General features: G+C 45.4%; 1 protein-coding gene and 1 long non-coding RNA gene across 4 annotated transcripts; both read left to right on the top strand.

The window, feature by feature from the left end:
* Positions 1–24,518: 24,518 nt before the first annotated feature.
* LOC136561071 (uncharacterized) lies at positions 24,519–26,557 on the top strand. Its single transcript, XR_010784295.1, has 2 exons — positions 24,519–24,860; positions 26,405–26,557. It is a non-coding gene; the product is annotated as an uncharacterized lncRNA (long non-coding RNA).
* Positions 26,558–27,640: 1,083 nt separating this feature from the next.
* Positions 27,641–52,748, top strand: LOC136561240 (hepatocyte nuclear factor 4-beta-like). Of its 3 annotated transcripts, none has more exons than XM_066557456.1 (10): positions 27,641–27,760; positions 34,341–34,510; positions 36,393–36,487; positions 44,301–44,407; positions 45,401–45,556; positions 46,195–46,282; positions 47,184–47,336; positions 49,099–49,335; positions 51,425–51,538; positions 52,615–52,748. In XM_066557456.1, the coding sequence occupies exons 1-10, from the start codon at positions 27,641–27,643 to the stop codon at positions 52,746–52,748; spliced, it is 1,374 nt and encodes a 457-aa protein (XP_066413553.1). The 3 variants fall into 3 exon arrangements, with proteins under 3 accessions (XP_066413553.1, XP_066413552.1, XP_066413554.1); XM_066557455.1 differs by having other exon boundaries at positions 27,641–27,755; positions 34,306–34,510; XM_066557457.1 differs by having other exon boundaries at positions 27,641–27,755; positions 34,339–34,510.
* The last annotated feature ends 340 nt before the right edge of the window (positions 52,749–53,088 follow it).

Raw genomic sequence — 53,088 nt, forward strand, 5'->3', positions numbered from 1 at the left:
TCCGAAACTTCTCTGATTGGAAGTGAGTTTGGAGTTTGCCCTGCTGCTCTGTGGCTCCTGAAAGGATTCCATCCCCACAGCCCTAAGCCTGTGGCCCTGGGCAATGCTGCCCCAGGGAGTTTCAGCCAGAGGTGGAGGAATTACCTGGTGAAGGAATTGCACACGGGGATGAGGGCAGGGAGAAGATGCAGGGACCTCCCTCCCAGCCGTGGTGGCTGCTCAGTGTCCCTCAGCCCGGCCAGGGACAGGCAGAACCTTTTTTTTTTCCTCCCCATAGACATGCTGTGATTGCAAAGGTTTTATTGAGCAATTCCAGCCATAAAGAAAACAAAGGAACGAACAAAAACCCAACAAAGGAACAAAAACCCAACAAAGGAACAAAAACCAGATACAAAACAAAACAAAAAAAAACCAAAAAACCCCAAAACACAAAAAAACCCCAAAAACAAACTCAAAACAAGACAAAATTTAAAAAAAAAAAAAAAAGGGAATATTTAAATCTTCCTGATTGGACCAAGAGAAATTCCTGGTGGTTTAACTGGTTTACTGGTGGTTTAACTCCAGCTATGTGCTGGCAGAGCACTGGGGGATGCACCCATGGCACTGAGACCTTTTGGGGTGTCCTGGGTGTCCCTCCAAGTGCTCCAGGATCCTCCAGGGAACACCTCGTCGTTGTATCCCTCAGCTGCTGCCGTTGTCACCAGATTTGCCCCTCACCAGAGACGCTTTGGCACCCCCAGAGCTGTTATTTGATGGATGTTTACGCTGCAATTTACACCCTCCTATTTATTTCTTCCCTCAGCACCTCACCTCGGTTTGGAGGGAGCTTTATGTTTCTGGATTGCTTTGGCAAAAGTGGAGTTATTTCTGGTCTTGTTTTAAAAAGAAACACCCCTGAAAGGCAGATTATTTATTTATTTTATTTTATTTCTAGGAGAAGATGCTGAGGGACGTGTAAACCACTGTGCAAGATCATCCCAGGAAAGGAACTAAAGGAGCAAGAAATTAGGTGCAATTCTTCCCTTATTATTTTTTGGTAATAATTTTTTTTGTAGAAAATCAAGCTTCTAGATAAAATACTCTCGCTTTGGAGAAGATACAATATTTTAAAATTAAAGAAAAAAAAAAAAAGAAATTTCCTTAATTGGAAAGGTTCTAAGAATCAGGGAATCAAAAGAAGTTCCTGATCTATTTCTCATGGAATTTTTCCCCCTACTCCATCTCTGAGGGGATGTTTTAAATTACATGATGCTTTGGAAGTGCTTTAAATTACATTTAAGTGCTTTAAATTACATTTCTGCTGGGAGTTTGATAGTTCCTGGGTTTGCTGTCAAGAAGAGCTGTCTACTCTCCCTGCAGCTTCTCTAATTAGGCTGTAAGTTTGCAAGAAAGGACATCAGTCTCAGATTTTTGTGCTCCATTGGATGATTTCCCATTTTATCAGGGCACTGGTGAGCTCTTGGGAGGTTTTTTCCTATTTTTGCTGTCCCCACTGCAAGTTTGGCATCTTAATGAAATCATACTGCCAGATTTATCTTTTTTTTCCATTTGATCTTTTCTCACTCAGCAGCTCAGTGAGTTGTTTCAGCTTTAGGATATGTGAAATCTTTATGGCAATTGTTTTGTTAAACACAGCCTGAGTTAAAAAGAGTGACATGATTTGGGACAATTCTTTGTTTCCACAGCACCAAATTGGATTTGTAGGGGATTCACCAAGAGGAGTTGTGTGCTGGTCAGAGGTGAGGTGATATTTGGTTGGACAGATACTCTTTAATTGCTTTTTTGAAGGTACAAATGTGGATCATTCTCTAGGGAAATCATCTGTAAATAGGATATCTATTGTGCCTTGAAGGTTTTGTCATTTTAGAGATGTTTGTAATTGAAAGCAGATAAACTGAAATCTACCTTTTGTATCTGACACAAAAGAAGTAGAAATCATCTCCCTGAGTACAATTACTGATGTAATTATAATAAATATTAATGTCATTATAATGCCCCTTGCTCAAGCTCTTACACTGGCTCAGAGCCTTTGCCCTCCAGCTCTCCCTTCCACAGAATTTCTCAGATTTATTAAACTATTCCCATGTGTTCCAGGGCAATAACTGAGGCTTTGGAACTTATTTTGGGCAGCTGCTTTCTGCATGGATCTTCCTGGGTGACTCTGTGGCTGCTGGATGTCACTGCTGTCCTTGTGAAGAGCAGAGGGCCAGGGTAATCAGCCCTAACTCTAATGGAAACTAAAACCAGTTTGTTCCTTTTAAAAAGGGGTTTAAATCGCTGGTCTGGTCAGGGAGGAACTGGAAGAGAGTCGTTTGTGCCAATGCTGGCTCCTGGAAGATGCAGCAGACAGAAGGAGATTCATGTTTGTGCCAGGACAGAAACCCAAGACGTGTGTGCAGTGATAAAACCCCACGCAGGTCATAAATGTGCACCAACCCATTTTAACACAGCCTAAAGAGCTCTGAGGGGTTGTTTTTTTGGTTTTTTTTTTTTTTTTTCTGCTGCTCTGAGCAGTGTTAACAATCTGCTGTGGTGCCTCAGCCCCAGAGACAGAAGAAATCCTGGCAGTAAAAAACCTTCCTCCAGTAACACCTTCCCTGCTGGCGCTGCTCACGGGGCTGGGAGCTCACATGAAAGCAGCTGCTTCTCACCATTGCAGAGCACACATCTCCCAGGCACTTTTAGCACATGGAAACCGCAAAATAAGAAAAGAAAAAACAAAAAAAAAAAAAAGGCACAAATCAGGGCTGAAGCATGACATTTCCACCTCCACATACAGGAAGTCAGAATGGTTCAGTAGTGCTGGCACGAAAGGGGCTGAGCTCAGCTTTATCTTCTTGGGAAGGCAATAAACACCCATCTTTGAGCAGAGCTGGAGGTCACCCCCTCCTTCCTGCACACCCACTGGGCTTCTCTTGATCCTGCCATCCCACGGAGGAGCTGGGATAACAAGGATGTCCTGCAGAGGATGGGAGATTGCTGAGGCACTGGGCTGGTTTGGTCCACAGCCCAGCAAAAAGAGCCACTCTGTGCTCCAAAAAGCCCCTTGAACTTCCAAGGAAAATTCCAGAATAAAGGAATAGAGGTGGTCTGCTAGGTGGGCTCCAAGTACAGTTAGGGCAATGGAAGGGGAAGGTTTTCATGGAGAATTGTGTTTTCCTGCAGCTGGAAGGGGGCAGGCTGCCTGAAGAGCATGGGCAGAATTTTGCTTGCAACTTCGAATTTTCGTAATTCGTAAATCATAGAGTGATTTGGGTTGTAAGGGACCTTAAAGGTCATCTAGCTTCAACCTTCATATTGCCCAGATATTTCATGTTTCATATTTCATATATGAATATAAAAAAGAGCAGGTCTAGAGCTGAGTTTTTGTTGTGGCATTCAAGTTACCAGGATCCCAAGAGCTCAGATTTCAGCCTTAAATTTCATTGCTAAAAGGGAAATATTCAGTGCAAGCAGTGGTAATACTGGCATGGGTTATGTGGACCTTTCAGAAGGGACCTCACATACTAGAAATGCTCCTGCCTTTGCAACTCTCCTTCCTTTGCCACCTCTGGAAGAAACTTGTGAGTAAATCTGGTCTTATGTTTTCATTCCTGGAAGACAGAAATCTTGGAGAAATGTCTTCCCTTGCTCCTCAAAGGGCTGTGGTAGAGAGCATGAATTGTGGTGTGTCCTGTGGCTGGGAATGGCAGAAGGGGGCACCTCTCTGGAGACAGAAATCCCAGAATCCCACGTTTCCTTCTGCTGAATCCAGGGACACTGTGTGGGATGGGATCGTGGGTTTGCTGTTCAACAGGGCTGGTTAACAGCAGTTCAGATTTCAGGAAAGGCAAGGCAAGAAATTCCTTCTCCTTATTGTTTGTTCTCCAGGATGGAATTGAGAGGCTGAGTGTCCTGCCCAACTTCATGGGTAGCTTGTTTCCTGGATGTCTTGAAACAGTTGACCTGGAACAGACAGAACTTGGCTTTTTCCTCCTGCAGCTGTGAGGGACAGGAATACTGATATCCATTGTTATTTACTGGAATTCACACCCTGCCTGAATTAGCTCCTCTAGGCTGATTCCTAATTGTGAACAGGTTTAGCTTGATGCTGCCACTCCCAAGTGCTGCTCAAAACAATCTCTTCCAGGGGTGGAATAGCTTCAGGGGTGCCATTCCATGAGCTATCAAAACCTCTCCATGCACCAGAGACCTGATGGGATCTGTGGGAGTATCTTGCCTGATGCTCCTTCAAGAAGAAGAGCCATGGGACTGCCACTCTCTGGTGGTGTCATCTGAGTGTAGTTTAACTCCCTGAGCTTCTGAGCAACACAAATTCCTCATTCAGGTCTTACCCTCAGCATCTCCCTGCCCAGTCCTGTGATGGTGTTCACAGGGGTCTCAGATGAGGGAAGAGACGAGGATGACTCCATGTTTCAGAAGGTTTGATTTATTATTTTATTATATATATTATATTAAAACTATACTAAATGAATAGAAGAAAAGGTTTCATCAGAAGGCTGGCTAAAAATAGAATCAGAAAGAATGATAACAAAGGTTTGTGTCTTGGACTCTCTGTCCGAGCCAGCTGGGCTGTGATTGGCCATTAATTAGAAACAACCACATGAGCCCAATCCCAGGTGCCCCTGTTGCATTCCACAGCAGCAGATAACCATTGTTTGCATTTTGTTCCTGAGGCCTCTCAGCTTCTCAGGAGGAGAAATCCTAAGGAAAGGATTTTCCATAAAAGATGTCTGCGACACAGTCCAGCTCCTGATCTTGCTGGAGCACCAGTTTGTTCTGCAGGTGTGTGAGGACAGGTTTTACAGCAGCATGCTTCTGTCAGTAGTGACCTTTCAGGAATGCTGCTGGAGGAGAATCCTGACAAACGCCACTGAGTGGAGAGGTGTGGGTGTTAACAACCCTCAGCAGTCACTGGAATGGACTGGAGGAACTGGGAGTGGGTTTTGGCTACATGATTTATCCTCCCTTTCACCACTTCCTCCATATCTGCCTCTCTTGGACCATACCTGGTGGCAGGCATGTCAGACACAGTCAGTTTGATGTGGGATTATTTTTTGTCTGCCCATCTGAAAACAATTGTCATGAAACATCAAAACCTTAGGATTTCCTGGTGTTTATTTAATATTTTCCTCTTGGCTTCTTGTCCTTAATGCAGCAACTGAAAGCAAAAGAAATATCTTGCACTTAGCTTGCACTTTCTCCTCCTGCTGACTCTTCTGTTTTAATTCAAATTTGGAGGCTTTCTCTAGGAAAACAAGTATGAATAAAGTGCTTAATGAAAGCTCACATGGTAGTTTAACTTTTCAGGGTCCTGCACTGCTGTAGTTTATTTACTTGCCAAGTAATTACCAGTTTGAAATTGCAGTTCTACTCCCAAGTTTTAGGGCAGTCAAATTAAACAGGAAAGATCATCCTCAAGGTCAGACAGGTCTGAGAGACTTTAATGTCCTTGTTCCTGATGTGGAGAGGGCACAGACTCATCCAGGTCAGTGGGGAGTTTGTCTTTCCTTGCACCAAAGTCTCCAGCCAAGTGTGGGAGATGTGTGGAGCTCCCTGGTTTTCTGTTTGCTGCCCAGGTGATGTCAGCCAAGCTACTTTTAGCTGGGGCACAACAATTGGTCCTATTTTATCCCTCCTTTAGTGGTTCAATTAAATTTTACAGCTTCAAACCTCACACTCAGCTGACAGGGAAATTTAAATTCCCATCAGTAAATGTTCTTAAACAGCAAAAAAAAAAAAAAAAACCAAAAAACTGTGCCCTTAAATTTACTTAAAATGTGGCGGTGCTGAGGAGATGGAGGTTTTAAAGACAGTAATAGGATAATAAGAGAAGGCTGTATCACCTGTAGACCATCAGACACCTGAAGAGTGGCCTGGAGGAGGTGGGAATGCAGAGGTGAGGTAATCTGGGAGCAGACCCTACCTGAGTCTTTACTCATGTTTGAAGCCTTTGCTTTGTGTGAAGGATTTATTGAGACAGTCACCAATTCCACACCTCTGCCCTTCCCATGGTGGGTCCAGCATTCCATGATGCTGTGAAACCTGGCTGCTGGGAGACACAGGCTTGTGCAGGCTGCCTTAATTTCCTGAGGTTGTAGAGAAACACCCTTAGTGCTCAGATATGAGAATATCATGGAATCACAGAATGATTTGGGTTGGAAGGGACCTTAAACCTCATCTTGTTCTACCCCCTGCCATGGCCAGGGACCCCTTCCTTGTTGTTTTTTTAAATTTTTATAGATTTGGGGTAACTGAGAGGTGTTTTAAAAGATTTTATTCCATTATCAGTCTTGATGAATAGTGAGACACACTATTACTCCTAACACCAATCACCTCTATTTTTTCCCCAGGTTCTCCTACTGCAATGCATCTTTCCCACTTCTAATTCTTTAAAATACCTCATCTTTTTGAAAGACCATATTTTGAAACTTATTAAAACTTGTTTCTAGTTCAATCTCTCTCTCAACAATATCATCTCTATTCCATGGCCTGCCTAAATCAGCGCCCCTTATCTCAGTGTTTGCACTCAGATGTACAAAACTGTGTGAGCTTTCTGTCAGGTCTGGAGAATTCTTTACAAATCCATTTTTCTCACTTCTTCTATCCCAGGTAGCTCCAACCCCCATCCAGCCTGGCCTTGGACACTTCCAGGTCTGAGGAAATTTGCAGATAAAGTCATAAAAGGTGTCACGGATCAGGCACGTGAGAGTATCGCAGATTGTTTATGGCTACTGGTGTGACCAGATATGAAATATTGGTTTACAGCTCTTTTATGGCTGCCTGATATCTCTTAGTGGTGCAAATGCACACTCCTCAATCCGTAGATTTCCATTCACCTTTTCTGTGGTGATCTGCCCAAAAAGGCCCAGACTAGGAGGTACTTTTTGAACCAAAAATGTTAAGGAGGTACCAAACCTTCACAATAGCCTGGATGTGCTCCCTGTTTCAACCAATCCAGCAAAATCATAGCCTGTTACCTGGTAGACGTGGTGTTTTCTTTCCTCTGTTTTCTTCTCCCTTTTAGGGGCTCCATGCTGTGTTTCCACAGCCTTAGAGGCAGGGAATATTTATGGGGAGAGGATCCTACTTTCCAGGATAAATCCTCCCTGATATAAACCTGTTCCATTGGCATTGCATTTTGTCAGATCAGTGAGGCAGGCAAAGAACAAGAAGTGACAACAAAGCAGGTGAGAGATCCCCACTGGTTGTGTGCCCAAATATTAAAATCAAAATGTTTACGTCAGCCATGTGTTCTTTGTCAGGGAGGAAGAGGACATCAGGAAGCCTCCTAATCCTTGCTGTGTTGCCAAATGATGGAAATGTAAAAGCTGCCAGAAAGAAGAGGGATCAGAAGTGTAAGTATTCAATTTTTTTTGGGGGGGGGAATAATACTAACTATTCCATGGGGGAAAAAAGAAAAAAGCCCTGCAGTTCAGTGTTGTACTGTCTCTGAAAGTCATTTGAGTTGACTTGTTAAAATACTTCTTAAAATACTCTCTCAGTTTATGGTGGTGGTTTCTGAGTTCTTTCAAGTGTCTCCTTTGAAGTTGTTTTAGGATGTGTGACACAATTCACACCACAGGAGCCCAGGCTGAGAAGCCAGAGAACATGACTCAGGTGGGGCTTTCCTGACCACTCTGAAGATCTTATTTTTTTAAAATAGTTCCATTTCTAATCAATGTGGGAAATGATACAAAAAGTTCACAACAACACATGCTTACAGGTATGTACTTAAAAGAACACCTCGTGCTGAAGTGCTTTATTTTCACTGCAAGCTGCTTTGAAATAGAGCTCTCCTGCAGGGTTATTTGTGCCTGCTGTGAGCTTCAGGAGCTCTGCAGAGGGTCTCAGGTGTCCTTCCTGCCTCACAGGGGCTTGGGCTGACGAGCTGGGTGTCCCAAGCAGAGCTGGGTGAGCTGGGTGTCCCAAGCAGAGTTTGGTGAGCTGGGTGTCCCAAGCAGGGTTGGGTGGGCTGGGTGTCCCACGCAGGGTTGGGTGGGCTGGGTGTCCCACGCAGGGTTGGGTGGGCTGGGTGTCCCACGCAGGGTTGGGTGAGCTGGGTGTCCCAAGCAGGGTTGGGTGAGCTGGGTGTCCCAAGCAGAGTTGGGCGAGCTGGGTGTCCCACGCAGGGTTGGGTGAGCTGGGTGTCCCAAGCAGGGTTGGGTGAGCTGGGTGTCCCAAGCAGAGTTGGGCGAGCTGGGTGTCCCAAGCAGAGTTGGGTGAGCTGGGTGTCCCAAGCAGAGTTGGGTGAGCTGGGTGTCCCAAGCAGAGTTGGGTGAGCTGGGTGTCCCAAGCAGGGTTGGTTGGGCTGGGTGTCCCAAGCAGAGTTTGGTGAGCTGGGTGTCCCAAGCAGGGTTGGGTGAGCTGGGTGTCCCACGCAGAGTTTAAGCACTTAGGGCTGAAGTTACCAATGGAAAATGTTGCTTGATTGTGGTTTAGCTCAGAGTGTGTCAGTCCAAAATACAGATCCTTACTCTTCCCCTCTTTGGCTTGCTGCCCAGTTAGAAAGCCCCTCAAAATCCACCTTCATTTCCACCAGGAGGTTCCTGGGGCAGCATAATGTCCCTTCTGCTGATGGTTCTGGGCAAGCTGACCATCATTGCCCTCAGGAAGGCGGGGCAGGGACACAGGCGTCCATCTCTTCATTCCCATCCTGGGACCATCAGTGTTCCTCCATTTGTCTGTCTTCTCCAGAGGTCTCTGGCTTCAAGGAGAGTGTGTTCCCAAAGCATTTCTAGTCCTGTCTTCTCCAGAGGCCTCTGGGTACAAGGGGAGGGTGTTCCCAAAGCATTTTTAGTCACAGAGCTCAGTCTGGAGAGTTGGTTGAGAGCTGAGCCAGAGCATGGCCATCCACAGAGGCAAGGGCTGGCACCAGGGCATGGGATACAGGAGGAATTCCAGGCCCAGGGACAAGGGAGATGTCCCTCGCCTCAAAGGTGACTCCTCCAGCACTGAATGAGCAGGTGAGGGCTGTGCTTCTCCTCAGGACTCTGCCTCAGGGCATTTATCCAGCCGTGGATGGATAACACAGACTGGGAGCCAGCACCCAATTCCTGCATTGCTGTGGCTGCAGGCATGCCTTTTGCCTCAGCATTTTCTCTTGGCCAGCAGCTCCCTGGTTCCCATGTCAGCTATTCTGGAGCCTGGGCCAAGGTATTCTGCTGTCTCCATGGGCTGGAGCCTTGGCAGCACTGCCTGCTCTGCATTTAGGATGTCCCAGCTGCCTGGGCTCCTCAGGGATTTAACCCTGCCTGGTTTGCTTGAAGCAATGGGCAAGCTCCTGTTCTCAGCTGACCACAGTAGCTCAGATCACTATTAACTCATAAATTATCCTTGCCAGCCTTTTCATCATCACAGAAATCCATAAAGACAAGTCTTGCTATTTTTCTCCCCACTCCTTTACTCTACTAAAGTGTGGTAGAAAAGTTACCTTTCTCTCGCTGATGAGCTTCATAAAGCACAATAAACTTAATAAGAAGCAAGTCCACCCTGAGTCTGATGTGTTCACAGCATGTCAGAGGTCCACAGACCCAAGCAGCTGTATGGCTAATTTGCCTGGTGTCATTAATCACCTCTTATCTCAGTGGGGAGAATGGGGCTGGCATTCCTGCAGTGAGCTTTCCTAATTGCTCGTGTTAATTAGGGAGCGATTCTGGCATAAGGAAGTCAAGCAAAGAGCAAGGCCAGCAGCAGAGGAGGCAGAGGGTGTGCCTGGGATCACACTGAGTGGGGCAGTAAATCCCTGGGGTTGTGCAAGGGCCCTGGGGAGCACAGCAATGTTCACCCATCACGCCGTCGGAGCCTGGGGTGCTGCGTGTGTGATAAGGAGGGAAAGCAGGACTTCAGCCACTAGGCAGGTGGATGCATCTCTCCAGAGGCTTTGCCAGGCTGGATGCCCGTGATCTGGCTTCTCTTGAAGGTCTGCATTTGTCCCCAAACTCTTTCTTAACCCGCTTCTATTGGTTGTGTTGAGCAATGTGCCATCCTGGTGCCAAAGCAGGAGAGGAGGAAAGAAAGGGGATTTAAGCTTTCCCACCTTTCCCACTAGGGAGAGAAAAAGGTCTGGAGATGGTCAGTGCAGAGGGGCTGGATCCTGTCCTCTGAGCCATGGGAAGGCTGTTCTTGGGTTGGTTGGTACTGCTGAAAGCCCTAAAGTCTGTCTTGCAGGGTATGTGACCTAAGTGTTGCTGTGATTTATTGCGTTCACTCTTCATGGGAGAGCTGGGGGAAGTCCCTAAACCACTGACCAGTGGCCTCTGGGCTGGTGTGCTGGGGAAAGACCTTGCCCATCCCACCCTTCCCCACCAGGAGCAGGAGCCTGGGCAGGGAGCGGGGTGAACCCTCTGCTGTGGAGATGGAAGGCAGCTCCCACAAACCACCCAACATCTGTCAGGCGCTTCAGCTGCAGCTCATAATGCTTTTATTTCCCCCTTTGTTCTCTGCCTTTTATCCTTTGATGACTTACCAGGCCACCCAAACCAGACAAGATCCCTGGGTCAGCATCTCACACAGCAGAACAATATCAGGGCAAAGAAATGCTCCCCCAATTTCCAGGGAAAAGGGCAGTAGCACTTCTCAGAAGGTTTATTTAAACATGGCTGTTTATTTTTGCTGGAGATTGAGTTACCTTCCCTTATAGCAGTAATGTTTTTGGAATCCTCCTTGTTTCGCCTGTAATAAATCACAGTTGTCTGAAGGAAACGAGAGGGGCTCTTTGTCATTTTTCTTTGCTTTTCCTCCATTGGCAAGTGAAGGAAGTGCCCCAAAAAGAGTAATTTATTATGAACTTGCTTTTGACATTGCTGGCAAGCCCTTGGCATGCTGGCTTCATAAATTACTGCCCTATCTCTGGGCAGGCAGAGCACAAAGGCACAGCTCTTGTTTCTAATTGTAGGCTGGCAGGACCTCTGCTATGGGGCACCAGAGACAACAGAGAGGACGAGAAGAAAGGCTCCCAGCTGGCTCCCAGCGAGGGTGGCGGGGCTGCAGGGAGGGGAGCCCAGGTCCTGTTGTGACTCCAAGCCGTGTTTTGTCCCAGCAGCTGCCAGGAGAGGCTGGCTGGGCTTGTGGCTCCTCGCGGGTCGAGGGCTCCGCTCCCCAGCAATGCAGAGCTGCACCCAGGGCTCCTCACGCTCTGCCAGGGATGGCATTTGGGCTGAGTGACCTCAGGGAACAGCAGACTAAGACTTCAAAGAAGTTCTGAAGTGGCTCTGACTTTTCTCATCCCCTCTTTCTCTCTTTTTTTCTTCTTTTTTTTTTGTTTTTTTGGATCAGTTTTTCGTTGAGATTCGCTGCTCTGGGCTAAATGGTTTGGAAGTGTTTGGCTGATAGAACAGCTGGAACTGGTAATGTCCAGCATCTAACAGGCTCTGTTGTGATGTTGTTTTACTTGTTTTTCCCCCATGAAGTTCTGAGGAGCTTTTAGTTGGAAGAATAACTGGTTTTTGGTGTAACCATGAGCGTGTACCTCTAGAGAAACCGAGGCTGTGTAAGTAGGACAGGAACAGATCATACATCAGTGAGTGAGCACTGAGAAAAGGAAAATATAGGGTGAAAATCACAGAACTTCTCGAATTTTAAATGCCCTTTTCCTTGGGAATTGCAGTCCTTATCTCTCTGTCCCTGATCACTTCTTTATGGCTTGGGACAGAAACGTCCTGGGCAATGAGACACAAATATCTGTGAGGTGGCAGAAGTGGAGATGGTTTTTGAGGAAAAAAAGGTACCTTTCCAGTGCTGCCCACCACTAATGTGGTAGAAATGCCTTTATTTGGGATCCTGGTAGAGCACTCTTATCCATTTGAGCTAAAAAAATGGTGAGTGTTCAGCTCTTTCTGCTGGGTAGTTTGGTTTCAGTTGCCTCCTTTTGAGCCCTCAATATTATTGGGTTTTTCTGAATATCTTGGCGTAAAGGTGGTGTTCTTTGATTGACATTTATCCATCATTTATGAGATTAATATACATTCTGCTTTCTCTGTTGTAACCTTTGAATGCAGCTATACTGCACAGCTGATAATATATACTCAAGAAAATAAAAAAGGTGAAGTTATTTTAGGCTTTGCAAGGCTGGAAACAGGGAAAATTGTTTTGATTTCCAGTCTCCATCTCACTTTAGTGGCATTTGGGATTTACAAGGACTTGGAGGGTGTATGGTTCAACAAAAAACGTTCCCCCAGAGTAGGTGATGCTCATTCCTTGGTCTCCTTTAAAAATATTAAAAGAAATTTCATCAGATCATGGAGCTTGGAAAACCAAATCACAGTCTTACACAAATAATCCAGGTTTTGGGGAGCTTGTCATGCTAAGTGGGTTTTTTGGCACTGACTGGTTTTATTATGGATGGAGCCACAGCAGAACCACATTAGAAAAGGATATTGTTACAACACTTTCAGTATCAACAATGCTACTTGGAGAGGAATAATCTGTTCCAGATGACTGTTAAGAACGTCTGTCCTTTTTAGAGGAGATTTTTTTTTTGTTTAGTTGATTTATTCTGATAAAATTTGGGATCATTTAGTCTCCAAAGAGTCAGTAAACATGAAGATAATGTGATTCACAGAAAGGGCAGTCTGAGAGGCTACTTTCATTTAATTCAATTAGATGGGCTTTTATATTGGATTTATTTGTTTTATCTTGAGTATTGTAGCAAATTTTTCTCTTCGTGAAAGAGGAGGCAGGGTACAATTACTGCAGACATCAAAACTGCTGGGTTAATTCCAGGGCTTTTCCATGCCACTGGCAAGTAATGGGACTGCAGTTACCTGCATAAATAATTGGAGGTAACAGCAGCCACTGATAAAACAGATGGGATTTTGAGAGGCTTGAAGGAAAACCTCTGTTTGTGATGTATATCACACCAACATTTCCCACCACACCCATATGCAAGGCAGGCATCCAACTGAACAGCTGGAAATTAAAGCAAAAAGGTATTTTAAATTTGGCTTTGCTGGACATGACTGAGGGGAGTGTGGTAGATTAAAGTTACTGTAAACCTACAGGTTCCTCCAGTCTCTTTGTGCTCTTCCTTTGTCCTGCTCCTGGGATAACACCCATGGTGTTTATAGCACTGATGGGGGCACATTTGGGATCTCCTTTCCATCACTGATGTCCCTCTGTCCCAGTTCATCCTGCACAGAGAAACACCAGGCTGGGAGCACCCCTGGACAGAGCTCAGGAGCAACAGGGCAGGAAAATATTCCATGGCCAGTGTGGCAAGGGGCAATGCTTGAATCTCCCTCTGGATTTCTGGTTTGCCAGGGATGTCAGCTCATGGGTTTGTGCCTGTCCCCAGGCACAAGGGTGTGAGCAAAAGCTGTTGTGGTGTGCCTCAGCTTTTTATTGTCTGCTCTTCTCAAAACTTGCTCTATCTGAGCTCCCTCTCAGTTCCTCCCTAGGCCATTGCTCAGGTCCCCCTCATGCCTCAGGTTTTGGCTTTTCTATTTCTCACATTCTGTGCTGCTTCAGTGTGTGGGTCTGGGTTCACATCAGGGGATGCTGAGCTCTGTGCACAGAGCAGGGAGACAAAACAATTCCTGCTCCAGCTGGGCACCAAGGACAAATGATCCAAATCTCAGCCCAAGAGCACAAACACCGTGGGCTGGAGAGAGAAAAACAAGGATGGGACTGCATGGGCTAAAGCTGGAATGGGACAATGAACTGCAAGATGCAAATGGAACAGAACTGATCCCAGGGAGAGACCCCAGGAGTGCTGGTGCATTTTGGGACCATTTGGGTTCATCTTGGGTTCATTTTGGGACCATTTGGGTTCATCTTGGGTTCATTTTGGGACCAATTTGGTTCATCTTGGGTGCAGCCCTGGCTGGGCTCAAGGTGGATCCATTGAGGAGATCCTTTGAATAAATCCCTGCTTTGTTCTTTAGCTCTGCCCAGTCTCTGTCCTAGGTGAGCCTTCCCAAGCCAATACCCTGGCTCAGGTATTCCCAGGAGCCATGGGGAGAGCTCTGGGGGCTGTCTGGCTGCACCTGGATGCCTCTTCCACTGAGCAAAACCCTTGGTGACCCCTCTGACAAAGCTCAGCGCTCCCTCCTGCTCTCTGCACTCCCAGCACATCCACTCCCATCCACATCCATCTCTCCAGCCATTGGATTTTCCCTCTGAGGATTTCATTTTGCTTTGGAGTGTTACTCCAGCCGGCATTAGTTAAGCCTGAAAGGCTTTTGAAGATGTTCCCTAGAGCTGAGGGCTGCTGAGCATTCAGCAGGGGAAGATTTGGGGAGCTCTGTTAGTCCTGGATGAGCAGATTCCTGTTTTGTATTTGAAATAGATCTGCACCCTCTTGGTTAACAAAATATTATGCTCAGGATAACTACCTGAGCCACCTCGCCAAGCCAAAGAGCCCTAGGAGGCTTCCAGAAAAGCCAATATTAAATCCAGAGACATCAACATTAGTGAAGTAGGACTAAATTATCTCCAGCTGGTGCTGGCTCTTGCCCGAGGCTCTGAAATAAGTAGCTCCCTGGAAAAGAAGGAGAGATGAAGGCTGTGCTAACGAGGAGCAGAACCAGGCTTGGAGCTCAGGTCACGTTCTGTTTCCAGCCCTATCAAGTCCAGTTAGTGACAATTTTTCACCTCCCATCACTTGTGCACCATCCACTCCATCAAAGTCAAATTCCTCTGGCAGTGAGAAGGATCCAGTCCCACTCTTGGAGCACTGGGGATTGGGCTGTCCCTGCTTCCAGGGTCTAGGTGAGAAGCAGAGATCCCTTGAAACTTCTGTTTTTCTTCGTTCAATTAACTTTTTGTAACTGTTAATTGCATGTTAGCCATGATCAGAACTCGCTACCGAGGTCTTCTCCCCTCACTGAGCAGCACCTTTGAGTGCAAGCCTTGAAATGTTTGGGGAAAATGATGGGTGAACATCAACCATTGCTCTGTGCTGAGCTTGACTCAGAATAGAAATGTGTGAGCAAGTTAAAAATCAGCACAAACATCACCTGGAGATTCAGAAGCCTTCACTGTGTGTTCCTGATCACTTCCTATGACAAAAGGAGTCTTAGAAGAAACAGGGATTTCAGACGTGAATTATTTGCTGCTGTGATTGATTGGGAAGCTCTCCTCTCACACGTACCATACAATTATTTTTGATTAACATCTCCAGATTCTCTGGGAAACCCTGCTTGCCATGTCAACTTCCATATCTAAGCAACATTGAAAACACCTCTACTCACTGAAAATACTCTAGCTCTGTACCTAGAGCTGCAGAATCATAGAATGGTTTGGGCTGGAAGGGACCTTGAGAATCCTCTTGTGTCAATCCACCTTCCACTATCCCAGGTTGCTCCCAGCCCCAATGTCCAACCTGGCCTTGGACACTTCCAGGGATCCAGGGGCAGCCACAGCTGCTCTGGGCAAGCAGGAGATGGGTGTTTGTATCAGTGTGGCACTTGTGCAGCACTTTGGGCCATGTTGTTGGGCAGAGATGGATATAATGAGGCATGGAAAGCGTAAATTCAGCTGGCTGGGAGCACGGGGGTGAGTAATTATCCCCGTGGGAACACAGCAGGTGGATTAGTTACTGGGCTGCCTCTGCAATTAGCAATTAGGGGAAAACATCTGTTTCACATCACCCATTCCTCCTTTTCCAGGATACTCCTCCACTTTGTCTCTCTGATGCTGCAGCCTGGAGACAAGTGATTTCTGCAAGGAGGCTGTGCAAACACCATGTGTGGAAAGCAGGGCAGGAGGTGGCCAGGAGCAACAGGAACATCCAGAATCCATCCTGGCTCCCTGGTTGTGTTTTCTGTTGGGTTCTGCCCTGTTCCATCCCAGGGGGAAGCTGTTTCCAGGCTCTGGGAGCAGCCCCATTGCAGGTACGGAAAATAAACCCGGCAGCCGGCTCTGCTGGGTGAGTCAGCATCTCTGCTGCCATCTGGAGTAAGAGGAAAGCCCGAGCATCTGCTCTACTGCTTCATCAAGGTTTTCAAAGTGGGTTTTGTTCAATCAGCCAAGCCAAGCTGATGTCTGGTGCTCAGAGTTTTGGAAAAGCTCTGTTTGCACCAGGAAAGGTTTCCATGCTCACCAGGGTGTCTGTGGCTGATGCTTATTGCTTGTTGTGCTGCTGAAAACTGAGAACAAATGAAGCAAAAAGGTTTTTGTGTTACCAGCAGGATTTCTTGATGCTCTGGGTGGGTTTAATTGGGAAAGATTCTGTTCAGAATGATGGTAAATCCAGAAAAACCCTGTTTTAGGTGAGCTGGTTTCAGTGCTGCTGCTGTAGCATAGAAGAAAGAGAAGTAATTTCCCCCCTAAATTGTGGGTGTTTCTTACCAGGATAAGTTATCCAGTAGCTAAATCTGGTTGTCTACAGATTATCACAAAGTTAAGGATCTGCCTGCTACGAGAGCACAGAAAAATAATTTTTAAAGAATTTTTGTGGATTTTATTATTTATCCATAATAATTTCTCCATTTATTAATAAAAAAATTATCCATAATTTATCCATCTTGCCTAAGCACGCCCTGCTTTCTCTGAAAGCCCTTTATCCTTATTGCTCTTGTCCGGGATTTATTTTTCAGGTAAGGATTAGATTAAATTTCTGCAAAAAATATTTAATGCACTTGATCAGCAGTGTGGGGTTTAGCAGTGCACTGGTGTGACCCCTGCTGTGCACACAGCAAATGTTGGTTGTTTTCTTAATATCTGGATATAAACTCATGAATATGCAACTGGAACATACATTTGGGGAAGAAATATATCCACACCCCCTTTAGAATGACATGAAAATCACATGTTTAATTTAAAGTACAATGGAATTGTTTCTTGGCTTGAAGTGCTTAAGCAATATTAGGAACTTTTGCCTAATCTCTGTTTTACAGATTAGAATACAAATATTTCCAGTGCAACCAGAATTTATTAAAGCCGGCGATTGCTTAGGGGAAATATGCCTTTGGATGTGTTTCTATCAACTCTCCTGGAAAAAAAAAAAAAAGAATGTAATTAGCATTGCATAATATTCTAGAGAGAAAAATGGGCCAAAACCTAAGTGCATAAAGAGAATATTGCAACTGTGGAGTGTAAATTGCTTGTGGCTGCCAGGCTGATTGTTATTCCTGAGGGCCAATGCCAGTTAGAAAGTCTTGAGTGGAAGAAAGCAGCAAGGCTGGAGATGGCCAGGAGAAAGATGAGAGGAGCTGTTGTACAAAATTGGGAAAACAGAGTTCCAGAGTGACAGGCAATTTGTTTTATATATGCCTTGTATACCCATCAATGAAATTCAGGCCAAAAAGAAATTGTTCCAGTCCTTGGTGATGGTGTTTCTGAGTTCATGGAGGCTCCATTGGCTCATGAGATGTTGCTGAATAATTTTCAGTGGTTGTTCCATTCTTTCTCGTTTTCATGGTGAAATCGGTTCTGTGGATCAGCTGCTTGTTAATTAAAACAATGAGCTGGTTAAACTCCACGCAGTGAGGCCAGACTTGGGTGATTCTCACAATGCAGTGACTTTATTTGGTGGGGAAGATGAAATGTGCATGTGGGACTGAGTTGGTCTGGTTTCCCTTTTCCTTCTCCTCCTCACCTCCTGTCTGCTGCAGTTGTTATCAGCAGGGATGTTTCTTTATTCTGAGCAGCACCTGGGCTGGGAGCTCCCATCCCTTAAGTGCTGATGAAGCATAAATAAGAGCAATAAAAAAAAAAAAGGTTCCTGGTGAAATTGTTCCAGTCCTTGGTGAATTCATGGAGGCTCCATTGGCTCATGAGATTTACTGGAAATTATTCAGCAACTTGTTCCATTCTTTCTCATTTTCATGGTGAAATCGGTTCTGTGGAGCAGCTAATTTTTAATTAAAGCTGGTTAAACTCCACGCAGTGAGGCCAGATTTGGGTGATTCTCACAACCCCTCTTTATTTAGTGGGGAAGAGGTGCACATGGGACTGAGCTGCTCTGGTTTTCCTTTTCCTTCTCCTCCTCACCTCTTGTCTGCTGCAGTTGTTATCAGCAGGGATGTTTCTTTATTCTGAGCAGCACCTGGGCTGGGAGCTCCCATCCCCTAAGTGCTGATGAAGCATAAATAAGAGCAATAAAGAGCCTTTTCTCTTGGCTAGTAATTCACTGGTGTTTTTATGCAGAATTCTGGCCCGGAGCAAAATGTAATTGGCAGGCAGGGGAGGCCACAGTGACCTGTTTCAACAAGGGACCATGGAATAACAACCCCATGTAATGCTCTAAACATCACTGAAATCAGAAATGAAGCCTGGCTTGGAGAGCTCCTCCATGATTTAAGAGCCTTTTCCCTGAAATATCTGGGGCAGGAAACCCCAAACAAGCAGGAGGACAGAGACTGGGTTATTCCATGTGGAATAATAGCTGTTGTAAATAGGTTTATAGTGTAAAAATGCAGGTCTGATCTGTCCCCTCCTTGATCCTGTGACATTTACCATACATTTGGGCTCACCAGATTTGCTAAAAACTCTGCCCTGAGGGAATTTTGACACTGGCAATTCGTGAATGAAAAAAAAAAAAAACCAGAGTGTATAATTTGCTGGTTAACTCCAATTTCTAAATGATTCATTTGATGGCACATATTCCTGAAGATATGAAATGGTTCTAATTAAAGGCAGATGTGCAAAATATAGCCTATAGGATGGATATAGGGAAAGCATACTTTTCCATGTGAGTGGCAAAGCCCACAAAGCCACAAATACCTCTCCACTATGGCAGCCTCAAAAATGCATCCACAAATATTATTCATCTCAGTGGTCTGCAGAGATTTATCAGGGGTTACAGCTTCCTGAAAATATCTGTGAGGCTCAGGGGTTTGGAGATGTGTGTTTGTCACTTGGCAAACAGTCACTTGCTTTTGCTACACCCTCTAAGAGGGCAGCAATTATGAGTAAGACAGTCTGGAAGTGTTCAAAAATGGATATTATGGGGAAAATATAGCTGGATGTTTACAGTAATTTCTTCAATTTGAAGTCATGAAAAGCATCTTTCCACATGTCAGTATGTCTGTGCACTGCCTCTTTTTTGGCTGGGGGGAGAATCTTTTAGAAAGGAAAATCTGTCTGAATTTGCCCCAAATACTTTAAAAATAACTTGTCATTTTGGATTATGAAGGATGGTTTGGGTTGGAAGGGATTTTAAGGATGATCCCATTCCCTCCCCAGCCATGGGCAGGGACACCTTCCACTGTCCCAGGCTGCTCCAAGCCCTGTCCAGCCTGGCCTTGGGCACTGCCAGGGATCCAGGGGCAGCCACAGCTGCTCTGGGCACCCACTCTGGCCCTCCCCACCTTCACAGGGAAGAATTTTTTCTTAATATCCCATCTAAACCTAAATTTTTGCAGTTTAAAGCCATCACTCTTTGTTCTATCACCAAATTCCCTCTCCAACAGATGCATACATAATCCTGAAACTCCAGAGATAAAATGGGGATTGGTCCTGTCCTGTGCCTCAGTTCTTTAGAACAAGTTATTGGACTTGGAGTTGAACTCAATGATTCTTGTCCCTTCCAACTCTATAATTCTGTGATCTTTTCTGTCAGATTTTCTCATTTTTCTTCTTGACTTTTCCCCCTTTGATGCTATTATAACTCATAGATGTTTACTCCAAAGCCCCCTCAATTTCAACACAATAAACGTTTCAGATAATCCATCATTTTAAAAAATAAAATCAATATTTATTTAGGTTTGTGCCTGTTTCAGCTTTCCAGTTCCCTGCAGAAATGGAAAGTTTTTCTTCAGCACACTTGAAATGTTGGTTGAGGACTTTTCCCTTTTACCCTGATGTTGAGCTCCAACAAAATCTTTGTGTGTGTGAATGAGCTGCAAGGTCAGATGTGCAAATATATGATGGATTGTTGCAGATAAAAATGGACTTAACCTTTGGGTTTTGTCTTGGCTTTTCTTGAGTGGTCTATCTTCTCTCTGAAATTTTTATATTTGCACTTAGTTTACTTTAGCAGACAACACTGAAAGGAGTATTTTGGAGGAATTCCATCTTTGTCCTGAATTATTAACTTGTCTGAAGAACGGCAAAGATAGAAAATCTGGGGGACAGAAACAGAAATCAAAACTACACCCAGAAATCAAAACTACCCAAGAAATGCTGCCTCATTTCCCTGGAAGGAATGTTGTTCAGTTTACTGTAAATCTGCTGATGATTCTGTGATCACAGTCAAAGGTCAACCCACTCTTGAAGTACAATCAAGTTCTCTGAAATACAATCTGTTGGCTCATCTCATAAAACAAAAATACAGTGTGAAGACACTGAGGAGAATGGTTTACAAAAAATCTTACAACCGGAAAAGGTGAATTTTGGTGACATTTGAATCTTCACTGTGAGCAAACTGGATCCAGATTCCAGCCCAGAAATCTTAAAATGCAAAAGAAAAGCAAGGGACAAGGTAAATGCTTTTAAACCCTGAACTAGGAATTGGTAAGATACAAGTCAAAACTCAAGTCCTGGGTTAATTTTTGGGGATGTGGGATATTACAGATCAGAATAAATGAATATAGCTGTGGTAGAAGAACCCCTTAAAAATGGTGCTTGATGTGCTAGGAAAGGGCTTGTAACTTAACAAAGGCATTCCCTAAAATAGAAAGCACAGCACCAACATAAAACACTCATCATGTTTTCAGTGCCAGGCAGGGATTTGCACTCCTAACCTCCCACGTTGGAGCTGGGGCTTGAATAGCATTTCTGTTCTCTCCTCAGCTGAGCTAATGACAGAGCTGAAGAAGTGTCAACACCGCAGCCGAGAACGCTCGGGGTGGCAGGAATGGTGTTCACAGGGGCCATGGGAGACACAGCAAATGCTCTCCTCAAGGCTGCTCACTCCTGACTAAACTGTGTTTTCAGCAGGAAAAGCCAAAACCTTGCCCAGAGGCAGTGCAGTGCTCCAGATGAGTCCCATGCCTACTCCAGCTACAGTGGGTGAGGTAATGCTCTCCCTGGCTCCTCTCTCCTCTCCTGCTGCCAGCCCTGCCTCAGGCTGGGATATTTGCTATTTATTTGTTATTTATTAGTTATTTTTTTTATTTATTAGCTGTTTGCTATTTACTCCTTCTTATTTATTTATTTGCAGTTTGCTATTTTCTTAAATCAGGGGCCGACATCACCCATGGCGGAGGAATCCAACCCAATTCCTGATGGCTCCGTGTGTCGTTTTCATTCTTGGCAGGGAGAGTTTATCTTCTGTGACTTCACCTTCCATAAAGTTTGAGTGGAAGTCACCTAAACTGCCCGTGAGCTCCCTGGAGGGAGGTTGGCAGCGCTGTGCAGTTCCTCTGAGGTCCCTTGGACACCTGAGTTTGGGATGAATCACTCTCTGGAGAGGAAACGGCCTCAAGCTGAGCCAGGGGAGGCTGAGATTGGATAGTAGGAAAATTTTCTTCATGGGAAGGGTTATCAAGTGTTGGGACTGGCTGCGCAGGGAATGGTGAAGTCACCATCCCTGCAGAGATTTAAAAAACGTGTGGATGTGGGACGTGGGGTAGTGGTGGGCTTGGCAGGGCTGGGGGAATGGGTGGTCTTGGAGGTCCTTTCCAATCTTCATAATTCTGTGACATGCCAATTTTTCTTCAGGGCTTGCAGAGACACTGATTTTTTCCAATCCATGTGTGAAATCTTAGCTTGGGATGGTGAAAATCAGGGTGACTGAGTGATGGGGCTCTCTGATGCAACCTTGTGGTTCTCTGACTGACAAAATCCTGATGAACACATGGAAACCACTCATCCCAAGGGCAGTGAGGGGAGAATGAGGGGGAAAAATTGGAAGTTTGATTATTTTATGATTTCTTCCCCGTGTTTTGGTTCTCTGGACAGCATGTTCCAAAGCTGTGCTTTCCAGTTTCTATTCAGTGTTGGATATATCAACAGTCTGGAGGAATTTGGGATGCATTGTTCCAAGAGGGAGCAGAGCTCAGCCCAAACTCTTGCAGTTATTTGAGTTTGGATTTTACTGTGTGAGCCCAGCCTAGGAAAAGCTTGCTACCTTTGTAGGAAATAATTGGAAAAAGGACATTTCCCTGCCTTAGAGTGAAACACTGCTAAAATCTCACCTGTGGAACACAATATAAATTCATTAAAGTAATGTCTTAATTTTGGTGAGTGAGGTGGAGTTCCACAAACAAGTTGATGTTTTCATGAGTTGATTGAGCCAGATATGATCTCTAGTGAAATTCTTAAATTTCAGACAGAGGGTGGTGTTCCTACAAATTTGTCAGTTTTGTTACCTGGGTCAGAACCTTAATTTTAGTTTTAAAATGTTGCCAAGGGTCCCAAACTTGTGTCAGAAACTGGTACCATGCCTATATTTGCAAACAAACATAAGAACCAAAATGTTCTGTTTCTGCCCTTTTAGTGCTTTTAATTTTGTTCATTATTAAATATTTTAATTGCCTTCTCTTCAGTGAACTTCAAAGTTCAATTACAAATGAAACCAACAAATTTTTTTCCACAAGAAAAGTATTAAATGAAACTTGTTCCTGTTTTTCCATAATTATTTCAAGTGTTGATCAGCTGATCTCTTTCCAGAAAGGAAAAGAGACAAGAAGTCCTCTAAAATATCCACAAGGAATACCCACTGATAGAAGTATTTGTTAATGTGAGGAAAAATATTATTATTTTTTTTCAAAAATATTGCAGGCATTTCTTATTTCTGAGAATTTACTTCTGCTTACGGAAAACAAAGAAGAGAAATTCCAACTGGTGCATGGAGGCATCAGGTGTTGGCTATGAAGCTTTTGCCAGGCAGGGACAGATTTTTAAAAGGTCTTGGACCCCACATAAGGGAAATGAGATTTTAATCAGATTTCACCCAGGTGTCCAAAAAAGGGGATTTATTTCTAAATTACCAGTGACCTGTGGCTACTTCTTTGCAAATCCAGTTGTTATTCCCAGTGGGAACTCCTGTTTCTCAACAGGGCTGAAATCCAGGCTCTTCCCATTTGGAAATCAAAGGGAGCCCTTTGTGCTTCTGAAATTCCGGCCCTGGCCAAGTGCTCTGCGGCCAAGAACAAAAGTTAAGTGAACTCAGAAAGAACAAGTCATCAGCCTGACCTTTGGTCATCAGAAAAATGTAAAACATCTTAGAGTCATTCCCCAAATCCAAGTCAGGTTTCATCTGTGCCGAACATTCGGTGCAATAAGTGGGAATTTCACAGATTTCACAAATCAGCCAGCCCGAAGTCACTGCTGGCAGGGGGGTCTCTGGGTGATTTGTACTTGACAGTGTGTGAAGACCAGAATCCACCATTCCAACCTGGTGGGAAGAGATTTTAAAGGTTTTTAAATTTGGTTTGAGTTTGGTCTTTTGTTGTTGTGGGGTTTTTTGGGGGGGTGTTGTGGTTTGGAGTTTTTATTTTTTTCTGGTTTGTTTTGTTCTTTTTCTTGTTTGTTTAAATTGTTGTAAAGGATTTTTTCCAGCATAGTGACTGGAGCTTGCAAAAGTTTCTATTTACTCCAAAGGGTTGTTATGTAAGAGCTAACCTCATTGTTCTGAAGCAAAATGAGTAAATGATAAATGAACGTGTTTGCTGGAGAGAAAGGAGGTGAAGGTCCTGATATTTTTTTGGTTTTTTTCTCCTCTCCATCCCCCTGTGATGGGTGATGCTCTCCCATGTCCATCAGGTCACTGTCCATCATTGGACTTCAGAAATTTCTTAAATTATTTTTATTTATGAATAATCATTACACAGACAGAATCTTTTTGGGAGGGAACAGCTGGAAGAACAAGGAGACCCTCACAGTGGAGGTCACAACTTGTAGAAATGTAATATTCATTGCAAAAAGAAATACCTGAAAATGGAAAGAAGCTTTTTGCTGTTTAGTGCATCACAAATATCAAACTGCACCCAGGAAAGGAGGGAGCTGATTTAATAACAACTGCTCTAGATAACTTTGAAATGTAATTACATGTTAAGGATATGATTTCACACTGCTTATAATGTTAGAAGCACACTGTTTCTAATTATACATTACCCAGAAAAGGGCCTTGCTGCCTTCTGTCTTTAAATTATTGTTTTTATCCCGACACCAGCTGTCCAGGTAGGTAATATTATGGCTAGTGTTGCTTCTGAGAACCCTCGGATCATTGATGGATTTATGCTCACGGCATAAAAACCCTTCTCCTGAACCCTGCAAGTTGACAAAAATATAATTATTGCTGCATTTCAGACAGAGGAAATTTCACAACAGTGGTAAGGGATTTTCAGTGGCTTTCTATGAATAAAAGAAGAAAACTTCTGTTCCAAAAATCCATTTAGTGGCTTCTGCCTCACCATTTTGCATACCAACAAGTCCTTCATTAAGTTTCAGTCTCTCAGACACCTCTCCCCATATGCAGCACTGAGTTCCTTTCCATTAAAATCAGCCTCCAGAGATGGATGTGCAGCTTCCATGGCTTGCAAACATCTCCCCCCATCACTTACCTCACCAAAGAAATGTTATTTCTGACGCCCTGCCCACAGTACTTTGTGTTCTCTCTTAATCAATCAGTGTCCTTATCTTTGCTGCACTTCATCTTGTCTAACAAGCGTTCCCAAGAGCACCTGAATTTTATTTCTAGGAATAAATGTGTTGTCTTATTGGTTCCATGTGTTCTTCAGAGCCTGCCCTGTGCCCTCACACAGGAGACTCCACATTGATCCATTCCCAGAGCTCGAACTTTGAACGCTCATATTATTTTTATTAAACCTAACTCTGGCTCTTTCTCCCTTCTCCCCTTCCCCTGCACCCTCCAGCAATATCCAGCCCCTGAGTCAAAGCAGGAATCAATGGAAGACACATTGAAAAGAAGATTATGTCCATGTGGAGGAGGATTGGTGCCCATTTCCAAACTGGGAAGATTGAGTTGTACCAGTTTTGCCTTTGATTATCCACCTAAGGTGCCTGTGCAGGTGAGTGAATGCCTGAGCACCCAAGGAAGGCACCCTGGGAAGTGTCTGAGCACAAAGTGTTGGCCAATCTCACAAACCCCTACCCAAATCCATCCTTTCTGTGGCCAGGGGAGGATCTGAGTTCTCTTCCCCCCACTTCCTGGCTGTTCTGTCAGCTTGGATCATGGCAATAAGAAACCAATTGGAGATTCCTGGCTCTTGGCTGGGCCACTGTCCCTTCATCGTCCCTTCACAGTGAGCTCAGGAGATGTGAGGCCACCTCTGGGTGAGTTTGGTTTCTCCTGATTTTGATAAAACTCAGCCCCAGCCTTGAGCAGGTCCCAGCTGAATTGCAGCTGTGGCTCAGAAAAGGATGTCAGAAAGCAGGGGGAGGAAAAAGACAAAATTGCCCAAACCTCAGCAAAGTTTTGTCCATCTTCAGGGCTGCCTTTGTGCTGGAGCGGTTTGGAGCAGGGTGCTGACATCTGTTTGGAACAAATGCCACGTTCTGTCCCTCCAGCTCCACCCTCCACAAGTCAGTCCTGATTATCGGTGTGGATGTGGTGCTGAAATCTGGTCCTGAGCTACAAAATTTGCTCTATAACCCTTTGTCATTCCCAGAATGAAAATTGTCCAAGCACATCCTCATCCCACAACTTTGCTTGGAAATCATCCTCAACCCTCACATCATTCTGAGGGACGGAAAACATTGAGAGATCTCTAAAGCCAACAAGATCAGGGCAGGAGCCCAGATTTCTCCTCTCTGAGCCACAGCTGCCCAAAATCTTGATAAATACCAAAATGGCTATTTTAATGGTAAGAAATCCATTTAAAAAAACCAAAAACACCCCCCAAAAAAAAAAAAAACAAAACAAAACCAAAAATCTAGAATTGTAGAAATGTGAAAAACCTTGCTGTAATAGTAACAGAGTGCTGACAATCAGGCAGGATGGTGCCCACAGCTCAGTTTAAAAAAAAAAACCAACTAGATTAATGGGCATAATCAAGCCTGACATTGAGTAAGAGGCAAGAACAAGTAATCAGATCCCAACTTAGCTGATGCTGGCATTACTGGGAGCCTGGGGCACAGTCCAAGGATAAAAACATAATGTCTTATCTAAGCAAGGAGTCATTTGTGCACCACTGGTTACAATACGTCCTTAAAAAGGGAAAGAAGGGAAAGGAAAATATGGCACATGAAATTATTTTATTTCCCAGAAATGATAAGAAAGTAAAGCTAAAAGTTTCTACACCCAATCTTTATAGAGGAAAAGCCTATCTAGAGTTAACCCCTTGCAATGTCCACCGTAAAGCCCCAGGATATGGAAAAAGATATTAAAACAAAAAGTGAAATGGGGGTTAAATCAAATTAGTATAATGAAAACAGTTAAAAATTCAGATTTTTGAATATTTCTTGCAATTTGGAGATTGCTGGGATCCTTGGGGCCAGCCTGCTCCTCGGTTCAGTGAGAGTTCAGGCAGTCTGGCAATCCCATCCTTTTGGCCAAGACTCCTTTTCTGGCAATGCGTCTCCCTGTTTCTCAAGAACTCTTCTTTTCCTCCAGATTCAACAGGATGTTGACCTGGATCTCTCAGAACAGCTCATGGAGAGGAAAGACCCTCTGACACAAAAACCACGTCACTGGAGAGGGAACTGTAGTGTCAGGGAGGGCATCTGGAAGATCAAAGTGGGAATAAACCAATCACTCCAAGCTGTATGGCTTTGCATTGCTGAGTTTTATTTCCAGCCTTTTGAAGCACAGCTCATGAGCCTTAACAAGGAAAGAACTTTTGTGTAAAATTCAGTAAACGAAAAAAGCTGGTTTGAGTAAAATTCAGTAAATTTAAAAAAAAAAAAATCCAGACCAAACACCATGGGCCTGTGGGGGAAAAACTGGAATTTAATTTCTGTACTACAGACCTTTCCCAGAAAAGCCAGGCATGGGCCAGCATGAAATGCAACCCCACACATCTGTGGGGGATTCTGCCCGGCCCGCCCAGCCTTTTCCATTTCCATCATTTGCCATCTTTGGAACCTTCCACGATGACAACTCACCAGCAGAGCCCAGCTCTTTCCCAGAGGGAGCTCTGGGACACTGGGGCTGCCTGGAGTCGGGAGGAAGACACAGGTGAGAGGGATGGAGGGTGGTGGGTGGAAGTCACCTCCTCCACCTCCTGTGTTTGGAGGTGGACATGCTTTTCCATGTGTACAGCTGGAATGAAGCCTCATTTTCCCCTTCCAGCAGCAACTCAAGGTGTGAGCACTGTGGTGTCTCACGGAAATGACTCAGGTTCTCAATGCTGACCTGCCTTAATGGTCCTCATTCGGTGGGACGTTGATTTATTGTCCTCACGAGCCTCAAGTGACACCGTTTGCTCTTTCCCTAAGCCTGGTAGGCCAGCAAGGTGACAATTGGCGACTGGATGTGACCACTCTGCCCTGGGAGAGTGACACATGTGTGCGACGGCCTCTCCTCAGCCCTTCTCAAAATGTTTGTGCAGGAGCAGCCATAAATGCTGCTGTATTGACCCGAAGATGCAATCCAAGGCGTTTGAGCCTAGGCCTTATCTGCATCACCTTATCAGGAGCCAGAGAGCGAGATGCACCCCGGGAAGGGAGGGGTCTGTGCCAGAGGGTTTGGCCTCGTCCCTTCTCTTCTGGCACGGGGAGGGACTGCGGGCAGAGCTGGGTAATGATTTGTCACCGCCAGGAGCGGGGTGTCTCTCTCTGCAGAGGAAACCTTGGCCGTGATTGACAGCGGGGCTGTTTCTGCCACTTCCCTCGCTGTTGTCAAGTAATAATGAAGCTTTGTCAGTCCATCATGGACATGGATATGCCAGATTATGTCGACTCCTTGGACTCCTCTTATACCATGCTGGAATTCGACAACCTCCGCGTGCTCCCCAGCAACACCGGTGAGGTTTTTATTAGTTTTCTCTTGAATAAGCTCCACTAGTTTTTCTGTAAAGCTGGACACAGAGGAAAGGCTGGTGGCAGGTATGGAGCAGAGGGTAGAAGGGGTAATATTTAAGCAGCTGATCTGTCAACCTCTGTTGCATCCATGTTGATGTTTGGGTTAAAATGCGACCCCTTCACTTGCTGGTCCCGTTTTGGGTTATTCTTTTGGGTTATTCTTTTCGTTGGCAGGCTGAGCGTCATGCCTTGAAGAGCCCACCAGGTTTTGCAGGTGTTGGTAGATGTCTTCATGGCATTCCCTGGGTTTATCCTGCTGTATTGCTTAGGAGGAGAGTTATTACCAATATTTCTCGTTCAAATGTGTGTTTCATTCCCATCTACGACCTCAGCTGATATTTAATCCTCGGGAAAACATGTCGTCCCAAACGGTGTTTGTCCATGACCGTGTGCCTTGTTTAAGTTGGTCCTGGAAACTTGAATTGAGAAACAATATCCAAATCATTGCTAGCTTTGCATTCCTTTTCTGGCTACCAAGTTGGTCCAACAGTTTTTAGGGCACAAAGGACTTGGCTGGGAGGCGGGAGTGTTTATACGCCGAGACTTCCGCTTGGTTCGTAGGAATAAAGCACTTCGTGTGGGATTCAATTTTTCTGCACTCAGAAGTGCTCTGACATCAAATGAACTCCATCCTGTGAAATCAACTGCTCGCTGTGTAAAAATAAAGGGCATTTTGGTCATCTTGCATGAAACCAATCATGCAACTGAATGAGATTCTGGCGTGTAGCAATCCCTTTGGAGAGTTTTGGCAGGCTTTTAATTTACTAAGAAGCTTAGTGAAATTAAGATGGGATTTTCACATTTGCTCATTAACTGGCTCATCAAAAGAAATCAGAGTTTCAGTAGGGATATCACCTACAATATAAAATGATTAGACATATTATTGTAGGGCCTGGAGGGAGGTCAGGAGACCAGTAAAGTTAAAAGAAGGAACCTGAATTTTAAATTGCCTTCTGTAAAGCTCTGGCTGTCCCCAAATCAAGGTTTTTCAATATATATAATTTTTGTAAGCTCCAGCTAGACTGGATCTTATTTTTGCAGAAAGCTTTCCACCTCCCATCCTACTCCAGAAATGTCATTTAACACAGATGTTTTGCTTTGTCACTTCCCGTTGAACACAGGATATTTCTCACTTTTTGAAGCGGCACAAATTTCCCCGGAATTCAATATAATTTTGTAAACCAACCACCAAAGTCTGTTTGGGCTCTCTGTTGATTCACGCAGTAGAACTGACAGGTTGAGTTTTTTTCTGAACTTTATCGAACTCGGTGTTGTGTTATTTGTTTAGCTGTTAATGACTAACCAGCTCTCTCGGGAAGTAGCTGCTTTGAAATTAGCTTGTTTGTCTTGGGTAAGTGTCCTTCTCTACCATTTGTAAAAATAACTTCAAAAAATACATGAAATGGCCATGCATGGAAATCTATTGCTGTCCAGCTGAGTTCCGTCCCCTGAGGTAATTCAGAATCACAGTTTCCTTGTGGCTTCAGAAATTTTTTAGAATTTCTTAGAATCAAGAAACAACCTCATTTTAGGTACCTTTTATAACTATACTGGATTTTTTTAAAGATTTCTTATATCTCTACTAAGGTTCATCTGTATTTTCCCTACTAGATGATGACAGCTTTGCCCTCTATAAACATGAACAGGAAAGGATGAAATATTTATTTTGGTGAACTCAGTGCAGTTTCTTATTGTCTGAACAATTCCAAAAGTGAAAATTGGAATATTTTCAAATAAGGTCATGCTTTCTTGAAACCAACTCTTTCCTTCTTCAGAACATCATTTCATCAAAATTTTGGGTGGAAAAATTTTGTGGAGCACTTCCTGTGTTTAGATGTTCCTTCTTCATGAAGCTGCTATCATTCTGAGATTTGCCCAGATATGTATTTTGGATTTTCCACCTTCAAATAGCTCATAATTTGCCAAATGTTTTAAGATTAATTCAAAATAAAGAATAGAACACTTTATGGGAGTGATATATGAAATAAGTAAGGTTTAAATAGAAAGAATGGCAACAGGAAAGGAGCAAAAATCACTGCTAATTCTGTCTTTCCTACATGAAATATGTGTTGTAGCAGCAGAAATTTTCCCATTCTGTACAAATTTGTTTCCTTCACCTTGGCTGGCAGTACAACCCATATCCTCAGTTTTTATGTGTGGTTAATGGCCATTCCCTCACACTCCTGTCAGAACTGTCTCATTTTGGTGGAGATGTGAATCATTGCTGCAACGCAGCCCCAATTCTTCCCTGGAGAGTTGGGGAGCGCTTTCTGCCAGGGTGGCGCTCGCTGCCCTCAGCCCCACACTCCACACTGATCCTTGGGACCCTGGCACGAGGTTGGTGAAATCTTTCCCAGTTTGACCCAGTTCAGAGCGTGCAAAAGCCACCAGAGATGTTTTGGCTGTGATTTCTCATCCCTCGAGCTTCCAGCGCCTTGAACAGCACCTTCATCATCGCTCCTCTAGGATTTGGGGTCACTAAATCACAGCTAGGTTTTATATCTCAAAAACTCCTCTATTTGCTGAAAGCTGATGTAGAAAGAGGCTGCCCTGCACGTGGCCAGGGTTTAAACCCCCTCCTGCCCTACATTTGTGTGTACAGGTTTCACAATGCTGGCTTTGGCACCGAGTTTCCCTGTGTGTGTTCAAGCCCCAAACCCACATTTGTGATCTCCTCACATTTTAGTCCAGCACATGTAATTTGGGGATTTGTTAACTGCAAATTATGTGCACCAAAACTTGGATTTCCTGGTAGATAAAGGCCACCCTGGAAAGTATTGCAAGAGAATTCTCTTTTACAATGTGCATCTAGAAGAGCTGTAGCCAGTAAAGGAACTGAAAGGAAAAGCAGTGCAGGAGTCAGGTATGATGAGAACATCCTCAGTGTCATTTCTTATCACTGTAAAACTGGCATTATCAACTCAGCCCTGGAAAGACAATGATTAACATACAGAGGTACCGAAAAACTTGTGTGCATTTCAGTTGTGAGCTTGGCTGATCCCAGATCTGGGGAAGCCACTGGGTGCTCTTCTCAGCCACAGGGAGCTCCCAGTCTGCACACTGATTGTATATAATTCCAAAAAATTGTAATAACATTCTATATATATATATAATATTTTATTTTGAATATATTTTAATTATATATAACTCAAAAAATTATATATAACTCAAAAAAACAGCTTCAGATATTTCTGCCAGTGAAGTTGAGGGCAGCCCCAGTGAGGGGTCTGGCCACAAGCAGAGCCTGGGAGCCACACAAAGTCAGGATGAGTTGTGGTCTCTTCCTGGAGAACAAAATCAAGTGCATCTCTGCAGTGGAGATTTCAAAGGCGCCGTGGCACAGCACAGGAGCTGTTCAGGTCATCTCCCTGTGGCAGGCAGGGATGGAGCACACAAAGCAGATTTCACAGGCAGGCAGGGGACTGCGCTGCCAGGGATCCTGGTCTTTCCTCAGAGAGATCAGCCCAGGAAAAACCCAAATATTGGGGAGGTTTGAAAGCTGTGCTGAGAGAGTCTCCCGGTGCCTGTGATATCAGCTGTGCTTTGCTCTTCTCTGAGCTAATTCTCATTTGGAGCCCATCATTAGCTGGTGGCAGGATTTTGTAATTAAAAATCGTGATCATAATTAACGTGCATTCTGGATTGGGGCTTTCCTTTTATCTGTTAAAATTTCTGTCCACATTCAGCCGATTCAGCTGAAAAGGACACGTGGCTCCCTCCCAGGGTTTGAACTTTTAGCTGTGGAGCTGCCCTAACCAGCTCACTGGTGATTTGTTTGTGCTTCCATGGATACAAGTGAGGGCAAAATTTGGTTTGCTAATTTCCAAGGGCCCTCACACACACAGTGCTGATGGTCCCTCCTCCAGTAATACCTGGTTTAAGGCCAGATTATTAATTTCTTCCTTATATCAGCAAGCAGATTTTCACATCCTATATAAAAGGAAACAAAGTCTTTTCTGGTGAGTAAATACTTTCCAGCATCAGGAATATTTTGCAGTCTGGTCCTGGATGAAGGGTCTGGTGGAGACCTAAACTGTTTGACCTTGGCTTGATTCCTCTGAAGTCTAGAGAAAGCAGGAGTGGAGTGAAGAGGAAATTGGCTGCCTTATCTTTATTTCAGTTGTGCAAATTTTTAAAATGGAATCCAACACAGTGCATTTGTTTATGGTCATGTGCTCCTTCAAAAGATGGATGGAACAACAGATGCCCAAATGTTCTGCAGTTATCCTCCAAGGAATGTTCTGTACTGTTCATTTAATACTAAGTTATTAAGTAATATAAAATCAAGAATAATTGAAAAAAAAAAACCAACTAAAAATCAGCCTAAATTGCCATTAAACATCTCTGACATAGACAATGTTCCCAAAGGACCCAAGTGTCACTTCCTGACAAATGTCAGGGCTGGGAGAGTCTGACACAGAATTTGAGAAGAGACAAATCTCAATTCCTGTCATTATGACCTAGGAATGATTTTGGTGCTGTCATTCTTTCTTGTCATGTTGCTCCCATCTTGCTATCACCCACTTATTTACTCATCCACACACCAGAAGGTGAATATGGACCAAAAGGGTTATTTTAGGAGGTGACAGGAAGTCTGAACTTTGCATTAGTGAAATCTTGGCTAAAAATGTCTTAGTCTCAGTCTTAGCTAAGAAACTATCCAGTTTTTGAAAAACTAAAGCTTTGTTTGCTTTGCTATTTTTTTTTTGGGGGGGCAGGGTTGATTACAATTTTGTTGCACAGCAAAGACCTTCACTATAAAGTTTTTTTATGTGTATTCACACACAAAAATAACCTTCTCTCACTCTCTCTCTGTATATATTCTGTGTGTGGATTACCCAGAGCTGTTTTTATGCATTATGGATTAGAAAGCTCTCTCTAGGCAGATCAGGTGGCAATTCCTCCCCTTTGAGTAGTTTTCTTTAAAAAACTGCTAAGCTGAGCTTTCCCTACCTCTGTTGGGAGGATGTCCCATCCCAGAGACACATCAGGGTGTGCCTTGTCCCAGGGACCTCCCTGAGGTCACTGGAGCACGAGATGGGCTCCCCTGGAGCACAGAACATCCCAGAGGTGCGATAAATTCATAAAATCGTCCTGCAGCCGCTGCCAGGCTCTGCAAACAGATGGGGAGACACCAGCACTGCCAGTTGCCCTCCTTGCAGGGGTCTCCTGCCCTTTCCTTCCCCAAGGTGTGCCTCAGATTAGGAGGATTGAGAGGGCAGCAAGTCTGGTGGTTATAGGGCAGAGGGAGAGGTTCCAAGGGGTTTTCAGCAGTGTGTGCACACAGCAGTGTGTTCACACAGCTATTCCTGCCCCAAATGGGTGGGTGCAAACGGAGGACATGACAAAGGGCGTTCATATCACCTAATTTTAGGTGCCTAATTTAGAAATCTGATCTTCCTGCACACTTCTGTTGCTTTCTAGTGGAAAGCAGTGAGCCTCTTCAGAGAGAATTTCAGAGGAGGGACCCGACTTAGAGCTAAAGTGATCCCTGTGGGAGCTGCTGTCTCTGCCTTCCAGCTGCTGAGGAGCTCTCAAGAGCAATCTTTTATCTTCAGCACCTCTGTCATGGGAATGAAGCAGTTCATCCTTTCTGCCTCTGCTGTTTCTTCTGTGCATTCTATTTATTCAAGTTAATGAGATTTTTTTTCAATTTTCTTCTGTGGACACCAGCTTTGAACCATGTTCTCCAGGCATCTCATTGAGGAGGTGGCTCCCCATCCCTCAAAACCAAAAAAAAAATCACATGCAAGTGAGGTTTCTTTATATCTCTCCAGGAAAGCAGTGATAATTGATAAATTCTCAAGAGCAGTTTGGGCTATGCAGCTTGAAATCTCTCTGATCATTTAAGTGAAGAAAAACACCAATACCAGAAAGGAGCCAATCTTGGGAAGAGCGTGACCATAAATTCAGAGGTTTCTGTGGTGGTGTTTGAGGGTCCCTAGGGTGAGGGAAGAGATGAGAATCTTGACTTTATGTTTCAGAAGGCTGATATATTATATTATATTATATTATATTATATTATATTAATTACATTATATTATATTGCACCATACAAGATTATATAATATATTATATCGTATCGTATAATATCATATCATATTGTATTATATCACATTGCATTACATTATATTCCATTATATTGCATTAATTGCATTATATTACATTACATTATTATATTATATTATATCATATTATCATATTTATTATATATGCTATAATAAAACTATAGTAAAAGAATAGAAGAAGGAGACATCAGAAAGTTAGAAAGGATTAAATAATAAAATCTCGTGACAGACTCAGTGAATCTGGCACAGCTAGCTGTGATTGGTTATTAATTAAAAACAATTCACATGCTGGGTAAACAATTCTTTAAATCACATTTCAAAGAAGCAAAACATGGAGAAGCTGAAGCTTCCCCAGCTTCTTAGGAGAAAAGATTTTGGCAAAGGGATTGTTCATGAAACATCCCAGTGCAGGTTTCCATGGCAGGGAGCTCTGACCGTGCCCGTTCTGTGCCCGCAGAGGCCATCGCGGCCGAGTCAGCCAACACCAACCTGCTCCCCAACGGTGTCAGCTCCCTGTGCTCCATCTGTGGGGACAGAGCCACTGGCAAGCACTACGGGGCCTCCAGCTGCGATGGCTGCAAAGGCTTCTTCAGGAGGAGCGTCCGCAAGAACCACGTCTACTCCTGCAGGTACCGAAATTCGGGAATCAAAAACAAACGCGATTTATGTGGGAAATGATTTGGGGTTGGGATCGAGGGATTGTATCTCAAATGTCAAGTTGCCACGCTGTGAAGGCCAGCAGTAGCACTGCAGTTTGGCGTACAAGGTGAAAACTCAGTCCCATCTCTAAACTCAATCCTGTCTCATTTGGAGCCTGAGACCTCCTGTGGCACCGAGCGATGCACTGAGTGAATTCGTCATCACTGCTTTCCCTACAGGGTAAATTGAGGGAAAATCATAGACCTGAGAATGGAGGGAAACTCATAGTCCACAGAATGGATTAAGTTGGAAAAGATCTTTGAGATCCTCCAGTCCAACCTAAAACCTGAGGTTTGACTGATGTGTAAAATACCTAAACACAGACACTGGGTGTGGAGTGACACCATGACCTCGTCAAAGCCCAGCAAGGGGAGGCCAAGGTGGCAAAGGACCAAAGCTCCAGAGATTTCATCTTTCTTGCTTTTCCTGGTAAAGAACAACAGGCATCCAGGAATCTGTCACCTCCAAAGCCCTCTCACAGCTTCTCCGTTCTTGTTTTGAAATACAATAAATTATGTACACTGACTTATCAGTGATGATTTTATGAATATTCTGAGAAATATGTGTGGACCAGAGATGATTCACATCCACTTTGGCACACAGGTATACATTTGAAAGGGCTTTTTTGCCAGGAGGAGGCTATAAATTATAAAGCTGCTATCTTGATTTGACCTTAGGAAAAGTGATATTTATTTTAGCACAGGAGAAAGTGGAAAGAAATGCCAAACCTCAATACACTTAAGCCCTTCATCTGTAGTTAAAACCTGGAAGCTTTCTTTCTGTTCCAAAGTTTTTCCTCCTCTAAGGGCATTCCAAATTTTTCCAATGCGAGTCACCCTACTTGTTCAAAATGTTCCTGGTGCCCTTATCACTCCAGGACATGGAAGACACCTGAGGTGACAGCAGTGTCCACCTGCACAGTGCCCATCCCCTGAGCTGTGGGGTTCCTGCAGGAGGAGATGAGCTCTGTAATGGTTTATTTGAAATTTCAGCTGTCAGTCTCCTGGGAGCGGGGTTGCTGCCTCTCCCCAGGAATCCATGAATTTCTGTGATATTTGGCAGCTCAGGGAAGATCCACAGCACTGAAGCCAAGCTTGTGTGCAAGCCCTTATTTGGTGAGCTCAGCCCAGCTCAGAGCTCTGCTTATGGCAGACATGAATTCCTCTGAAAGATTTTGGGCTTTTGTGCCCTTGGCATTTTCCCAGTCTGGGAAAGTGCCTCAGCTTTTACAGCCTGATGGTCCCATGTCATCTCATCTCTGCATGGGAGATTCCCCTTCCATTGTTTCACCCTCCATGGGGAGAGCTGCCAAGGCTGTGTGGGCCACCCCTGGAGCAGCACAAGAGTTCCTAAATCCCCATGGAAAGGAGGAGGAATTGGGAGGCCATGGGCCTCAGAACAAGGCTGCAGGCCCAAAGGGCTTGTGGCCCTTAACGCGTTTTTTTCCTACGCAAATCGTAGAATAGTTAACAAGTGAAACCAGACAAACCCCAACGCCAAACACCCAAAAACTGTCTGGACGTGGGAGATGGAGCTCCTACAAAAGCACAACTGGAGTCACAGTCACGTTTTCATGGCCAAACCCATCCCAATCCCTGCAGGGTGGGTGGTCTGCAGCTCCCAGCTGGCAGGAGCGGCGGTGGGGAAGAGGAGGAGCTGGGCCAAGCCAACATGGATTCAATCCATTTCTGGCAAACCTTTGACTCTTCTCTAGGATCTTGCAGTGAGGAGCTCTGGGGCTGTATTTGGGGCTGCTCAGGGTGAGGGGGTCGCAGATGGTTGCTCCATGTTGTATTTCCCATCTCCTCCCAGGTTCAACCGACAGTGTGTGATAGACAAAGACAAGAGGAACCAGTGCAGGTACTGCAGGCTGAAGAAATGCTTCAGAGCTGGCATGAAGAAAGAAGGTGGGTGCAAAGGGACATTTCCAGCCTTCCTGCTGCTGTCTTAGGCCCTGTTCCACTGCAGAGCATGGCGGGGAGCAGCAGCAGCACTGGCTGGAGAGATGATGATTGTGGGTCATAGAGAGATATTTTTTGTAGCAGCTGTTGGCCATTTTATCTCAGTTTCAATGAGAGACCAGTGACATTATTCACCCATCCCGTGAGGCTGGTCTTTTAGTCCTGGGAAAGGGATGGGCTCCCTCAGGGCCAGTTAGGTCTCTAAGTGCTTTACAATAGCAATTTCCTCCCTCCATACCCACTGGTGTGACCCCTAATCCCACCTGTGCCAATCTCAGCGAGGATCTGCCACCTCCAGTCTCATAAATGCCATCAGTTTGCTGCTTCAGGTGGCGTGGTTGGCTCAGCTGATGCTCACGTAGCTGCATGCAAGGGCAAGGTACAGCCTGAAGGAGTGGGAGCCTCTCCTGCATGGCACAGGGCATGGGCAGAGCTCCAGGAGCAGGGTGACTCACGCGTCCCCCACAGCTGACTCATGTACCCCAGCCGGGGACACGACTCAGGGCAAAACCCTTTGGTTGTGCTGCCGGTGACAGGGTGGTGACTGTGGAGCCAGCACCAGCACTGAAGGGCCAATCCCATACTGGCCAACACCTTTTGTTGCATTTCCCATCATCTCTACTGAGGAGGAGCAGAGTTGTAGGTTTGGGCGCCAGTGACCAGCAGGATGTGCCCTTTCTAAAGGAGATATTGTCTTAGTGCCTAACGCTCTGCAAGAAAAATCCCATTTCTGTCAACCTGTGCCTATATGCAGCTTCCCTGGGGAATTCTGGGATCTACCACAGCACTTGTCCAGTTCTGCACACTGGGAGAGCGTGGGTGATCCTGTTTTATTGTGATTTTCCTTGTCCACTGAGTGCCTGACCAACTGGGGGCCCAACCCACCCAAGGTGCAGGTTCTCGGGTGATGGTTTCACACTCTTTATTCACACTCTTTACCCTTTGTGCTATTTCACACTCTTCACCCTTCATTTGTGCTGTTTCCCAACCCACTGGCAGCTAAAAGATGAGGGAGGTAGAAAGGAGCTTGAAAGCTTCTTTCCATGTCACCAAGTTCACCCAAGGGGTGGAATGGTGGCCCCACTGAACCCAAAGGGAAATTTGATGTCCATTTCTGGTAATTCATAAGATTTTACTGGTGATTGAATGATCTTTCCCATGTTTTGACCATATGTTTTCCTGGAGAAGAAGGGTGTTTTGAAACTTGGCATAAATCATGGATGAAGCAAAAATGCCGACTGGTTTAATTTAGGAGAAATGGAGTAAATACAGCAGATGGAAAAACAAATAGTGCTCAAATCAATAAAGACAAAATTGAAGCTGAATTGGTCAGTTCTAGATGGGATCAAGCCAACTGCCAATGCAGCAAACTGCACTGCTTGGAAAGGCTGAAATCTCGTTATCAGATCTATTCTTTGAGCCGAAGCATGATTTTTATTGTTTTTTATGGTAAAAGTTATAAAACCTTGGCTCATGCCTCCATCACTGAGTGCAGCTTGATGGGAGATGACTCATTTCAAGTTCCACATCGTCACATTCCTTGAAACTTTTTTATGAGTGCAGTCAGGTCGTGCGCTCGGAAAACGCTCCTGTGTTTGGCAAGGAAGATTTTAAAGCACCTTGAGCAACTGCTGTGCAGAAATTAGCTTAGCTGACCAGAGCCCTGTCCTGAGCACATGTGCAGGACTGGGAAAGAAAAGTTCTTGCACAATTGTGTGCACAAAAAAGAACACAGCTATTTGCTTTTGGGGGGTTCTAGATTAATATTAAACAGCATTGCGAAGCCTTGGGGAGAAGGAGAAGCCGTGTCTTGGATGGGGCACTATTGGAGTGGCCAAATATTTGTACAAAATCTTTTGGAGCGTGCAGGGGTTGGTCTGGGGAGGTGGCAGCGGTGACATCCACACTCTGTGTCCCAGCACTGGCACAACCCTCTTTCCCTGGCACATTCCTTTGGGGCCAGCCCTAATAACGGCAGTCAGAGTTTCCAGGGTGTGGCAGTAGCATTGTTTATCCACGGCAGAGGGGAAGGAGCTGGAAAGGATCCCTTTCCCAGGCTGGCTGTGACAATACACCTGGGGTGGGGTCACCCTCGCCGTGCCCCACTGACCCACTGCTCAGTGGCTGTGTGCTCAGCCTGGAGAACTTGCTGTTCCCTGGCAGAGCTAACTGATAAACAGGAGTTTGGGATCCAGAGGGATTGTTTTTGGGTTGGTTTTTTTTTTTCCCCCCAATCTTCATGTGTTGTAAGACGTGATGTGATGCATTTGGATATTTCTGTTTCTCTCTTTTTTTTTTCCTTCTCTTTTGGAAACTTTTCTAGTGGATAAGGAGTTACAAGGAACTGTGTAGCCTGGTAGAAGGCAAATTTCTCCCCTAATATATAATAGAAATACCTGAGCTACATGGTGACCATATCTTCCTGGGGCTGTAGGATTTAAACTGTGTTGGAGAGGTTTAGGTTGAATATTAGGAAAAGATTCTTCCCTCAGAGAGTGGTGGGGCAGTGAACAGGCTCTCCAGGGAATGGTTGAGAAAATTACCTGTTGATCTTTAGATTGCCTTGTCTGTACAGCCTCAATTTGATCCTATTTTCAGGAAGGACCAAGACTGCCCTCCACAAGAGCCTTGTGACCTGAGATGGGATCCGGGTTCCATCAGCACTAATGAGAGTAGGGAAGGGACAAAACTTGAGTCTTGTGAAATGTCCAGTTCCCAGATTTCCTAGAAAACAGCTCACTCAGAATCCCTCCTATCCCAATTGCATTTTTGGTATCAATAATTCACTTTAATAACAACTATTTAATTTAGGATGAGGGGAGAGGGAAAGCCTTGCCAGAACAAAAACCCCTCCTATGTCCTAAACAGCTCTGTGATCAGGATCTAAGATTTTTACAGGAGATTCACTCCTTTATTCTTGTGTTGGGGTTAAGGCTGGGGCTGTGCCAGAGGGTGCTCTGGATGTTTTGGGGATTTTTTTGGCTGCTCCCCCTGAGTTCCTCTGTTGGCTCAGAAGCTTTGGTCTCTATTGCCTTGCACAATGCCACCAGACAGGATTTGGGTCACTGCAGCATCAGTGGCTGAGCAGAACACCAGGTACTCAAACACCCAAAGAAAACAGCAGGATTCTATTTTTAGCATCTCCCTGGGATCATGTTTAACCTGGAATAAATCAGCAGGGTGTGATTCCTCAGGTGAGCCAGGTCATCTCCCCACATGGAGCTGAATGCCTGAAATCCTGGAAGCCTTTTGAAAGACCAGCACTGCACTGTCAGGACTCAGCTTGCTGGTGGGGGAAAACAAAATAATGAGGGGTTAATATTTAACCTCTCATCCCCTTCAAAGTAATTTATGAATGTGAATGAACTTCTTCAGTTTTATACAGAAGTAAAAAAAAAAAAATTGTTATATCACTTATTGCTGCAACAGTAAGGAGGGAGAGAGTGTTTGAGGGAGGGTTTGAGGCTGTTCTTTATTATTGTGAAATTGGACAGGTTTATAGGACAGTTTTATTAGTGCTTCACAGGACCTCTATCTTGTTTCATACCTTTTGTTTGCACATTTCTTTTGCCAGCTTTCAGAATGCTGGGACTGCAGTTTATTGCAAAGAAGGATGGAAAAGATAAAGGATCTTCTCTACCTTCAGTAGTCATAAATCAGCCCACAAGCCCGTGAAAGGATTAAATGTACGTGTACCATTGGGATTTATTTGCAAATAAAACACACCACACCTACAAAATCCGAGGTAGCTCAGGAAAAAAAAAGATTATTTGTGGATATAAATTAATCAGGCAGCAGGAGGAGTAAATCTGTCGGTGAGGACAGGAACACTGGTGAGTGCACCACACAGGGACTGCCCTCCTCCTGCTCCCTCTATGCCATTTATCACTACATTTCCAGCCCCACCAGCATTAACCGAGGCTGGTTTTAGTGGAATAATGATGGAAAGAGTAATTCCTGTGTAGGCAAAGCTGGGATCTCTTCATTTGCAGTGGAAAGTTCCTGGTTTGCTGCTCTCCCAGCCAGTGCCTGTGCCCCGTTCACTGCAGTCCCTGGAGGCTCCTCATCCCAGGCTCTGGCCCTGCATGGCAAGGCAGTGAGGACAAACAGTTTGGGAAGCAGGGGCTTGTTGCAATCCCACAGACCCTGTTTGCTCGCCCAGAGCTGGAGGCAGAGTGTCCAGCCTTGCTCTGAGTGACAGAAAACCCTTCCCAGGGCTGCCCTGCGTCACAGGGAGGGTTTGTTTGTTTTCCCATCCTCTTCCCGCTGCCAGGACGTGCTGTAGCCAGGGACAAGTCCCCGGAGGGAGACACCAGCATCATTCTGCCCTCTCTCCCCTCTCCCTGGGGGAAAGCCCAGCCTGGGGCCACGCTGTCCCTGCCCAGCACCGTCCTGGGGACTCCTGCAGGGCTGGGTGGCTCTTGGTGGTGTTTTCTGCCTTTGGGAATGTGCAGAGCAGGGAGAAAACAAAACAGGGAGCGAAGATTTTGCCAGGCACTTCTGGAAATAGCAGCCCCTGGGAGACAGAAGGATCCAGCACTGGGTTTTTAGTCTTTCCTGCAGGTTTGTTGAGTTTTATTGGCAGCAAAGGCAAGATCCCAGCTGAGCCCAGCACCCCCAGGGCCAGCACGTCCCTCGAGCACTCCCACAGCCTCACCAGGAGTGACCTGTCCCTTCCCTTTCACAAACACAATAAATACAGCAATATAATCACTGCACAGTAATAGATTAATTTTTGTGGCAGGTGAAACATTAACTCTCCTTTGTATCTAATTCCATCACATCTTGGGTGCTTTCAGAGCTAACACCCAAATCACCTTGAGAAAGTCACTCTGTACCATCCACTTGCACTGGAAGATTGAGCTTATCAGAGCATGAGGGAAGTACTGAAATATGTGCCATAAAAAGACTGGGGAGAAAAACAGGCTGAGGCTTCTTAAAGGAGTCTGTCATAGGGACCAGGACTGCCTGGCACTGTAGGATTTACAGCAAATCAGATGTGTAGCTCGATTGGAAAGGCAAAACCTGTCCTTTTTCTTGGCAGAGAGGCCCACCCTGAGAGCATGTGGGGGAGCATCTGATACAAATCCAAGTGTTTGGGGATTTTACAAAAGAGCCAGTGATGACACAGATGGGGTCAGGCTTGTTTTTTCTGAGTGCTGGATGCTGCCACTGACCTTTCTGGTGGTCCAGTGAAACCCATGAAGTGCCAGGATTGTGGTTCCTATGACCACCTTCACCTTCAGGTTGCCCCCTCATGCACAGAGCAACTCATGCTGCTGTCTGAGCAGGGTGAGCAGAGCCTCCCAAAAGCTGTTTTTTCTCTAAATTGATGACAAATTGCCTCTCTGTAGTGTCCCCAGCCTGAAAATGCTCCAGGGATGTGTTTGTGTGTGGCGCCCTTCAGAAATGGATGCAGGTACAAAGTCAGATCCCCACAGGCTGATCCTGACTGACAGCAAGGCTGAGCCCCAGATCTTGGAAAATAAACCCTGTTGATAAGGGGAGGCATTGATTTTTGTCACTGGTGCTTGTTTTGTGCCCTTTTGCTTTGCTGGCCCCTCATCAGAGGCTGGTTAGGAAAACAGAGCAGTGGTTGGACATGAGCTGGCAGGAAAAAAACACCTTCCCTCAAACTGTGCAAACAATGCCCACGTTTTTTCCTTTGTATGGATTCCCAGGAATGAGTCCTGATGCTCTAAAACAGGACCCAGCAGAGAGGCAAAGACCCAAAAGAACGATGGCAACATAACTCTGCTGATTCTGCAGAAAGGGAAACAAAAATGATGGAAAAATCTCCTCCAGTGGCCACTTTTGAGACAAACCCCCAGTGTTCTGCACCCAAGGGGGTAAAGCACAGAGTGAGTCGTGCTTTGGCAGCTCTGTTTGAGTCATTTTACCCCAAATAGAGTGAAATCTGTCTGGGATTGCTGAATGGAGGAGGAGGGATGTGCTGCCCTGTCACCACATGCTGGATCTGCCTGCTACCTCTGCTTCAGGGAGGTGACAAATGCCTTTCTGAGCTGTTGTAGCCAAGATCTGTGAGCTGCCAGGAGAGCACTGGGTGTGTTCAGGCTCCTTCCCCAGCCCTGAGCTGCTGGACAGAGGCAAGAGGGCTTGGGGGACAAACCAGCACTGAAACCAGCTTGGGTTAAACTGAAATTCTCTTCTTTTTTTTTTTTATCTTTGCTGCTGTTTCAATTGATGGCTGCAGTGGAGGTGAGTCAGCTCCCAGAGGCTGCTGCAAAAATAAGTGCTGAAGTGCAATCCCTGCCTTCTGTTCCCTGTGCAGGGCTGATGGAGCATGATGGATGTGGCTGGTGCTTCAGGGGGAGGGATGGTTTAAAGGGTGGAATGGACCTCAAAAATCAGGGTTTTTTTTCCAATTCACCATGGCGTGTCCAGCAAAGGGTCTGGGTTGATCTTCATTCCACTGTGGTCCCTGCAGTGTGTCCAGGGTCTGTGGTGTTGCTGTTTGAGGACTCTGAGCTGGTTTCCAGCAGGGATTTGCAGCAGCTGGGCTGGTGACAAACCCTGGCTTGCTGCTGTCTTCATGTGTCACTGCTGCCAGGCTTTCAGGCTGGATGAAATCAGCTGTGTGATGGACAACCCTGAGGAAATGGTTCTGAGGGGGATTTAAATTCCCTTTTCTCTGAGCTTCCTCCATGGTGTGACTCTTTCTGTGCCCCTGGGGTGGGGATGTCCCCTGGGGTCACCACCTCAGGGGCAGGGGACACTCCAAGGCTGCTCTGAGGGGGCATCAGGGGATGCTTTTCCAGCCCTGCCATGAGGTGAGGTGCAGCCCCAGGAGCTCCCTGCTGTATCAGGAGCTCAGCACAGAGCCCTCAGTGCAGCCGTGGCACAAAGGGGCACAAAGGGGCACAAAGGCCAGGGCTCCAGCACTGCCAGGTGGAGGGAGGTGACACCAAACCCCCAAATTCCCCCTGAGCTGCATCAAATCCAGTAGGACCAGCAAACCCCCCTTGGGTGTTGCTCTGATCCCCAAATGGCCTCATCCCCCTCTTGTGCTTGGTCTTCTCCCGCTGGAGTGGCATTTTCCCTCCCCAGAGCCTGTTTATTCCAAATCCAGCCACAGTGGAGGGTCTTGAAGGAGCAAAGCCCCATCCACTCCTGTTTAGGGAGCACAAGGAGCAGCAGCCACTGCCTGGGGGGATTTCTCACTGGCACAAGCACTGGGATTTTCTTACACAACCACTGGGATTTTCTCACACAACCATTGGGATTTTCCCACTGACATAAGAACTGGGAGTCTCCCACTGACACAACCATTGGGATTTCTCACTGGCACAGCCATTGGGATTTTCCCACTGGCACAAGCACTGGGACTGTTCCACTGACACAAGAATTGGGATTTTCTCACTGGCACAGCCATTGGGATTTTCTTACACAACCACTGGGATTTTCTCACTGCCACAACCACTGGGATTTTCTCACTACGACAACCACTGGGATTTTCTCACACAACCATTGGGATTTTCTCATGGCACAACCATTGGGATTTTCTTACACAACCACTGGGATTTTCCTCACTGGCACAACCATTGGGATTTTCCCACTGACACAAGCACTGGGAGTGTCCCACTGCCACAACCATTGGGATTTTCTCACTGCCACAAGCACTGGGATTGTCTCACTGACACAATCATTGGGATTTTCTCACTGCCACAAGCACTGGGATTTTCTCATACAACCATTGGGATTTTCTCACTGCCACAAGCACCCCTCTCTCTCCTTTCAGCCGTGCAGAATGAGCGTGACAGGATCAGCATCCGCAGGAGCAGCTATGAGGACAATGGCTCTCTCTCCATCAACATCCTCACCCAGGCTGAGGCCATGGCACAGCAGGTAGGACACGTGGGGACAGCCCCTCCAAACGGGTCCATGGCCCTCAGCAATTCCAGCCCACTATACCAGCCAGGGTTTTTTCTGCCCTTGGATGGCTCCTGCGCAAACCCACAGGGAAGAAAATGCAAAATATCCAAAAGCAGACAGGAAAAAAATCCATTATCAAGGCCATACATCCCTCAGGGAGCAGATGCACCTTTGGTGGGAGATAGAAAGCTGAAATTCCAAGGGCTGAGGGATGTTGCAGAGCCCAGGTCTCTCTTCTTCCAGCCTAAATTGTTGCTGCACCCCTAAAATCTCACTGCATTCATACAGAATTTTATCCTTCCTCGTTGCACCATGTCCTGCTCTGAACACAATATTCCAGGCATGGTTGATTGTATCTTTGCACATAACTTCTTTATCAGGGCAGAAAAATAACGTGAGTAAACCCACTGGGCTTCAGCTGACGCTGATTGCTTTTTTATTTCATGCCCCACCATTAATTTCACCCTGAGCGTCCTTTAAATTCTTATGCAAATACCCTTTCCCCACGGAAACACAGGGTCCAGATGTTGCACATTACATGCAGCAATGAGCCCGCTTCCTTTTCAAAAATCGTTGGTTTTAACCCTCTCCCTGCCACACAGCCCTGCAGAGATCTTAAAGGCAGTTTTGTGTCCCTGACAGCAACCCGGGGCAGAAAAGCTGGATGCATTTCATGCACTTGGCTGGCAGGAGGGGTTGGTGGGAAGCTGAGACACGGTGCTGCTGGAATGGGAGTGTTGATTTTTGTCCTGGACAGCGGGGAAGGAGGCTGAGGAGGGCTGGGTGTGTGTTGGGACTGAGCACCACCTCGTGGAAGCTGCTCCGTGGGCTGTGAGTCGGACACAGCTGAGCACAAAGCGCCCAACCACAACGGGAGCATCTCCCCAGGGATGAGTGCTTGCTGTGGAGGGGGATAAAACAGCGTTGTGCTGGTGCAAACACAGCCAAAGCTGGCTTCTCTTTCAGTATTTATCCCTGAGCCCCGTGCACAGCGCAGACATTGCCATGAAGAAGATCGCCACCATCAACGACGTGTGTGAATCCATGAAACAGCAGCTCCTGGTGCTGGTGGAATGGGCAAAATACATCCCAGCCTTCTGTGAGCTCCCCCTCGACGACCAGGTAAAACCCAATGGCCCTTCCCAGTAATTCCAGTCCCTTTGACAGGAATTCCCAGCTGGGCTTTTCATGGGAGAATCTGGCGTTAACAAACAGATCACCCTGTGCAGAGAACAAACAACAGGAGAGAAAGAGGGACCGGTTAAAAATAACTTCAGTAGCCAAAGTCCCTCAAAATATAGATTTGGGCAGTCCAACCTGCAAAAGATCCAGTCAAAAAATTCTGATTGTGTCAGGCTGCTGCAGTTCTGAATTACAAGGCAGTTCTGATTTTGCCTTTACTGGTACCTTATAACTGAATATAGAATCTGATTATTTCCAAAGAACTCAAATTGCTCAGCAGTTCTGAATTACAAGGCAGTTCTGATTTTGCCTTTACTGGTACCTTATAACTGAATATAGAATCTGATCATTTCCTAAGAACTCAAATTACTCAAAGCCCCTCTTTGCTCCTTTAGTTAAAAACAGCTTCTCATTTAGTTTGTTCTCTTCTCAAAGTGAACATACGCTGGTATTTCCTAGCCCTGAACAGAACTTTATCTGTAGATCTACCAGACCTAAGCAAACACCCAACTAAACAGCAACAGCTCAGCACTCCATCCTCTGCTTTTCCAATGGGATCTCATTTCTGTCTCCTCCAGGTTGCCTTGCTCAGAGCCCACGCAGGGGAACATCTGCTCCTCGGGGTAGCCAAGAGGTCCATACCATACACTGATTTCCTGCTGTTAGGTAAGGTAGTGAAACACATTCCTGCCTTTATAATTCACCCCTCCCAAGTCATTCCCAAGCATTCTGCATCCCTGAAACCTCCTCTGCACATCTGGGTGGAGACACAGTGCTGCAGTAAAAAAGGAACGAGTAAATTCACTGGGATTTTTGTAACTGTTCCCTCAATGCTTTGAAATTGTGGATGAGAAAGCCCCAGGATTTAAATGGCATCTCAAACTGCGTTGTCTTGGTTTTGTACCTGAAACTGCCAAGGCCCAGGCAATGAGATATTTGGGCATGGATACTTGGAAACTTATCAGAAATGTCTATTAAAAATTACAGTTTGCATCTGAAACTGGGTTGTCTTGGTTGTGTACCTGAAATTGCCAAGGCCCAGGCAATGAGGTATTGGGTATAGATACTTAAATACTGATCAGAACTGCCTATTAAAAATTACAGTGCAAATAGGTATTTCCTTTTATAGGAAAAGGAAAATTATCTATTTTTCAATTCATTTATTATTGATTATTTTATAGGAAAATAGGTGTTTTCCACCACAGGTGGGATTGTTCTCAGAAAAATGAGAATACTGACCCTAAAAGCTTCACATTAGGGAAAAGAGAGAGGGATAACTTTGTGTGAGAAGAGAAAACCAAAAATAAAGATGCAGCACTGCTTACAAACAGATGCTCGATGTAACACAGGGCAGAGCAGAGCAGAGCACAGAGCAGGCTGTGAGCACAGTGTGGGTGAGATAAATGAGCACCAGGGGATGAGACCTGGGCCTTGCTTCTCTCTCAGACCAGATTATAAAGCTGCAGGCTGGAAACTGCCGCAAACAGCACTGGGACCATCAGGGAACTGCTGGATGAGAGCAGAGCTAGAGCCAAAACCTGATGGGGAATTCCTCTTTTCTTCCCAGGGAACGATTTCATCATCCCAATGCACTGCCCAGAGCTGGAAATCGCTCGTGTGGCCACCAGGATCTTGGACGAGTTGGTGAAGCCCCTGCGGGACATCCAGATCGACGACAACGAGTACGCCTGCCTGAAAGCCATCATCTTCTTTGACCCAGGTGAGATTGCCTCTGGCTGCCAGGCACGGGGCTTGCACAGCAGCTGGGGGCTCTCCAAAATCCTGGAAAACCCCTTGGAAGCAGCTCAACATCTCAGCTTGCCCGTGCTGCAATGAGCAATACTCAGTAGTGCAGGTTTAAGGCAGAAGTGGCCAATTCCTGAGTGGGAATTCCAGCCAGGCTGATGTGCAAGGCTCTGCAAGCCCTGGAGGAGTTTGGCTGCTGCAGGAGCTTGGCTTTGGGAAAGCTCATCAGCCTGAAATGCAGGAGATGATCATTAAGGGCACACATGCCTGTATTAATTATGTATAAGCAGAGAGAGCCAAAGAAGCAGCATTGTGGAGCATCCATAGGAGTCCAGAGAGCACCATCAGAAACCACAGAGAGCTGGGCAGCTCAGAGTGCCCAGAAATATCAGGGATCTGCTAATGGATCTTGCTGGAAGCCACAGCAACCCAGGGCAGGGCTGATCTGCAGGATGGAGAACAGGGAAATACAGAGAAAAACCAGTTTGTTTTGAAGCTTTGCTGTGTTTATTCCAGAAGCACAGGGGGTTCTTCCTTGGCCCAGGTTCCAGTGGGTTTCTGCCTGGAGCTCAGGGAGGAGATGGGAGAACAATCCCAAGTCCAGACAATGCCCTTTTGTCTTTTAGCATGAAGAAATCAGAGCATCATCCATTAATTATTGGTTTTTTTTTTTTTTTTTTTTTTCTGTATTCACTGATTCAAAATCAAGATCCAGGAGTTTCAGGAACATCACGAACTTTGGCTCACCAAAGCCTGCTGTGAACAGAGGAGGGGTGCTTTCATCAAATTGATTTTGACAAATTACCTTCTCAGCTGATCAGTGTGCAGCTTTAGATCAATGTGACAACGAGGTGCTGAGGTTTCAGCTGGAAGGAGGGAGTGTGAAGTGAAGTTCATCCGTGCTAACGAGCAGGAATGTCCTCAGAGCTTGGTGCTGACACACAATCATTTGTTAACCACTTTATCTTAATCTCTTGGCACTGCATTCCCCAAAATGTGGTGCCTGTGGATTCCTTGCAGACAGTGAAGGAAATGGTGCAGTGATCCAGAAATCTCAGGTTTAGATAGCAGCAGAGGCAGGAGTGGGAGGCTCTAAATGCCAGCACTTCACCCGACCCAGGGACAAATTTATTTGCTTAAGCAAAGCTGGACCAGTGGTCCTTGAAAAAAAGGATTGACCACAGGTCAAAGACAGGAGAGCAAGACAAGAACCTGATGGTGCAGCGAGTGTAATCACAACATACAGGCACTAAAACTCCTTGCATTTAGTGGTGGCAGTTGTGACTCAAAGTTTTCAGGGGAAAATTCCAGGCTGTTTCCTTGGAAGGATAAATATTTAACTTCTAAATTTTTCCCCTTCACTAATGGCTGTAGGCAGACACATCCATGTGAAGCAAGTCTCTATTTTCTTAGTTTCCCTTCAAAGTCTCCTCAAATTACTGCTTCTCCTCCAATTACTGTTTTCCCTCCAATTCCCCTCACTATTTCCCTGTTCCATGTGAGATGTGAAGCAATGGCAGCCCAACCTGATCTTGGACACCCTCTCAGAGCATCACTGCCTTCTCATCCTTTTCCCTGCACACATCCTGCCTGTGAGAAGTGATACTCACTTCCAAAAATTTAGCAAGGTTTATTAAAACCTCATCAAAAATACAACAGAGACAGATAGATTTTTCTCTATTAAGTTGAATAGGACAACAGGCCAGCAATTCTAACTGCAATTCCCCCTGTCCCAGACTGCAGAGGGCTGAGCGAGCCGGGCAAGGTGAAGAACATGCGCTTCCAGGTGCAGGTGAACCTGGAGGATTACATCAACGACCGCCAGTACGACTCGCGGGGCCGCTTCAGCGACATCCTGCTGCTGCTGCCGCCCCTGCAGAGCATCACCTGGCAGATGATCGAGCAGGTGCAGTTTGTGAAGCTCTTCGGAGTGGCCAGGATCGACAGCTTGCTGCAGGAGATGCTGCTGGGAGGTAGGGATGGTATTTTCTGGTATTTTCTGGGGCCGTTGGAAGGAAATGATTGAAGCTGATTGCATGTTCTTAGAAGGCTAAATTATTATGATATGTTGTATATTATATTATATCATATCATATCATATCATATCATATCATATCACACCATCCTATATTATATTATATGATATTGTATCGTATCATATCATATTGTATTATATCACATTGCATTATATTATATTGCATTATATTGCATTAATTGCATTATATTATATTATATTATATTATATTATATTATATTATATTATATTATATTATATTATATTATATCATATCATATCGTATTATATTATATCATATTATATTGCACCATACAAGATTATATAATATATTATATCGTATCATATAATATAATATCATATCATATTGTATTATATTACATTGCATTGCATTACATTGCATTATATTGCATTAATTGCATATTATATTATATTATATCATATCATATCATATTATATCACACCATACAATATTATATCATATGATATTGTATCATATCATATCATATCATATTGTATTATATCACATTGCATTATATTATATTGCATTATGTTGCATTAATTGCATTATAATATAATATAATATAATATAATATAATATAATATAATATAATATAATATAATATAATATAATATAATATATTTATTATGCTATACTAAAACTATACTAAAGAATAGGGAAAGGATACAGAAGGCTACAAAGAATGATGATGAAAACTCGTGACTCTCTCCAAAGTCTCGACACAGCCTGACCGTGATTGGTCATTAAGTCAAAACAATTCACATGTTGGATAAACAATCTCCAACCACATTCCAAAGCAGCAAAACACAGGAGAAGCAAACAGATAATTATTGTGTTCATTTTTCTCTGAGGCTTCTCAGCTTCCCAGGAGAAGAAATCCTGGCGAAGGGATTTTTCAGAAAATGTGACAGTGACAGATGAAGCCCTCCCGAGGGCTGGGTTGTGTCACAGCTGTTGTAGGGGTTTGTGTCTGCTGGGGGGTGTGTGTGGGGGAGGATGCAGGGAAGGGGTTGGGGGTGCTCAGCCTGGAGAAAAGGAGACTGAGGGGTGACCTTCTCACTCTCTACAGCTCCTGAGAGGTGCCTGTGCTCAGCTGGGGTTGGGCTCTCTGGGAAATATAGGCTGGATATTTTTACAGAAATGGTGATAAAGTTCTGGAATGGCTGCCTGGGGAGGTGGTGGAGTCCCCATCCCTGGGTGTGTTTAACAAAGCCTGGATGTGGCACTGGATGCCAGGGTTTAATTGAGGTGTTTGGGCTGGGTTGGACTCTTGAGGTCTCTTCCAACTTGGTCATTCTGTGAATTCTCTGAGGACACAGGGATAGGGTTTTAAGCTGAAAGAGACAAGGTTTCAGTGGGATGTTGGGAAAAAATTCTTCCCTGTGAGGGTGGAGAGGCCCTGGCACAGGGTGCCCATAGCAGCTGTGGCTGCCCCTGGATCCCTGGAAGTGTCCAAGGCCAGGCTGGAGGGGGTTTGGAGCAACCTGGGACAGTGGGTGGCATCCCTACCCATGGCATGGGGCTGAAATGAGACGAGCCTTGAGATCCCTTCAAACCAAAACCATTTGATGAATTGTAGCTTGAAGGGTCCTTCTCACTCCAGTCTAATCCCAGAGCCAATTCTTTCCAGCCTAGCTCTGGAAATCTTGTGAGATTCACAGCAAAGGATCCCCTCTGTGGAGTGGGACTCCACTTAGGCCTCCAAGCTGAGGCAGTTTAAGGAAGACAACACATTTTTTGTTGGAAACATGTAAAATTTCTAACTTTGTGGGAAATGCAGATAAGAGCAGCACTTGGGACACACCCCAGGCAGAACAGTGCAGCTGGAGAGCAGCTGAAAGCCCAGACATCCCAGGGGGCTGCTCCTACACAGCCAGAGGCTGAGAGCAGGGGAAGGAAGCAAGGATGAGCCATTAACCTTCACCCACAGAGGTCTTCCACATCCTCTGCATGAAAAAGATTGAGCCCAGAGCATCTTGTGGGGAACTATGCAAGGAATGATGTCTCTTCCCAACCCCACCTGCAGGAACCTCTGCTGATCTCCAGTACCAGTCAGCACCTCCCAACCTCAACCTGGAACCACTGCCAGGACACGTCCTGCAGAGCAACATGACCTCTGTGATCCACACTGCTCCAGACCGTATGTCCCCCTTTTTATGTTATTTACAGCCCATTTTTACATTATTTACATCATTAGTGTCAGCATAGCCAAGGAACTGGGCAACAGACACAGCTCAGGAAAAAAAAAAAAGTATATTTATTTATTTATTTAATTTTTTTTTAAAGTTTATTTATTTAAAAAGTTTATTTGTTTATTTAAAATAAATTTAATTTAAGTTCTTTAAGTTTATTGAAGGAAATGCAAGTTTAGTTAAGTTCTTTAAGTTTATTTATATGTGTTTAAATCTTACACTGGAATCAAAGCTCACAACCCCCCTGGCTGACTTCTTTCCATGATTCCAAAGAGAAGTTAGGGTTTTTAATGGTAGCATGACCCAGGGGGGTTTTGAGATGCTACTAAAACAACACAAGGCTGAAAAAAAAAAGGTCTAGAAATCAAGATTGAGTGTTTCTATGGATTTGGCAGCACTGGGAGATGGCACAATAGAGGACAGATGGTTCTTTATGGCAGAAGTTCCCTGTGGCTGCTGCCAAACAACAGGACCTGAATGCAAGCCCATCTTCAATCACCCTGGGCACTGCTGGGGTGGGGGTTAAGGCATTTATCCCCTGTAGGACCAGGCTGTGGAAAAAGGAAAGTAGAACAGGAGGTGGAATTTAGCAACCACAATGTCCTGTACTCACAGCCTCCCTCCCTCTGCCAGTTACAATCATTTACCTCCCGGAGTGTGTTTGTGTAGTTGGTGTATTTTGCTGTTTCTCAGCTATGCAAATGTTGGCATCATGTATTTTAAGTGGCTTTTATTTAGCTTTTAAGCCCCTTTCCAGCAAAGGAGATTAGAGGAGGTGCAGTGGGGCTGCAGGCTCCTCTCTGACAAGGAGATGAAGGATTGAAAAGCCCTGGGGGGCATTCCCAAGTGCAAAACCCTGCGGAGAACTGGTCCGTGCCTGCCAGTCCACCCTGTGCCCCCTCACAAACCAGGAAAGAAGGACGTGCCAGGATCCCCCAAGCTCCTGCTCTGGGGACTGTAGGATGGTTTGCTGCTTTCCATTGAACAGCATCCACGTTAATCCTGTTTGTTTTCTCTCCCACAGCCTCTCCTGAGACATCCCTTCCATCTCCTTCTGCCAGCACAGGCAGTGAAGACTATAAACTAAGTTCTAGTGCAGGGCCCAGCGCCGTGGTGCAGCTGCTGCCTCACACAGCGATGCCCAAGCAGGAGATTTGATGGGGAGAGGAGGAAGGAGGAGCTGGGAGCTCGGTGGGATCCGTGCTGACAGTGAACCGGGCCCTTTCTCTTTGCAGAGGCCGCGCACAGCTCGCCCCTGCCCGCAGCCGCCGCTCCCGCCCTTCCCCGCCCGTGAGCCGGGCCCAGACACAGCCTGCAGAGGAGCCCCAGCACGGAATTCCCACCAGGAACACCCCCATGGCACAAGGATTGGGGTGGTGCCCTCCTCAGCAGGGCCAGGACTGGCAGCATTTTGGGTTTTCAGGGGTTGTGACCGTGGCTCGTGACCCTTCGCTGTCTCCATCAGTCCCAGTGCCTTGCACAGCTCCTGTGTGCACAC

Source organism: Molothrus aeneus, chromosome 11 (assembly GCF_037042795.1).
Source record: "Molothrus aeneus isolate 106 chromosome 11, BPBGC_Maene_1.0, whole genome shotgun sequence".
NCBI classification, from domain to species: domain Eukaryota; kingdom Metazoa; phylum Chordata; class Aves; order Passeriformes; family Icteridae; genus Molothrus; species Molothrus aeneus.

What these genes read in the sequence shown, in the direction of transcription:
- LOC136561240 (XM_066557455.1), top strand. Translation starts at nt 27,641, where the DNA reads ATGAAGCTTTGTCAGTCCATCATGGACATGGATATGCCAGATTATGTC. An exon ending in AACCACGTCTACTCCTGCAG is followed by an intron (nt 34,511 to 36,392) that starts GTACCGAAATTC and finishes ATCTCCTCCCAG; the next exon opens with GTTCAACCGACAGTGTGTGA. An exon ending in CACTGATTTCCTGCTGTTAG is followed by an intron (nt 46,283 to 47,183) that starts GTAAGGTAGTGA and finishes TTTTCTTCCCAG; the next exon opens with GGAACGATTTCATCATCCCA.